Here is a 71,905-nt window from a genome sequence, read left to right on the forward strand (position 1 = left end):
TTTACTCTCCCAGTGTTCCCAGCGTATTTACTCTCCCTGTGTTCCCAGTGTATTTACTCTCGCAATGTTCACAATGTACTTACTGTCTCCTAGTGTTTTTACTCTTCCAGTTTTCCCGGTATATTTTCTCTCCCTGTTTTTCCAGAGTATTTTCTCTCTCCCAGTCTTCCCAGTGCATTTACTCTCTCACAGGATTTCCAGTTTAATAACTCTCCTAATGCTCCCAGTGTATTTCCTCTCTCCCAGGTTCCCAGTATAATGGCTCTCCCAGTGTTCCCAGTGTATTTACTGTTCCAATTCTCCCTGTGTATTTACTCTCCCAGTGTTCCCAGTTTATTTGCTCTCCCGCAGTTGCCAATCGATTTACTCTCGCAGTGCTCCCAGTTTAATTAGTTTCCCTGTTTTCCCTGTATATTTTATCTCCCAGTCTTCCATAGCATTTAATCTCTCCCAGTGTTCCCAGTGTATTAATTCCCTCCCAATGTTCCCAGTGTATTTATTCTCCCAGTAATCCCAGTGAATTAACGCTCCCAGTTTCCTCAGTGTATTTTCTCTCTCCTTGTGTATTTACTCTCCCAGTGTTCCCAGTGTATACACACTCCCAATGCTGCCACTAAAATTCCTCTCTCCCATTGTTCCCAGTGTATTTACTCTCAGTATTACTAGTGCATTACTCTCCCACTGTCCCATGTGAATTTACTCTCAGTGTTCCCATTATATTACTCTCCCCGTGTCGCCAGTGTATTTACTCTCCCCCAATGTTCCAAGTGTATTTACTCTCCCTGTGTTCCCAATGAATTTATTGTCTCCCAGGTTCCCGTGCATTTACGTTCCCAGTGTTTCCTGTGTATTTACTCTCCCATTGTTCCTAGTGTATTTACTATCCCAGTGTTCGCAGTGTATTTACTCTCTCAATGTTTCCAGTGGATTTACTCTCTAAGTATTCCCTGTGTAGTTACTCCCTCTCAGTATTCTCAGCGTATTTACTCTGACAGTGTTGAATGTGTATTTACTCTCCCAGTGTTACCAGTGTATTTAATCTGCAATTGTTCCTTGTGTTTTTACTCTCTCACGGTATTCGCAGTTTATTTACTCTGCCTGTCTTACCAGTATAAAACTCTGTGTTCCCAGTATCTTACTCTCCCAGTATTCCCAGTGTATTTACTATCTCTCAATGTTCCCCTTGTATTAACTCTCTCAGTATTCACAGTATATTGACTCTCTCCCAGTTTCTCAATGTATTTAATCTCCCAGTGTTCCCAGTGTATTTACTCTCCCAGTGTTCCCAGTGCAGTTTCTCTTCCCAGTGTTCCCAGTGAATTTAATCTCGTAGTGTTTCCAGAGCAATTACTCTCCCAGTGTTCCTAATGTAATTACTCTCACAGTTTTCCCAGTGTATTTACTCACTGAGTATTTCCAGTGCATTTACTCCCTCCCATTGTTCCCGATAAATTTAGCTCCTCATTGTTCAAAAGTGTATTTACTCGCTACAAGTATTCCACGTAGATTTTCTCTCAGTTTTCCCAGTTTATTACTATCCCAGTGTTCCCAGTGTATGTACATTCTTCCAATGTTCCCAGAGTATTTATCCTCCCAGTGTTGCCAGTGTATTTACTCTCTCTCAGTGTTCCCGGAGTATTTACTCCCTCTGTGTTCCTAGTGTATTTACTATCCCAGTGGTCCCAGTGTATTTACTCTCCAGTATCACTTGTATATTTACTCTCCCATTGTTTCCAGTGTAATTACTATCCCAGTGTTCCCAGTCTATTTACTTTCCAAGTATTCCCGGTTTATTTACTCTATCACAGTGATCCCAGTTTATTTACACTGCCTGTGTTCCCAGTGTGTTTCTCCCTACAAGTGTTCCCAGTGTATTTATTCTGCCAGTGTTCCCAGTGTCTTTACTCTCCCTGTATTTCCCAGTGCATTTACTCTCCCCGTTTTCCCAATGTACTGACTCTCCCAGTGTTCCCAGTTTATGTACTCTCCCAGTGTTCCCAGCATAGTTGCTCTCTCCGACTGCTCCAAATGTATGTATTCTCCCAGTGTTCAAAGTCCACTTACACTCCCAGTATTCCCATTGTATTTACTATCTCATGTGTTACCAGTATGTTTACTCTCACAGTGTTCCCAATATATTTACTCTCCATTTGTTACCATTGTATTTACTCTCCCAGTGTTCCCATGTATTTACTCTTCATTTGTTCCCATTTTATGTAATCTTCCAGTGTTCCCAATGTATGTACTCTCTCCTAATGTTCCCAGCGTAGTTACTCTCTCCGACTGCTCCCAGTGTATTTACTCTCCCACTGTTCCCAGTGTATTTACTCACCCAGTGTTCCCAGTATAATGAAACTCCCTGTTTTCCCAGTGTATTTTTTCTTTCCCAATCTTCCCAGTTCATTTACTCTCGCATATATTTCCAGGTTAATTATCTCCCAGTGCTCGCAGTGTATTTTCTCTCCCCCGATGTTCCCAGTTTAATTGCTCTCCCAGTGTTCCCAGTGTATTTACTCTGCTGTTTTTCCAGTATATGTCTCTCCCATTCTTCCCTGTTCTTTTAATCTCGCCCAGTGTTCCCAGTGTATTTATTAACCCAGTGTTCCCAGTGTATTAACTATCCCAGTTTCCTCAGTGTATTTTCTCACTCTCTGTGTCTTTACCCTCCCAGTGCTGCCAGTGTATTTACTCTCTCCCAATGCTCCCAGTTCATCTACTCTCAGTGTTCCCAGTGTATTACTCTCCCGGTGTTCTCTGTGTATTTTCTCTCCGTTTTCCCAGTTTATTACACTCGCGTTTCCCCAGTGTTTTTACTCTAACCCAATGTTCCCAGTGTATTTACTCACCCACTGTTCCCAGTGCATTTACTCTCCCAGTGTTCCCAGTGGATTTACTCACCCAGTTTTCCCAGTGTATTTACTCTCCCACTGTTCCCAGTGTATTTACTCACCCAGTGTTCCAAGTACTTTTACTCTCAGTATTGGTCCAGTTCATTTACTCTCCCCAGTATTCCCTGTGCATTTACTCTCTCACAGACTTTACATTTTATTTACTCTCCCAGTACTCCCAGTGTATTTTCTCTCTCCCTGTGTCCCCAGACTAATTGCTCTTCCAGTGTTCACATGTATTTACTCTCCCAATGCTCCCTGATTATTTACTCTTTCACAGTGTTCCCTGTTTAATTGCTCTCCCAATGTTCCCGATGTATTTACTCTCCTGTTTTTCCAGTATATGTCTCTCCCATTCTTCCCTGTTCTTTTAATCTCGCCCAGTGAACCCAGTGTATTTACTCTCTCCCAGTGTTCCCAGTGTATTTACTCTCAGTGTTCCCAGTGTGTTTACTCTCCCAGTGTTCCCCGTTAATTTACTCTCAGTCTTCCCAGTGAGTTTATTCTCCCACTGTTCCCAGTTAATTTACTCTCCCATTGTTCATAGTGTATTTACTCTCCAAGTGTTCCCAGTTTATTTACTCTCTCCGTGTTCACAGTGAATTTACTGTCTCACAATTTTCCCGATTTATTTATTCTCCCTGTTTTCCCAGTTTATTTACTCACTAGTGCTCTCTGTGCATTTACCCTCTCTCAATGTTTTCAGTATATTTACTCCCTTTGTGTACCGTGTATATTTACTCTTCCAGTGCATTTACTCTCTCTCAGTGTTCCCAATGTATTTACATTTGCAATGTTCACAGTGTATTTACTCTGCCAATGTTCCCAGTGTATTTACTCAATCCCAGTTTTCCCAGTGTATTTAATCTCATTGTTCTCAGTGTATTACTCTCTACACAATTTCATAGCTTATTTACTTTCGCAGTGTTCGCTCTATTATTACCATCTAAAAGTTTTCCCAGTTTATTTACTTTGCAGTATCCCCAGTGTATTTAATCTCATCCATGTCCCCTGCGTATTTACACTGGCTGTGCTCCTAATGTATTTAATCTCACAGCATTCTCAATGTACTTACTCTCCCAGTGTTCCTAGTTTGTTTACTCTATCAGTGTTCCCAGTGTATTAACTGTACCAGTTTCCTCAGTGTGTTTTCTCGCCCCCTGTGTATTCACTCTCGCAGTGTTCACAGTGTATTTACTCTCCCAGTGTTCTCAGTATATTTATTCACCCAGTGTTCCCAGTGTATTAACTCTCCCAGTTTTCTCTTTGTATTTTCTCTCTACCTGTGTATTTACTCTCCCTGTGTAATCTCTCCCAATGTCCCCAGTATATTTACTCTCAATATTCCTAGTGCAATAAATCTCCCACTGTTCCATGTGAACTTACTCTCAGTGTTCCCAGTGTATTACTCTCCCCGTTTCTCCAGTGTATTTACTTCTCTCCCAATGTTCCAAGTGTATTTACTCTCCCAGTGTTCCCAGTGTATTTACTGTCTCCCAGGTTCCCAGTGTATTTAGTTTCCCGTGTCCCTTGTTTATTTACTCTCCCAATGTTTCCAGTGTAATTGATCCCGCAGTATTCCCAGTGTATTTACTCTCCCATTGTTCCCAGTGTATTTACACTTCCAGTGTTCGCAGTCTATTTACTTTCTCAATGTTTCCAGTGCATTTACTCGCTAAGCGTCTCCTGTGTATTTACTCTCTCTCAGTGTTCTCAGTGTGTTTACTCTCCCAGTGTTGACAGTGTATTTACTCTCCCACTGTTACCAGTGTATTTAATCTGCAATTGTTCCCTGTGTTTTTACTCTCACATGGTATTCGCAGTTTATTTACACTTCCTGTCTTACCAGTGATAAGACTCTCTGTTCTCAGTGTATTACTCTCCCAGTGTACCCAGTGCATTTACTAACTCTCAATGTTCCCCGTATACTGACTCTCTCAGTGTTCACAGTATATTGACTCTCTCAAAGTATCTCAATGTTTTTAATCTCCCAGTGTTCCAGCGTATTTACTCTCCCAGTGTTCCCAATGCATTTAATCTCGCAGTGTTCCCGGTGCAATTTCTCTCCCAGTGTTCCTAATGTATTTACTCTCCCAGTTTTCCCAGAGTATTTACTTGCTGAGTCTTTCCAGTGCATTTACTACCTCCTATTCTTCCCAGTGAATTTAATCCCTCATTGCTCCCTGTGTATTTACTTGCTCCAACTGTTCCCAGTGTATTTTCTCTCAGTGTTCCAAGTTTATTACTCTCCCGGTGTTCCAAGTGTATGCACTCTCTCCCAATGTTCCCAGAGTATTTACTCTCCCAGTGTTCCAAATGCATTTACTATCTCTTAGTGTTCCCAGTGTATTACTCTCATAGTGTTCCCAGTGTATGTACTCTCACCCAATGTTCCCAATGTATTTACTATCCCAGTGTTCCCAGGATATTTTCTCTCCCAGTGTTCCTTGTATATTTACTCTCCCATTGTTTCCAGTGTATTTACTATCCCAGTGTTCCCAGTGGTTTTACTCTCCCAGTGTTCCCAATGCATTTACTCTTGCTGTGTTCCCAGTGTATTTACTCTCCCAGTTTTCCCAATGTACTAACTCTCCCAGTGTTCCCAGCATATTTACTTTCTCCGACTGCTCCCAGTGTATTTACTCTCCTAGTGTTCCCATTGTATTTACTCACCCAGTGTTCCCAGTTTACTTACTGTCTCCCAGTGGATTTACTCTCCCAGTGGTCCCAGTATAATTACTCTCCCTGTTTTCCCAATGTATTTTCTCTCTCCCAATATTCCCAGTTCATTTATTGTATCACAAATTTCCAAATTGAATTACTCTCCCAGTGCTCCCAGTGTATTTTCTCTCTCCCAGTGTTCCCAGTTTAATTGCTCTCCCAGTGTCCCCAGTATATTTACTCTCCTGTTTTTTCACTTTTGTTCTCTCCCATTCTTCCCTGTTCTTTTAATTTCACCCAGAGCTCCCTGTGTATTTACTCTCTCCCAGTGTTCCCAATGTATGAATTAACCCACTGTTCCCAGTGTATTGACTCTCCCAGTTTCCTCAGTGTATTTTCTCACTCCCTTTGTATTTATCCTCACAGTGTTGCCAGTGTATTTACTCTCTCCCAGTGTTCCCTGTGTATTTTCTCCCAGTTTTCCCAGTGTATTACTCCCGCCGTGTCCCCAGTGTATTTACTCTCTCCCAATGTTCCCAGTGTATTTACTCTTACATTGTTCCTAGTGAATTTACTCTCCCAGTGTTCCCAGTGTATTTAATATCCCACTATTCCCAGTGCATTTGGTCTCTCAGTGTTTCCCGTACTTTTATTCTCACTTTTTGCCCAATTTATTTACTCTCTCCAGTCTTCCCTGTGCATTTACTCTCTCACAGGCTTTCCATTTTATAGAATCTCCCAGTGCTGAGAGTGTATTTTCTCTCTCCCTATGTTCCCAGACTAATTGCTCACTCAGTGTTTCCAGTGTACTTACTCTCCCAATAATCCCAGTGTATTTACTCTCTCCCAATGTTCCCGGTGCATTTACTCTCCCAGTATTCCCAGTGTATTTACCCTCTCTGTGTTCCCAGTGTATTTACTCCCTCAGTGTTCCCTGTGTATTTACACTCCCACTGTTCCCAGTCTAATTAATCTCCCATTATTCACAGTGTATTTACTCTCCAGGTATTCACACTGTGTTTACTCTCTTCCAGTGTTCCCAGTGTATTTACTCTCTCAATGTTTCCAGTGGATTTACTCTCTTATTGTTCCCTGTGTATTTACTCTTTCTCAGTGTCCCCAGTGTATTTACTCTCTCCTCCCACTGTTCCCAGTGAATTTAGTCTCCCGGTTTTCCCAGTACTTTTACTTTCACTTTTTGCCCAGTTTATTTACTCTCGCCAGTCTACTCTGTGCATTTACTCTCTCACAGGCTTTCCATTTTATTTATTCTCCCAGTGCTGCCAGTTTATTTTCTCTCTCCCTGTGTACCCAGACTAATTGATCTCCCAGTGTTCCCAGTGTATTTACTCTCCCAATGCTCCCAGTGTATTTACTCTCTCCCAATGTTCCCGGTGCATTTATTCTCCCAGTGTTCCCAGTGTATTTACCCTCTGTGTGTTCCCAGTGCATTTACTCCCTCAGTGTTCCCTGTGTATTTTCTCTCCCAGTGTTCCCTGTCTAATTACTCTCCCATTATTCCCAGTTTATTTACTCTCCAATTGTTCACACTGTGTTTACTCTCTCCCAGTTTTCCCAGTGTATTTACTCTCTCAATGTTTCCAGTGCATTTACTCTCTAATTGTTCCCTGTGTATTTATTCGCTCTCAGTGTCCCCAGTGTATTTACTCTCTCCTCCCACTGTTCCCAGTGCATTTAGTCTCCCGGTGTTCCCAGTAATTTTACTCTCACTTTTTGCCCAGTTTATTTACTCTCTCCAGTCTTCTCTGTGCATTTATTCTCTCACAGGCTGTCCATTTTCTTTATTCTCACAGTGCTGCCCGTGTATTTTCTCTCTCCCTGTATTCCCAGACTAATTGATCTCCCAGTGTTCCCAGTGTATTTACTCTTCCAACGCTCCCAGTGTATTTATTCTCTCCCCATGTTCCCGGTGCATTTACTCTCCCAGTGTTCCCAGTGTATTTACCCTCTCTGTGTTCCCAGTGCCTTTACTCCCTCAGTGTTCCCTGTGTATTTACTCTCCCAGTGTTCCCATTCTAATTACTCCCCCATTGTTCCCAGTTTATTTACTCTCCAAGTGTTCACACTGTGTTTACTCTCTCCCAGTGGTCTCTGTGTATTTACTCTCCCAATGCTCCCAATGTATTTACTCCCTCCCAATGTTCCAGGTGCATTTACTCTCCCAGTGTTCCAAGTGTATTTACCCTCTCTGTGTTCCCAGTGTATTTACTCTCTCAGTGTTCCCTATGTATTTAATCTGCCAGTGTTCCCAGTCTAATTACTCTCCCATTGTTCCCAGTGTATTTACTCTCCAAGTGTTCACAATGTGTTTATCTCTCCCAGTGGTCCCTGTATATTTACTCTCAGTGTTCCCAGTGTAATTACTCTCTCCCAATGTTTCCAGTGCATTTATTCTCCCATGCTCTCAGTGTATTTACTCTCCCAGTGTTCCCAGTTAATTTACTCTCCCATTGTTCGCAATATAGTTACTCTGCCAGTGTTCCCAGTTTATTTACTCTCTCAGTGTTCCCAGTGAATTTACTGTTTCACAGCGTTCCCGATTTATTTATTCTCCTTGTGTTCAAAGTTTATTTACTCAACCAGTGCTCCCAGTATATTTACCCTTTCTCAGGGTTCTCAATATATTTACTCCCTTAGTGTTCCGTGTATATTTACTCTTCCGGTGTTCCCAGTGTATTTACTCTCTTCCAATTTTTCCAGTGTATTTAATCTCATTGTTCCCAGTGTATTACTCCCCTGTGCTCCCAGTGCATTTACAAACTCCCACTGTTCCTGGTATATTTACTCTCTCCCAGGTTCCAGTGTACTTACTCTCCAAGTGTCACCAGTGTATTTGTTCTCCCTTTGTTCCGAGTTTATTTACGCTCTACAAGTTTTCACAGTTGATTTACTTTTGCATTGTTCGCTCTATTTTTACTCTCTAAAAGTGTTCCCAGTTTATTCACTTTGCATTATTCCCAGCGTATATAATCTCATCCGTGTTCCCAGCGTATTTACTCTGGCTGTGCTCCTAGTGTATTTACTCTCACAGTTTTCCCAATGTACTTACTCGCCCAGTGTTCCCTGTCTGTTTACTCTAACAGCGTCCCCAGTATATTAACTCTCCCAGTTTCCTCAGTGTGTTTTCTCGCCCCCTGTGCCTTCACTCTTGCAGTGTTCAGAGTGTATGTACTCTCCCAGTGTTCTCAGTGTATTTGCTCTCCCAGTGTTCCCAGTGGATTAACTCTCCCAATTTCCTCTGTGTATTTTCTCTCTCCCTGTGTATTTACTCTACAGTGTTCCCAGTGTAATTTATCTCTCCCAATGTTCCCAGTTTATTTACTCTCAGTATTCCTATTGCATTAAATCTCCTACAGTTCCATGTGAATTTACTCTCAGTGTTCCCATTGTGTTACTCTCCCCGTGTCCCCAGTGTATTTATTTCTCTCCCAATGTTCCAAATGTATTTAATCTTCCAGTGTTCCCAGCGTATTTACTCTCTCCCAGGTTCCCAGTTTATTTACTTTCCCGGTGTCCCTTCTGTATTTATTCTCCCAATGTTCCTAGTGTAATTAATCTCCCAGTGTTCCCAGTGTATTTACTCTCCCATTGTTCCCAGTGTATTTACTCTCTCAATGTTTCCAGTGTATTTAATCTCTAATTGTTCCCTGTATATTTACTCTCTATCAGTGTTCTCAGTGTATTTACTCTGCCAGTGTTGACAGTGTATTTACTCTCCCAGCGTTACCTGTGTATTTAATCTGCAATTGTTCCCTGTGTTTTTACTCTCACACGGTGTTCGCAGTTTATTTAGTCCATGTCTTACTGTGTTCCCAGTGTTTTACTCTCCCAGTGTTCCCAGTGTATTTACTATATCTCAATGTTCCCCGTGTATTACCTCTCTCAGTGTTCACGGTGTATTGACTCTCTTCCCGTTTCTCAATGTATTTAATCTCACAGTGTTTTCAGGATATTTACTCTCCCAGTGTTCCCAGTGAATTTACTCTTCCCAGTGCTTCCAGGGTATTTACTGTCCCAGTGTTCCCAGTGCTTTTAATCTCGCAGTGTTCTCAGTGCAATTACTCTGCCAGTGTCCCTAACGTATTTACTCTCCCAGTTTTCTCAGTGTATTTACTCGCTGAGTCTTCCCAGTGCATTTACTCCCTCCCATTGTTCCCAATGAATTTAGTCTCTCATTGTTCTTTGTGCATTTACTCGCTCCAAGTGTTCCCAGTGTATTTTCTCTGTGTTCCCAGATTATTATTCTTCCAGTGTTCCCAGTGTATGTACTCTCTCCCAATGTTCCCAGAGTATTTACTCTCCCAGTGTTCCAAGTGTATTTGCTATCTCTCAGTTTTCCCAGTGTATTTACTCCCTTTGTTTTCCCAATATATTTACACTCTACAAGTGTTCCCAGTGTATTTATGTTTCCATTGTTGACAGCATATTTAATCTCCCAGTGTTTCCAGTGTATATGCGTTCCCAGTTTATTCACTCTCAAATTGTTCCCGGTTTATTTATTCTCTCCCAGTGTTCTCAGTTTATTTACTCTCCAAGTTTCCCAGTGTATTTAATCTCACAGTATCCCAGTGTATTTACTCTCCCTGTTTTGCCAGTATATTTACTCTCTCCAAATCTTCCCAGTGCATTTACTCTTCAACGTTGTATTTACTCTCCCAGTGTTGCGAGTGTATTTTATCTCGCTGTGTTCCTCGTCTATTTATTCTCTCACAGATTTCCCAGTTTTTTATTCTCCAGTGCTCCCAGTTTATTTCCTCTCTCCCAATGTTCTCAGTGTAATTGCTCTCCCAGTGTTCACAGTGTATTTACACTCCCAATGCAACCAGTTTACTTACTCACTCGGTGTTCCCAAAGTATTTACTCCCGCAGAGTTCCCAGTGTACTTACTCTAAGTTTTCCATGTTTACTTTCTCTCCCAGTCTTCCCAATGCATTTACTCTCTCCCCGTATTCACAGTGTATTTACTCTCTGCCAGAGTTTCCTGTGTTTTTACTCTCAGTGTTCCAAGTGTATTACTCTCCCCGTGTCCCCAGTGTATTTACTCTGTCCCAATGTCGGCAGTGTATTTACTCACAGCATTCCCAGTGTATTTATTCTCTCCCAGGTTCCAAGTGTTTTTACCCTCCGAGTGTTCCCAGTGCATTTACTCTCCCCCAGGTTCCAAGTGTATTTACACTCCGAGTGTTCCCAGTGTATTTGCTCCCTCAGAATTCTTTGTGTATTTACTCTCCGAGTGTTCCCAGTTTGTTTACACTCCCGGGGTCTCCAATGTATTGAATCTCCCCGAGGTCACAGTGCATTTACTGTAATTTTTCCTTGTATATTTTCTCTCCCAATCTTCCCAATGCATTTAATCACTTCCCGTGTTCATACTGTATTTACTCTCTGCCAGTGTTCCCGGTCTATTTACTCCCAGTGTTCCCAGTGTATTTACTCTCTCCCAATGTTCCCGGTGCATTTACGCTCCCAGTGTATTTACCCTCCCTCAGCGGTCCCAGTGTATTTACTCCCTCAGTGTTCCTTGTGTAGTTATTCTCCCAGTGTTCCCAGTCTATTCACTCCCCAAGTGTTCACGCTGCGTTTACTCTCTCCCAGTGTTCCCAGTGTATTTACTCTGCAATTGTTACCAGTGTCTTTTCTCTCTCCCAGTATTCGCAGCTAATTTACTCTCGCTGTGTTCCTAGTGTATTTATACTATACAAGTTTTCCCAGTTTAATTACTTTCGTTGTTTTCCCAGTGTATTTACTCTCCCAGTGTTTCAAGTGTATTTACTCTTCCAGTGCTCCGTATATTTACTCTCCCAGTGTTCCCAGTATATTTACTCTCACAGTATTCCCAGTGTATTTAATTTTCCAGTGTTCCCAATATATTTACTCACTCCCAGCATCCAGGTGTATTTACTCTTCCAGTGTCCCCACTGTATTTACTCTCCCAATTTTCCCAGTTTATTGATTCTCTCTCAGTGTTCGCGGTTGATATACTCCCACTGTGTTCCCAGTGCATTTTACTCTCTACAAGTGTTCCCAATGTATTTACTTTCGCAGTATTCCCAGTTTAATCTCAGTGTGTTCCCATTGTACTTACTCTCCCAGTTTTCCCATCGTATTTAGTCTGCCAATTTCTAAGTGCATTTACTCCCTCAGTGTTGGTGTCTATTAAATGTCACAGTCTTCCCACTGCATTTACTCTCTCCCAGTCTTCCCAGTGCGTTTACTCTCTCACAGGTTTCCCAGTTTAATTACTCTCCCAGTGCTCCCTGTGTATTTGCCCCCTCCCAGTGTACCCAGTGTAATAGCTATCCCAGTGTTCCCAGTGAATTTACTGCCCCAATGCTCCCAGTGTATTTATTATCCCAGTGTTCCCCGTCTATTTACTCTCCTGGAATTATCAATGTATTTACTCCTGCAGTGCTCCCAGTTTATTTTGTCTCCTTATTTTCCCAGTATATTTTCTCTCCCTGTTCCAGTGCATTTAATCTCTCCCAGTGTTATCAGTGTATTTACTGCCTCCCAGTGTCCCGAGTGTATTTATTCTCCCAGTGTTCCCAGTGTATTATCTCTCACAGTTTCCTCAGTGTATTTTCTCTCTCCCTGTGTATTTTCTCCCCCAGTGTTCCCAGTGTATTTACTCTCCCAATGCTGCCACTAAAACTCCTCTATTCCATTGTTCCTAGTATAATTGCCCTCCTAGTTTTCCCAGTGCATTCAGTCTCTCCCCGTGTTCCCAGTGTATTTACTCTATCCGAGTGCTCACAGTTTATTTACTCTCAGTGTTCCAAGTCTATTACTCTCCCAGATGTCCAGTATATTTACTCTCCCAGTATCCCCAGAGTATTTACTCTCCCAGTGTTCCCAGTGCATTTGTTCTCAGTGTTCCTAGTGTATTTACTCCCTCAGTGTTGGAGTGTATTTACTCTACATTGTTCCCAGTGAATTTACTCTCTCTCAGTGTTCGCAGTTTTTTTGAGTCTCCCTGTGTTCCCAGTTTTCACAGTTTATTACTCTCCCAATGTTCCCAGTTTATTAATCTCTCAAAGTATTTCTCGTGCATTTACATTCCCAGTGTTCCCAGTGCATTTACTCTCTCTCAGTGTTCCCATTGTATTTAATCTCCCAGTTTTTCAAGCGTATTTCATCTCCCAGTTTTCCCCGTGTATTGACTCTCTCCCAATGCTCCCAGTGTATTTACTCTCAGTGTACCCAGTGTATTACTCTCCCAGTGTTCCCTGTCTATTTACGCTCAGTTTTCCCAGTGTATTACTCTCCCCGTGTTCCCAGTGTAATTACTCTCTCCCAATATTCCCAGTGTGTTTAGTCTCCCACTGTTCCCAGTGTATTTACTCTCCCAGTGTTACCATTTTTTAAAATCTCACTATTTGCCCACTTTATCTACTCTCTCCCAGACTTCCCTATGCATTTACTCTCTCACAGATTTTCCAGTTTATTTAGTCTCCCACTGTTCCCAGTGTATTTACTCTCCCCATGCTCCCACTGTATTTACTCTCCCTTTTTTCACATTTATTTTCTCTCCCTGTCTTCCCACTGCATTTAAACTCTCCTAATGTTCCCAATATATTACTCTCTCCCAGTGTTCCCGGTATATTTACTCTCAGTGTCTCCAGTGTATTATTCTCCCCGTGTCCCAAAGTATTTACTCTCTCCCAATGTTCCCAGTGTATTTACTCTGCCAGTGTTCCCAGTGTCTTTACTCTCTCCGAGGTACCCAGTGCATTTACTCGCTGAGTGATCCCAGTGTATTTACCCTCCCAGTGTTCCCAGTGTATTTACTCTCTCTCAGTCTTCCCAGTGTTCTTACTCTCTCCCAGTTTACCAGTGCATTTACTCTCAGAGTGTTCCCTGTGTATTTACTTCCCCAGTGTTCCCAGTGTATTTACTCACCCACTGTTCCCAGTGTATTTACTTTCCCAGTGTTCCACGTGTATTTACTTTCCCACTGTCCCCAGTGTACTTACCTCTCCTAGTGATCCCAGTGTATTTACTCTCCCAGTGTTCCCAGTGTATTAAACCTCTCTCCTTGTTCCCAGTGTATTTTCTCCCTCAGTGTTCGTTGTGTGTTTACTCTCCCAGTGTTCCCAGTCTATTTACACATCCTTTTAGTGTTCCCAGTGCATTTATTCTCTCAGTGTTCCCAGCGTATTTACTCTCCCAGTGTTCCCAGTGTATTTACTCTCTCAGTGTTCCCAGTGTATTTACTCTCCCAGTGTTCCCAGTGTATTTACTCTCCAAGTGTTCCCAGTGTATTTACACTCCAAGCTTTACCAGTTTATTTATTCTTTCAAAGTCTTCCCAGTTTATTTACTCTTCTTTTGTTCCCAGTGAATTTACTCTCCCGGTGTCTACTTTATTTACTCTCTCCCAGTGTTCCCAGCACATTTAATCTCTCCCAGTGTTCCACATGTATTTACTCTCCCACTGTTCCCAGTGTATCAACTCTCCCAGGTTGCTCAGTGTATTTACCCTCTCTCTATGTATTTACTCTCCCAGTGTTCCCAATGTATTTAATCTCCAAATGTTCCTAGTGTATATACTCTCACTGTGTTGTCAGTGTATTTAAGCTATACAAAGTTCCCAGTGAATTTACTCTGCCACTGTTCCCAGTGTATTTACTTCCTCCCAGTTTTCGGAGTTTATTTACTCTCCCTGTGTTCCCAATGTATTTGCTTCCGCAGTGTTCCCAGTTTATTTACTCTCCCAGTGTGTGGTTTCAGTGTATTTGATTTCCCAGTGTTCACCGTATTTACTCTCTCCCGGTGTTACTAGCATTTTTATACTCCCAGTGTTCCCAGTTTATTCACTTCCCAGTTTGGACAATTTATTTACTCTCCCACTTTTTCCAGTATATTTACACTCCCAGTCTTCCATGTGCATGTACTGTCTCCCAATGTTCCCAGTCTATTTCCTCTCCCAGTGTTCCAAGTGTATTTACTCTCATTGTTTCCAGTTTATTATTCTCGCAGTGTTCCCAGTGTATTACTCTCTCCGAATGTTTCCAGTGTATTTACTCTTCCAGTGTTCCAAGTGTATTTACTCTATCTTGTGTTCCCAGTGTATTACACTCTCAGTGTTCCCAGTATATGTACACTCTCCCAATGATCCTAGTTTATTTACTCTCCCAGTGTTCACAGTGCATTTACTCTCTCTCAGTGTTCCCCGTGTATTTACTACCTCTGTGTTCCTAGTGTATTTACTATCCCAGTGTATCACCTCTCCCATTGTTCCCAATGTATTTACTATCCCAGTGTTCCCAGTGTATTTACTCTAAAAGTATTTCCCGTTATTTACTCTATCACAGTGTTCGCAGTTTATTTACTCTCCCAGAGTTCCCAGTGTATTTACTCTCTCCGACTGCTCCCAGTGTATTTATCTCCCAGTGTTCCCAATGTATTACTCACCCAGTGTACTTCCTGTCACCCAGTTTATTTACTCTACCAAGGTTCCCAGTGTATATTCTCTCTCCCAGTGTTCACACTTTAATTGCTCTCCCAGTGTTCCCAGTCTATTTACTCACCCCATGCTCCTAGTGTATTTACTCTCCTGTTTTCCCAGTATATTTATCTTCCATTCTTCCCTGTTCTTTGATTCTCACCCAGTATTCCAATGTACTTACTCTCCCGCAGTGTTCGCAGTGTATTTATTAATCCAGCATTCCCAGTGTGTTAACTCTCCCAGTTTCCTCAGTGTATTTTCTCTCTCAACCTAAGTATTTACTCTCCCAGTGTTTCCAGTGTATTTACTCTCTTCCAATGTTCCCAGTGTATCTACACTCAGTGTTCCTAGTGTATTACTCTCCCAGTCTTCCCTGTGTATTTACTCTCACTTTTGCCAGTGTATTACTCTCCCCGTGTCCCCAGTGTATTTACTCTCTCCCAATGTTCCCAGTGTATTTACTCTCCCACTGCTCCCGGTGTATTTACTCTCCCAGTGCTCCCAGTACATTTCCTCTCTCCCTGTGTTCCCAGACTAATTGCTTTCCCAGTGTTCCCGGTGTATTTAGTCTCCCAGTGGTTGAACTCTCTCCGATTGCTCCCAGTGCCTTTACTCTCGCAGTATTCCCAGTTTATTTACCCTCTCTCAGTGTTACCAGTGTATTTACTCCATCAGTGTTCCTTAGGTATTTACTCTCCCAGTGTTCCCAGTGTATTTATATTTCAGTGTTTCCATCGTATTTACTCTCCCAGTGTTTCCAGCGTATTTACTCTCCCAGTGGTCCCAGTGTATTTACTCTCGCAGTGTTCACAGTGTATTTACTCTCCCATTGTTCCCATTGTACTTACTGTCTCTTAGTGTATTTACTCTCGCAGTGTTCCAAGTGGATTTACTCTCTCTGTGTTTCCAGTGTATTACTCTCTCAGTGTTCCCAGTGTATGTACACTCTTCCAATGATCCCAGTGTATTTACTCTCCCAGTGTTCCCAGTGCATTTACTCTTCTCATTGTTCCCAGTGTATTTATCTCCCAGTGTCCCCAGTGTGTCTACTCATTGAATGTTCCCAGTGTACATCCTGTCTCCCAGTGCATTTACTCTCTCCTAGTGTTCCCAGTTTAATTGCTCTCCCAGTGTTCCCAGTGTATTTACTCTACCAATGCACCTAGTTTATTTACTCTCCCATTTTCCCAGTATATTTATCTCCCATTCTTCCCTGTACTTTTAATCTCACCCAGTGTTCCCAGTGTATTTACTCTCTCCCAGTTTTCGCAGTGTATTTATGAATCCAGCGTACCCAGTGTGTTAACTCTCCCATTTCCTCAGTTTATTTTCTCTCTCAACCTGAGTATTTACTCTCCCAGTGCTTCCAGTGTATTTACTCTCTCCCAATGTTCCCAGTGTATCTACGCTCAGTGTTCCTATTGTATTACTCTCCCAGTCATCCCTGTTTATTTACTCTCAGTTTTCCCAGTGAATTACTCTCCCTGTGTCCGCCGTGTATTTACTCTCTCCCAATGTTCCCAGCATATTTACTCTCCCGCTGCTCCCAGTGTATTTACTATCCCAGTTTTCCCAGTGCATTTACTCTCACTTTTTGACCACTTTATTTACTCTCTCCCAGTCTTCCATATGCATTTACTCTCTCACAGGTATTCCAGTTTATTTACTGTCCCAATGCTCCCAGTATATTTCCTCTCTCACTGTGTTCCAAGGCCAATTGCTCTCCCAGTGTTCCCAGTGCATTTAGTCTCCCAATACTCCCAGTGTTTTTACTCTCTCCGAATGTTCCCAGTGCCTTTACTCTCCCAGTGTTTCCAGTGTATTTACCCTCTCTCAGTGTTCCCAGTGTATTTACTCGCCAAGAAATGTTTACGCTGTGTTTACTCTCTCCCAGTATTCCCCGTTTATTTACTCTCAATGTTCCCAGTGTATTTAATCTCTCCAAATGTTCCCAGAGCATTTACTCTCCCAATGTTCCCAGTGTATTTAAACTCTCTCAGTGTTTCCAGTGTATTAGGCCCATTGTGTTCCTTGTACATTTACTCTCTACAATTGTTGCCATTGAATTTACTCCCCCAGTTTTCCCAGCATATTTAATCGCCCAGTTTACCCAGTCTATTTACTCTCTCCAAGTGTTTCCAGTGTATTTACTCTCTCCCAATGTTCCCAGTCTAGGTACACTCAGTGTTCCTAGTGTATTACTCTCCCAGTCTTCCCTGTGTATTTACTCTCACTTTTCCTAATATATTACTTCCCCGTGTCCCAGTGTATTTATTCTCTCCCAAAGTTCCCAGTTTCTCCCACTGCTCCCAATGTATTTATTCTCCCAGTTTTCCCAGTGCATTTACTCTCACTTTTTGACCAGTTTATTTATTCTCTCCCAGTCTTCCCTATGCATTTACTCACTCACAGGTTTTCCTATTATTTACTGTCCAAATGCTCCCAATGTATTTCCTCTCTCCCTGTGTTTCCAGACTAATTGCTCTCCCAGTATTCCCAGTGTATTTAGTCTCCCAATGCACCCAGTGCTTTTACTCTCTCCGAATGTTCCCAGTGCCGTTGCTCTCCCAGTGTTTCCAATGTATTTATCCTCTCTCAGTGTTCCCAGTGTATTTACTCCCTCAGTGTTCCTTGAGTATTTACTCTCCCAGTGTTCCCAGTCTATTTACTCTCCCATTGTTCCCAGTGTATTTACTCTCAATGTTCCCAGTGTATTTAATCGCTCCAAATGTTCCCAGTGCTTTTACTCTCCCAATGTTCCCAGTGTATTTATCCTCTCTCAGTGTTTCCTGTGTATTTACTCCCTCAGTGTTGGAGTGTATTTATTCTCCCAGTGTTCCCTGTGTATTTAGTCTCTCTCAGTGTTCACAGTTTATATACTCTTACTGTGTTCCCACTGCATTCACTCTCTCTCAGTGTTCCCATTGTATTTACTCTCCCAGTTTTTCCAGCATTTTAAATCTCACAGTTTTACCAATGTATTTTCTCTCCTAGTGTTCCCAGCTAATTACTCTCTCCCACTGTTTCTAGTTTAGTTACTCTACCAGTCTTCTCAGTGTATTTAGTCTCTCCCAGTGTTCCCAGTGAACTTACTCTCTGACAGTATTCCCAGTATATTTACACTCTTCTAGTGTTCCCAGTGTATTTACTCTCCCAGCGTTCCCAGTGTATTTAAAATTCAGTGTTTCCATCGTATTTACTCTCCCAGTGTTCCCAGCGTATTTACTTTCCCAATGTTCCCAGAGTATTTACTATCGCAGTGTTCGCAGTATATTTACTTTCCCATTCTTCCCAGTGTAGTTACTGCCCCCTAGTGTATTTACTCTCCAAGTGTTCCCAGTATATTTACCATCTGTTTTTCCTGTGCATTTTCTCTCTCCCAGTTTTCCCAGTGCATTTACTCTCTCACAGATTTCCCAGTTTAATTACTCTCCCAGTGCTCCATGAGCATTGCCTCTCTCCCAGTGTTCCCAGTGTATTTACTGTCCCAATGCTCCCAGTGTATTTACTCTCCCAGTGTTCCCAATTTATTTACTATTCCGAAGTTCCCAATGGATTTACTATCGCAGTGCTCCCAGTTTATTTAGTCTCCCTTTTTTCCCCAGTATATTTTCTCTCCTAGTTTTCCAGTGCATTTAATCTCTTCCAGTGTTCCCAGTGTATTTACTTCCTCCCAGTGTCCCCAGTGTATTTATTCTCCTAGTTTTCCTAGTGTATTACATCCCACAGTTTCCTCAGTGTATTTTCTCTCTCCCTGTATATTTTCTCGCCCAGTGTTCCCAGTTTATTTACTCTCCAATTGCTCCCATTGTTCATCGTGTAATTGCCCTCCTAGTTTTACCATTGCATTCACTCTCTCCCCGTGTTCCCAGTGTATTTACTCTCTCCCAGTGCTCCCAATGTATTTACTCTGTGTTCCAAGTCGAGTGCTCTCCCTGTGTTCGCAGTGTATTTACTCTTCCCCAATTTTCCCAGTCTATTTACTCTCACAGTGTTCCCAGTCTATTAACGCTCTCCCAAATTCCCAGTATATTTACTCTCCCAGTATCCCCAGCGTGTTTACGCTCCCAGTGTTCCCAGTGTATTTACTCTCTCTCTCTCTCTGTGTTCCTAGTATATTTACTCCCTCGGTGTTGGATTGCATTTACTCTCTCTCAGTGTGCACACATTTTATAGTCTTACTGTGTTCCCAGTGCATTCACTCACTCTGGGTGTTCCCATTGTATTTACTCTCCCAGTTTTTCCAGCGTATTTCAACTCACATTTTTCCAAGTGTATTTACTCTCCCAGCGTTTCCAGTTTATGTACTCTCTCCCAGTTTTTCTCGTGTATTTACTCTCCAACTGTTCCCAGTGTATTTTCTCTCTCAGTATTCCCAGTGGATATAGTCTCCCAGCATTCCCAGTGTATTTACTCTCTCTCAGTGTTCCCATTGTATTCACTCTTCCAGTTTTTCATGCGTATTTCATCTCCCAGTTTTCCCGGTGAATTTACTCTCCCAATGTTCCCAGTGTGTTTACTCTCTCTCTCAGTGTCACAGTGTATTTACTCTCCCAGTGTTCCCAGTGCATTTACTCTATCCCAGTTTTTCTAGTTTATTTACTTTCCCAGTGTTCCCAGTGAATTTACTCCTTCAGTGCTCCCAGATTATTTGCTCTTCACGTGTTCCCAGTGCATTTAGTCTCTCCCAGAGTTCATAGTGACTTAACTCTCTATAGTGTTCCCAATATATTTAAGCTCTTCTAGTGTTCGCAGTGTATTTACTCTCCCAGTGTTCCCAGCGTATTTACTCTCTCTAAGTGTTCCTATTATCTTCACTCTCCCAGATTTTCAAGCATATTTCATCTCCCAGTTTTCCCAGTGTATTTACTCTCCCAGTCTTCCCAGTTTAGTTAAACTATGCCAGTTTTTCTAGTGCATTTACTCTTCCAGTGTTCCCAGTGTATTTACTCTCTCCCGGTTTCTTCTAGTATATTTACTTTCCCAGTGTTCCCAGTGTATTTACTCTCTCTCAGTGTTCCCAGTCTAATTAAGCTCTTCTAGTGTTCGCAGTGTGTTTATTATCCCAGTGTTCCCAATGTATATACAATTCAGTGTTTCCATCGCATTTACTCTCCCAGCGTTCCCAGCTTATTTACTTTCCCAGTGTTCCTAGTGTATATACTCTCCCAGTGTTCGCATTGTATTTACTCTCCCAGTGTCCCCAGTCTGTTTACTCTCTCTCAGACTTCCCTATGCATTTATTCTCTCACCGTTTTTCAAGTTGATTTACTCTGCCAGTGCTCACAGTGTATTTCCTCTCTCCCAGTGTTCCCAGACTAATTGCTCTCCAAATGTTCGCAGTGTATTTACTCTTCCAGTCTTCCCGTGTATTTACTCTCTCCCAGGTTCCCGGTGCATTTACTCTCTGAGTGCTCCCAGTGTGTTTACACGTGCTGTGTTCCCAGTGTAGTTACTCTCTACCAGGTTCCCAGTGCATTTACGCTCTGTGTTCCATGTGTATTTACTCTCACAGCGTTTCGAGTTTATTTACACTCTCAGTGTTCCCAGTGTATTTACTTTGCCAGTGTTTCCAGTGTATTTACACTCCAACAGTTTATTTACTCTCTCACAATGTTCCCAGTTTATTGTCTCTCCTTGTGTTCTCAATGTATTTACTCTCCCAGTGCTTTTACTTTATTTACTCTCTCCCAGTGTTCCCAGTATATTTATTTCACAGTGTAACCAGTTAATTTAATCTCCCAGAGTATAACAGCCTATTTGCTCTCTCCCAGTGTTCCCAGCACATTTAATCTCTCCCAGTGTTCACGACGTATTTATTCTCCCAGTGTTCAAAGTATATTTACTCTCCCAGTGTTCCCAGTGTATTAACTCTCCAAGTGTTTCCAGTGTATTTACTCTCCAAGTGTTCCCAGTGTATTTACTCTCACAGTGTTATCAGTGTATTTAATCTTCCAGTGTTCACCGTGTATTTACTCTCTCCTGGCATTCCCAGCGTTTTTATCTCCCAGTGTTCGCAGTTTATTTACTTCCCAGTCTCGCCAATGTACTTACTCTCCCAGTTTTCCCAGTATATTCACAGTCCCAGTCTTCCCAGTGCATGTATTCTCTCCCAGTGTTCCCTGTTTATTTACTCGCTCCTAGTGTTCCCAGTGTATTTTCTCTCACTGTTCTCAGTTTATTACTATCGCATTGTTCCCAGTGTATGTACTCTCTCTCAGTGTTCCCATTGTATTCACTCTCCCAGTTTTTCAAGCGTACTTCATCTCCCAGGTTTTCCAGTGTATTTACTCTCTGAGCAGTTTATTTACACTCTCCCAGTTTTTCTAGTGTATTTACTCTCTTAGTGTTCCCAGTGTATTTACTCCCTCTCTCAGTGTTTCCAGTGTATTTACTCTCCCAGTGTTCCCAGTGTAATTACTCTCGCAGTGTTCGTAGTATATTTACTTTTCCATTGTTCCCAGTGTACTTACTGCCTCCTAGTGTATTTACTCTCCCAGTGTTCCCAGTATATTTACCATCCTGCTTTTCCAGTGCATTCTCTCTCTCCCAGTCTTCCAAGTGCATTTACTCTCTCAAAGTTTCCCAGTTTAATTACTCTCCCAGTGCTGCATGCGCATTTCCTCTCGCCCAGTGTTCCCAGTGCATTTACTGTCCCAATGCTTCCAGTGTATTTAGTCTCCATGTGTTCCCAGTTTATTTACTCTCCCAAAGCTCGCAATGGATTTACTATCGCAGTGCTCCCAGTTTATTTAGTCTCCCTTTTTTCCCAGTATATTTTCTCTCCTAGTCTTCCAGTGCATTTAATCTCTCCCAGTGTTCCCAGTGTATTTACTTCCTTCCAGTGTCCCCAGTGTATTTATTCTCCTAGTGTTCCCTGTGTATTACCTCCCACAGTTTCCTCAGTGTATTTTCTCTCTCCCTGTATATTTTCTCGCCCAGTGTTCCCAGTTTATTTACTCTCCAATTGCTGCCACTAAAATTAATCTCTCCCATTGTTCCTAGTGTAATTGCCCTCCTAGTTTTCCCAGTGCATTCACTCTCTCCCCGTGTTCCCAGTGTATTTACTATCTCCCAGTGCTCCCAATGTATTTACGCTGTGTTCCAAGTCGATTGCTCTCCCTCTGTTCGCAGTGTATTTATTCTTCCCCAATTTCCCAAGTGTATTTAATCTAACAGTGTTCGCAGTGTATTTACACTCTCCCAGTGTTCCTTGTGTATTTACTCTCTCTCTCTCTCCGTGTTCCTAGTGTATTTACTCCCTCGGTGTGGGAGTGCATTTACTCTCTCTCAGTGTGCACACATTTTATACTCTCCCTGTGTTCCCAGTGTATTCACTCTCTCTCGGTGTTCCCATTGTATATATTCTCCCAGTTTTTCCAGCGTATTTCAACTCCCAGTTTTCCAAGTGTATTTACTCTCCCAGTGTTCCCAGTTTATGTACTCTCTCCCAGTTTTTCTCGTGTATTTACTATCCCACTGTTCTCAGTGTATTTTATCTCTCTCAGTATTCCCAGTGTATATATTCTCGCAGCGTTCACGGTGTATTTACTCTCTATCAGTGTTCCCATTGTATTCACTGTCCCAGTTTTTCAAGCGCAATTCATCTCCCAGTTTTCCCAGTGTATTTTTTCTTCCAGTGTTCCCAGTTTATTTACTCTCTCCCAGTTTTTCTAGTGTATTTACTCTCCCAGTGTTCCCAATGTGTTTACTCTCTCTCTCAGTGTCCCAGTGTATTTACTCTCCCAGTGTTCCCAGTGTATCTACTCTCTCCCAGTTTTTCTAGTGTATTTACTTTCCCAGTGTTCCCAGTGAATTTAATCTCTTTCAGTGTTCCCAGTGTATTTACTCCCTCAGTGCTCCCAGCATATTTGCTCTTCACGTGTTCCCAGTGCATATAATCTATCCCAGTATTCACAGTGACTTAACTCTCTGAAGTGTTCCCAGTATATTTAAGCTGTTCTAGTGTTCGCAGTGTATTTACTCTCCCAGTGTTTCCAGTTTATTTATAATTCAGTGTTTCCATCGTACTTACTCTCCCAGTGTTCCCAGTGTATTTACTCTTCTCAGTGTTCCCACTGTATTCACTCTCCCAGTTTTCCAAGCATATTTCATCTCCCAGTTTTCCCAGTGTATTTACTCTCCCAGTGTTCCCAGTTTATTTACAATACAGTGTTTCCATCGTATTTACTCTCCCAGTGTTCCCAGCGTAGTTACTCTCCTTCAGTGTTCCCATTGTCTTCACTCTCACAGTTTTTCAAGCGTATTTCATCTCCCAGTTTTCCCAGTGTATTTACTCTTCCAGTGTTCCCAGTTCATTTACACTTTCCTAGTTTTTCTCGTGTATTTACTCTCTCTCAGTGTTCCCACTCTATTCACTCTCCCAGTTTTCCAAGCGTATTTCATCTCCCAGTTTTCCCAGTGTATTTACTCTCCCAGTGTTCCCAGTTTAGTTAAACTATGCCAGTTTTTCTAGTGCATTTACTCTGCCAGTGTTTCCAGTGTATTTACTCTCTCCCAGTTTTTTATAGTTTATTTACTTTCTCAGTGTTCCCAGTGTATTTACTCTCTCTCAGTGTTCCCATTCTATTTACTCCCTCAGTGCTTCCAGTATTGTTTACTCTTCAAGTGTTCCCAGTGAATTCAATCTCTCCCAGTGTTCACAGTGACTTTACTCTCTGATGTGTTCCCAGTATATTTAAGCTCTTCTAGTGTTCGCAGTGTGTTTATTATCCCAGTGTACCCAATGTATTTACAATTCAGTGTTTCCATCGCATTTACTCTCCCAGCGTTCCCAGCTTATTTACTTTCCCAGTGTTCCTAGTGTATATACTCTCCCAGTGTTCGCAGTGTATTTACTCTCCCAGTGTTCACAGTGTATTTACACTCCAAGCTTTACCAGTTTATTTATTCTTTCAAAGTCTTCCCAGTTTATTTACTCTTCCTTTTTTCCCAGTGAATTTACTCTCCTGGTGTTTCTACTTTATTTACTCTCTCCCAGTGTTCCCAGCGCATTTAATCTCTCCCAGTGTTCCACATTTATTTACTCTCCCACTGTTCCCAGTGTATCAACTCTCCCAGGTTCTTCAGTGTATTTACCCTCTCCCTATGTATTTACTCTCCCAGTGTTCCCAATGTATTTAATCTCCAAGTGTTCCTAGTGTATATACTCTCACTGTGTTGTCAGTGTATTTACTCTATACAAAGTTCCCAGTGAATTTACTCTGCCACTGTTCCCAGTGTATTTACTCCCTCCCAGTTTTCGGAGTTTATTTACTCTCCCAGTGTGTGGTTTCAATGTATTTGATCTCCCAGTGTTCACCGTATTTACTCTCTCCCGGTGTTACTAGCATTTTTATACTCCCAGTGTTCTCAGTTTATTTACTTCCCAGTTTCGACAATTTATTTACTCTCCCATTTTTCCCAGTATATTTACACTCCCAGTCTTCCCTGTGCATGTACTGTCTCCCAATGTTCCCAGTCTATTTCCTCTCCCAGTGTTCCAAGTGTATTTACTCTCATTGTTCCCAGTTTATTATTCTCGCAGTGTTCCCAGTGTATTACTCTCTCCCAATGTTTCCAGTGTATTTACTCTTCCAGTGTTCCAAGTGTATTTACTCTCTCTTGTGTTCCCAGTGTATTACACTCTCAGTGTTCCCAGTATATGTACACTCTCCCAATGATCCTAGTGTATTTACTCTCCCAGTGTTCACAGTGCATTTACTCTCTCTCAGTGTTCCCCGTGTATTTACTACCTCTGATGTTCCTAGTGTATTTACTATCCCAGTGTATCACCTCTCCCATTGTTCCCAGCGTATTTACTATCCCAGTGTTCCCAGTGTATTTACTACACAAGTATTTCCCGTTTATTTACTCTATCACAGTGTTCGAAGTTTATTTACTCTCCCAGTGTTCCCAATGTATTTACTCACTCCGACTGCTCCCAGTGTATTTATCTCCCAGTGTTCCCAATGTATTACTCACCCAGTGTTCCCAGTGTACTTCCTGTCACCCAGTGTATTTACTCTACCAAGGTTCCCAGTGTATTTTCTCTCTCCCAGTGTTCACAGTTTAATTGCTCTCCCAGTGTTCCCAGTCTATTTACTCACCCCATGCTCCTAGTGTATTTACTCTCCTGTTTTCCCAGTATATTTATCTTCCATTCTTCCCTGTTCTTTGATTCTCACCCTGTATTCCAATGTACTTACTCTCCCGCAGTGTTCGCAGTGTATTTATTAATCCAGCATTCCCAGTGTGTTAACTCTCCCAGTTTCCTCAGTGTATTTTCTCTCTCAACCTGAGTATTTACTCTCCCAGTGTTTCCAGTGTATTTACTCTCTCCCAATGTTCCCAGTGTATCTACACTCAGTGTTCCTAGTTTATTACTCTCCCAGTCTTCCCTGTGTAGTTACTCTCAGTTTTGCCAGTGTATTACTCTCCCCGTGTCCCCAGTGTATTTACTCTCTCCCAATGTTCCCAGTGTATTTACTCTCCCACTGCTCCCGGTGTATATACTCTCCCAATGCTCCCAGTACATTTCCTCTCTCCCTATGTTCCCAGACTAATTGCTCTCCCAGTGTCCCCGGTGTATTTAGTCTCCCAGTGGTTGAACTCTCTCCGAATGCTCCCAGTGCCTTTACTCTCGCAGTATTCCCAGTTTATTTACCCTCTCTCAGTGTTATCAGTGTATTTACTCCATCAGTGTTCCTTAGGTATTTACTCTCCCAGTGTTCCCAGTGTATTTATATTTCAGTGTTTCCATCGTATTTACTCCCCCAGTGTTTCCAGCGTATTTACTCTCCCAGTGGTCCCAGTGTATTTACTCTCGCAGTGTTCACAGTGTATTTACTCTCCCATTGTTCCCATTGTACTTACTGTCTCTTAGTGTATTTACTCTCCCAGTGATCCCAGTGCATTTACTGCCCCAATGCTTCCAGTGTATTTAGTCTCCATGTGTTCCCAGTTTATTTACTCTCCCAAAGTTCGCAATGTATTTACTATCGCAGTGCTCCCAGTTTATTTAGTCTCCCTGTTTTCCCAGTATATTTTCTCTCCTAGTCTTCCAGTGCATTTAATCTCTCCCAGTGTTCCCAGTGTATTTACTTCCTCCCAGTGCCCCAGTGTATTTATTCTCCTAGTGTTCCCAGTGTATTACCTCCCACAGTTTCCTCAGTGTATTTTCTCTCTCCCTGTATATTTTCTCGCCCAGTGTTCCCAGTGAATTCAATCTCTCCCAGTGTTCACAGTGACTTTACTCTCTGATGTGTTCCCAGTATATTTAAGCTCTTCTAGTGTTCGCAGTGTGTTTATTATCCCAGTGTACCCAATGTATTTACAATTCAGTGTTTCCATCGCATTTACTCTCCCAGCGTTCCCAGCTTATTTACTTTCCCAGTGTTCCTAGTGTATATACTCTCCCAGTGTTCGCAGTGTATTTACTCTCCCAGTGTTCACAGTGTATTTACACTCCAAGCTTTACCAGTTTATTTATTCTTTCAAAGTCTTCCCAGTTTATTTACTCTTCCTTTTTTCCCAGTGAATTTACTCTCCCGGTGTTTCTACTTTATTTACTCTCTCCCAGTGTTCCCAGCGCATTTAATCTCTCCCAGTGTTCCACATTTATTTACTCTCCCACTGTTCCCAGTGTATCAACTCTCCCAGGTTCTTCAGTGTATTTATCCTCTCCCTATGTATTTACTCTCCCAGTGTTCCCAATGTATTTAATCTCCAAGTGTTCCTAGTGTATATACTCTCACTGTGTTGTCAGTGTATTTACTCTATACAAAGTTCCCAGTGAATTTACTCTGCCACTGTTCCCAGTGTATTTACTCCCTCCCAGTTTTCGGAGTTTATTTACTCTCCCTGTGTTCCCAATGTATTTGCTTCCGCAGTGTTCCCAGTTTATTTACTCTCCCAGTGTGTGGTTTCAATGTATTTGATCTCCCAGTGTTCACCGTATTTACTCTCTCCCGGTGTTACTAGCATTTTTATACTCCCAGTGTTCTCAGTTTATTTACTTCCCAGTTTCGACAATTTATTTACTCTCCCATTTTTCCCAGTATATTTACACTCCCAGTCTTCCCTGTGCATGTACTGTCTCCCAATGTTCCCAGTCTATTTCCTCTCCCAGTGTTCCAAGTGTATTTACTCTCATTGTTCCCAGTTTATTATTCTCGCAGTGTTCCCAGTGTATTACTCTCTCCCAATGTTTCCAGTGTATTTACTCTTCCAGTGTTCCAAGTGTATTTACTCTCTCTTGTGTTCCCAGTGTATTACACTCTCAGTGTTCCCAGTATATGTACACTCTCCCAATGATCCTAGTGTATTTACTCTCCCAGTGTTCACAGTGCATTTACTCTCTCTCAGTGTTCCCCGTGTATTTACTACCTCTGATGTCCCTAGTGTATTTACTATCCCAGTGTATCACCTCTCCCATTGTTCCCAGCGTATTTACTATCCCAGTGTTCCCAGTGTATTTACTACACAAGTATTTCCCGTTTATTTACTCTATCACAGTGTTCGAAGTTTATTTACTCTCCCAGTGTTCCCAATGTATTTACTCACTCCGACTGCTCCCAGTGTATTTATCTCCCAGTGTTCCCAATGTATTACTCACCCAGTGTTCCCAGTGTACTTCCTGTCACCCAGTGTATTTACTCTACCAAGGTTCCCAGTGTATTTTCTCTCTCCCAGTGTTCACAGTTTAATTGCTCTCCCAGTGTTCCCAGTCTATTTACTCAGCCCATGCTCCTAGTGTATTTACTCTCCTGTTTTCCCAGTATATTTATCTTCCATTCTTCCCTGTTCTTTGATTCTCACCCTGTATTCCAATGTACTTACTCTCCCGCAGTGTTCGCAGTGTATTTATTAATCCAGCATTCCCAGTGTGTTAACTCTCCCAGTTTCCTCAGTGTATTTTCTCTCTCAACCTGAGTATTTACTCTCCCAGTGTTTCCAGTGTATTTACTCTCTCCCAATGTTCCCAGTGTATCTACACTCAGTGTTCCTAGTTTATTACTCTCCCAGTCTTCCCTGTGTAGTTACTCTCAGTTTTGCCAGTGTATTACTCTCCCCGTGTCCCCAGTGTATTTACTCTCTCCCAATGTTCCCAGTGTATTTACTCTCCCACTGCTCCCGGTGTATATACTCTCCCAATGCTCCCAGTACATTTCCTCTCTCCCTATGTTCCCAGACTAATTGCTCTCCCAGTGTCCCCGGTGTATTTAGTCTCCCAGTGGTTGAACTCTCTCCGAATGCTCCCAGTGCCTTTACTCTCGCAGTATTCCCAGTTTATTTACCCTCTCTCAGTGTTATCAGTGTATTTACTCCATCAGTGTTCCTTAGGTATTTACTCTCCCAGTGTTCCCAGTGTATTTATATTTCAGTGTTTCCATCGTATTTACTCCCCCAGTGTTTCCAGCGTATTTACTCTCCCAGTGGTCCCAGTGTATTTACTCTCGCAGTGTTCACAGTGTATTTACTCTCCCATTGTTCCCATTGTACTTACTGTCTCTTAGTGTATTTACTCTCCCAGTGATCCCAGTGCATTTACTGCCCCAATGCTTCCAGTGTATTTAGTCTCCATGTGTTCCCAGTTTATTTACTCTCCCAAAGTTCGCAATGTATTTACTATCGCAGTGCTCCCAGTTTATTTAGTCTCCCTGTTTTCCCAGTATATTTTCTCTCCTAGTCTTCCAGTGCATTTAATCTCTCCCAGTGTTCCCAGTGTATTTACTTCCTCCCAGTGTCCCCAGTGTATTTATTCTCCTAGTGTTCCCAGTGTATTACCTCCCACAGTTTCCTCAGTGTATTTTCTCTCTCCCTGTATATTTTCTCGCCCAGTGTTCCCAGTTTATTCACTCTCCAATTGCTGCCACTAAAATTCATCTCTCCCATTGTTCCTAGTGTAATTGCCCTCCTAGTTTTCCCAGTGCATGCACTCTCTCCCCGTGTTCCCAGTGTATTTACTCTCTCCCAGTGCTCCCAATGTATTTAATCTCAGTGTTCCAAGTCAAGTACTCTCCATGTGTTCGCAGTGTATTTATTCTTCCCCAATTTTCCAAGTGTATTTACTCTAACAGTGTTCGCAGTGTATTTACTCTCTCCCAGTGTTCCTTGTGTATTTACTCGCTCTCTCTCTCCGTGTTCCTAGTGTATTTACTCCCTCGGTGTGGGAGTGCATTTATTCTCTCTCAGTGTGCACACATTTTATAAGCTCACTGTGTTCCCAGTGTATTCACTCTCTCTCGGTGTTCCCATTGTATATATTCTCCCAGTTTTTCTAGCGCATTTCAACTCCCAGTTTTCCAAGTGTATTTACTCTCCCAATGTTCCCAGTTTATGTACTCTCTCCCAGTTTTTCTCGTGTGTTTGCTATTCCACTGTTCCCAGTGTATTTTCCCTCCCGAAGGATTCCCAGTGTATATACTCTCGCAGCGTTCCCGGAGTATTTATTCTCTCTCAGTGTTACCATTGTATTCACTGTCCCAGTTTTGCAAGCGCAATTCATCTCCCAGTTTTCCCAGTGTATTTATTCTACCAGTGTTCCCAGTTTAGTTACTCTCTCCCAGTTTTTCTAATGTATTTACTCTCCCAGTGTTCCCAATGTGTTTACTCTCTCTCTCAGTGTCCCAGTGTATTTACTCTCCCAGTATTCCCAGTGTATCTACTCTCTCCCAGTTTTTCTAGTGTATTTACTTTCCCAGTGTTCCCAGTGAATTTACTCTCTTTCAGTGTTCCCAGTGTATTTACTCCCTCAGTGCTCCCAGCATATTTGCTCTTCACGTGTTCCCAGTGCTTTAATCTCTCCCAGTGTTCACAGTGACTTAACTCTCTGAAGTGTTCCCAGTATATTTAAGCTGTTCTAGTGTTCTCATTGTATTTACTCTCTCAGTGTTTCCAGTTTATTTTCAATTCAGTGTTTCCATCGTACTTACTCTCCCAGTGTTCCCAGTGTATTTACTCTCTCTCAGTGTTCCCACTGTATTCACTCTCCCAGTTTTCCAAGCATATTTCATCTCCCAGTTTTCCCAATGTATTTACTCTCACAGTGTTCCCAGTTTATTTACAATACAGTGTTTCCATCGTATTTACTCTCCCAGTGTTACCAGCGTATTTACTCTCCTTCAGTGTTCCCATTGTCGTCACTCTCGCAGTTTTTCAAGCGTATTTCATCTCCCAGTTTTCCCAGTCTATTTACTCTTCCAGTGTTCCCAGTTCATTTACACTTTCCTAGTTTTTCTAGTGTATTTACTCTCCCAGTGTCCCAGTGAATTCAGTCTCTCCCAGTGTTCACAGTGACTTTACTCTCTGATGTGTTCCCAGTATATTTAAGCTCTTCTAGTGTTCGCAGGGTGTTTATTATCCCAGTGTACCCAAAGTATTTACAATTCCGTGTTTCCATCGCATTTACTCTCCCAGCGTTCCCAGCTTATTTACTTTCCCAGTGTTCCTAGTGTATATACTCTCCCAGTGTTCGCAGTGTATTTACTCTCCCAGTGTTCCCAGTGTATTTACACTCCAAGCTTTACCAGTTTATTTAATCTTTCAAAGTATTCCCCGTTTATTTACTCTTCTTTTGTTCCCAGTGAATTTACTCTCCCGGTGTTTCTACTTTATTTACTCTCTCCCAGTGTTCCCAGCGCATTTAATCTCTCCCAGTGCTCCACATGTATTTACACTCCCACTGTTCCCAGTGTATCAACTCTCCCAGGTTCCTCAGTGTATTTACCCTCTCTCTATGTATTTACTCTCCCAGTGTTCCCAATGTATTTAATCTCCAAGTGTTCCTAGTGTATATACTCTCACTGTGTTGTCAGTGTATTTACTCTAAACAAAGTTCCCAGTGAATTTACTCTGCGACTGTTCCCAGTGTATTTACTCCCTCCCAGTTTTCGGAGATTATTTACTCTCCCTGTGTTCCCAATGTATTTGCTTCCGCAGTGTTCCCAGTTTATTTACTCTCCCAGTGTTCACCGTATTTACTCTCTTCCGGTGTTACTAGCATTTTTATACTCCCAGTGTTCCCAGTTTATTCACTTCCCAGTTTCGACAATTTATTTACTCTTCCACTTTTCCCAGTATATTTACACTCCCAGTCTTTCCTGTGCATGTACTGTCTCCCAATGTTCCCAGTCTATTTCCTCTCCCAGTGTTCCAAGTGTATTTACTCTCATTGTTCCCAGTTTATTATTCTCGCAGTGTTCCCAGTGTATTACTCTCTCCCAATGTTTCCAGTGTATTTACTCTTCCAGTGTTCCAAGTGTATTTACTCTCTCTTGTGTTCCCAGTGTATTACACTCTCAGTGTTCCCAGTATATGTACACTCTCCCAATGATCCTAGTGTATTTACTCTCCCAGTGTTCACAGTGCATTTACTATCTCTCAGTGTTCCCCGTGTATTTACTATCCCAGTGTATCACCTCTCCCATTGTTCCCAGCGTATTTACTATCCCAGTGTTCCCAGTGTATTTACTAACAAGTATTTCCCGTTTATTTACTCTATCACAGTGTTCACAGTTTATTTACTCTCCCAGTGTTCCCAGTGTATTTACTCTCTCCGACTGCTCCCAGTGTATTTATCTCCCAGTGTTCCCAATGTATTACTCACCCAGTGTTCCCAGTGTACTTCCTGTCACTCAGTGTATTTACTCTCCCAAGATTCCCAGTGTATTTTCTCTCTCCCAGTGTTCACACTTTAATTGCTCTCCCGGTGTTCCCAGTCTATTTACTCACCCCATGCTCCTAATGTATTTACTCTCCTGTTTTACCAGTATATTTATCTTCCATTCTTCCCTGTTCTTTGATTCTCACCCAGTATTCCAATGTACTTACTCTCCCGCAGTTTTCGCAGTGTATTTATTAATCCAGCATTCCCAGTGTGTTAACTCTCCCAGTTTCCTCAGTGTATTTTCTCTCTCAACCTGAGTATTTACTCTCCCAGTGTTTCCAGTGTATCTACACTCAGTGTTCCTAGTGTATTAGTCTCCCAGTCTTCCCTGTGTAGTTACTCTCAGTTTTGCCAGTGTATTACTCTCCCCGTGTCCCCAGTGTATTTACTCTCTCCCAATGTTCCCAGTGTATTTACTCTCCCACTGCTCCCGGTGTATTTACTCTCCCAATGCTCCCAGTACATTTCCTCTCTCCCTGTGTTCCCAGACTAATTGCTCTCCCAGTGTTCCCGGTGTATTTAGTCTCCCAGTGGTTGAACTCTCTTCGAATGCGCCCAGTGCCTTTACTCTCGCAGTATTCCCAGTTTATTTACGCTCTCCCAGTGTTACCAGTGTATTTACTCCATCAGTGTTCCTTAGGTATTTACTCTCCCAGTGTTCCCAGTGTATTTATATTTCAGTGTTTCCATCGTATTTACTCTCCCAGTGTTTCCAGCGTATTTACTCTCCCAGTGGTCCCAGTGTATTTACTCTCGCAGTGTTCACAGTGTATTTACTCTCCCATTGTTCCCATTGTACTTACTGTCTCTTAGTGTATTTACATTCGCAGTGATCCAAGTGGATTTACTCTCTCAGTGTTCCCAGTGTATGTACACTCTCCCAATGATCCCAGTGTATTTACTCTCCCAGTGTTCCCAGTGCATTTACTCTTCTCATTGTTCCCAGTGTATTTACTGTCTCTGTGTTCCTAGTGTATTTACTATCCCAGTGTATTACCGCTCCAATTCTTCCCAGCATATTTGCTATCCCAGTGTTCCCAGTGTATTTATTCTACAATATTCCCAGTTTATTTACTCTATCACAGTGTTCCCAGTTTATGTACGCTCCCTGTTTTTCCAGTGTGTTTACTGCCTACAAATATTCCCAGTGTATTTAAACTACCAGTGTTCCCAGTGTTTTTACTTTCCCTATGTTCCCAGTGAATTTACTCTCCTAGTTTCCCCAAAGTACTAACTCTCCCAGTGTTCCCAATGTATTTACTCTCCCAGTGTTCCCAGTGTATTTGCTCCCTCTGACTGTTCCCAGTGTATTTATCTCCCAGTCTCCCCAGTGTGTCTACTCACCGAATGTTCCCAGTGTACTTCCTGTCTCCAGTGCATTTACTCTCCCAGGGTTCCCAGCTTATTTTCTCTCTCCTAGTGTTCCCAGTTTAATTGCTCTCCCAGTGTCCCCAGTGTATTTACTCTACCAATGCACCTAGTGTATTTACTCTCCCATTTTTCCAGTATATTTATCTCCCATTGTTCCCTGTACTTTTAATCTCACCCAGTGTTCCCAGTGTATTTACTCTCTCCCAATTTTCGCAGTGTATTTATGAATCCAGCGTGCCCAGTGTGTTAACTCTCCCATTTCCTCAGTGTATTTTCTCTCTCAACCTGAGTATTTACTCTCCCAGTGTTTCCAGTGTATTTACTCTCTCCCAATGTTCCCAGTGTATCTACGCTCAGTGTTCCTACTGTATTACTCTCCCAGTCTTCCCTGTTTATTTACTCTCAGTTTTCCCAGTGTATTACTCTCCCTGTGTCCACCGTGTATTTACTCTCTCCCAATGTTCCCAGCGTATTTACTCTCCCACTGCTCCCAGTGTATTTACTATCCCAGTTTTCCCAGTGCATTTACTCTCACTTTTTGACCACTTTATTTACTCTCTCCCAGTCTTCCCTATGCATTTACTCTCTCATAGGTATTCCAGTTTATTTACTGTCCCAATGCTCCCAGTATATTTCCTCTATCACTGTGTTCCCAGACTAATTGCTCTCCCAGTGTTCCCAGTGCATTTAGTCTCCCAATACTCCCAGTGTTTTTACTCTCTCCGAATGTACCCAGTGCCTTTACTCTCCCAGTGTTTCCAGTGTATTTACCCTCTCTCAGTGTTCCCAGTGTATTTACTCGCCAAGAAATGTTTACGCTGTGTTTACTCTCTCCCAGTGTTCCCCGTTTATTTACTCTCAATGTTCCCAGTGTATTTAATCTCTCCAAATGTTCCCAGAGCATTTACTCTCCCAATGTTCCCACTGTATTTAAACTCTCTCAGTGTTTCCAGTGTATTTAAGCCCATTGTGTTCCTTGTACATGTACTCTCTACAATTGTTGCCATTGAATTTACTCCCCCAATTTTCCCAGCATATTTAATCGCCCAGTTAACCAGTCTATTTACTCTCTCCAAGTGTTTCCAGTCTATTTACTCTCTCCCAATGTTCCCAGTGTAGGTACACTCAATGTTCCTAGTGTATTACTCTCCCAGTCTTCCCTGTGTATTTACCTCACTTTTCCCAATATATTACTTCCCCGTGTCCCAGTGTATTTATTCTCTCACAATGTTCCCAGTTCTCCCACTGCTCCCAATGTATTTAATCTCCCAGTTTTCCCAGTGCATTTACTCTCACTTTTTGACCAGTTTATTTATTCTCTCCCAGTCTTCACTATGCATTTACTCACTCACAGGTTTTACTATTATTTACTGTCCAAATGCTCCCAATGTATTTCCTCTCTCCCTGTGTTTCCAGACTAATTGCTCTCCCAGTGTTCCCAGTGTATTTAGTCTCCCAATGCACCCAGTGTTTTTACTCTCTCCGAATGTTCCCAGTGCCGTTACTCTCCCAGTGTTTCCAGTGTATTTACCCTCGCTCAGTGTTCCCAGTGTATTTACTCCCTCAGTGTTCCTTGAGTATTTACTCTCCTAGTGTTCCCAGTCTATTTACTCTCCCATTGTTCTCAGTGTATTTACTCACCAAGAAGTGTTCATGCTGTGTTTACTCTCTCCCAGTGTACCCAGTGTATTTACTCTCAATGTTCCCAGTGAATTTAATCGCTCCAAATGTTCCCAGTGCTTTTACTCTCCCAATGTTCCCAGTTCATTTATCCTCTCTCAGTGTTTCCAGTGTACCTTGTACATTTACTCTCTACTAGTGCTGCCATTGAATTTACTCTCCCCCAGTTTTCCAAGCATATTTAATCGTCCAGTTTACCCAGTCTATTTACTCTCTCCACGTGTTTACAGTGTATTTTCTCTCCCAGTGTTACAGTGCATTTACACTCGCAGTATTCCCAATGCATTTACTCCCTCAGTGCTCCCAGTATATTTGCTCTCCAAGTGCCCCCAGTGTATTTGCCCTCTCCCAGTTTTCAAAGTGCATATACTCTCTCCCTGTGTTCCCAGTGTATTTACTCTCTACCAGTGCTCACAGTGTATTTACTCTCAATGTTCCAAGTGTATTACTCTCCCACTGTTCCAAGTATATTTACTCTCTCACAGGTTCCTAGTGAATTTAATCTCCCAGTATATCCAGTGAATTTATTCGCCTAATATTCCCAAAGTATTTATTCTCTCTCAGTCTTCACAGTTTATATACGCTTCCTGTGTTCCCACTTCATTCACTCTCTCTCAGTGTTCCCATTGTATTTACTCTCCCAGTTTTTCCAGCATTTTACATCTCACAGTTTTACCAATGCATTTAATCTCCTAGTGTTCCCAGCTTAATTACTCTCTCCCACTGGTTCTAGTTTATTTACTCTACCAGTCCTCTCAGTGTATTTAGTCTCTCCCAGTGTTCCCAGTGAACTTACTCTCTGACAGTGTTCCCAGTATATTTACACTCTTCTAGTGTTCCCAGTGTATTTACTCTCCCAGCGTTCCCAGTGTATTTAAAATTCAGTGTTTCCATCGTATTTACTCTCCCAGTGTTCCCAGCGTATTTACTCTCCCAATGTTCCCAGAGTATTTACTATCGCAGTGTTCGCAATATATTTACTTTCCCATTGTTTCCAGTGTACTTACTGCCTCCTAGTTTATTTACTCTCCTAGTGTTCCCAGTATATTTACCATCCTGTTTTTCCTGTGCATTTTCTCTCTCCCAGTTTTCCCAGTGCATTTACTCTCTCACAGATTTCCCAGTTTAATTACACTCCCAGTGCTCCATGAGCATTTCCTCTCTCCCAGTGTTCCCAGTGTATTTACTGTCCCAATGCTCCCAGTGTATTTACTCTCCCAGTGTTCCCAGTTTATTTACTCTCCCGAAGTTCCCAATGGATTTACTATCGCAGTGCTCCCAGTTTATTTAGTCTCCCTTTTTTCCCCAGTATATTTTCTCTCCTAGTCTTCCAGTGCATTTAATCTCTCCCAGCGTTCCCAGTGTATTTACTTCCTCCCGTGTCCCCAGTGCATTTATTCTCCTAGTTTTCCTAGTGTATTACATCCCACAGTTTCCTCAGTGTATTTTCTCTCTCCCTGTATATTTTCTCGCCCAGTGTTCCCAGTTTATTTACTCTCCAATTGCTGCCACTAAAATTCATCTCTCCCATTGTTCCTACTGTAATTGCCCTCCTAGTTTTCCCAGTGCATGCACTATCTCCCCGTGTTCCCAGTGTATTTACTCTCTCCGAGTGCTCCCAATGTATTTACTCTGTGTTCCAAGTCGAGTGCTCTCCCTGTGTTCGCAGTTTATTTACTCTTCCCCAATTTTCCCAGTGTATTTACTCTCACAGTGTTCCCAGTCTATTAACTCTCTCTCAGATTCCCAGTGTATTTACTCTCCCAGTATCCCCAGCGTGTTTATGCTCCGAGTGTTCCCAGTGTATTTACTCTCTCTCTCTCTCTCTGTTCTTAGTATATTTACTCCCTCGGTGTGGGAGTGCATTTACTCTCTCTCAGTGTGCACACATGTTATAGTCTTACTGTGTTCCCAGTGCATTCACTCACTCTGGGTGTTTCCATTGTATTTGCTCTCCCAGTTTTTCCAGCATATTTCAACTCCCAGTTTTCCAAGTGTACTTACTCTCCCAGCGTTCCCAGTTTATGTACTCTCTCCCAGTTTTTCTCGTGTATTTACTCTCCAACTGTTCCCAGTGTATTTTCTCTCTCAGTATTCCCAGTGTATATAGTCTCCCAGCATTCCCAGTGTATTTACTCTCTCTCAGTGTTCACATTGTATTCACTCTTCCAGCTTTTCATGCGTATTTCATCTCCCAATTTTCCCAGTGTATTTACTCTCCCAGTGTTCCCAGTTTATTTACTCTCTCCCAGTTTTTCTAGAGTATTTACTCTCCCAATGTTCCCAGTGTGTTTACTCTCTCTCTCAGTGTCCCAGTGTATTAACTCTCCCAGTGTTCCCAGTGTATTTACTCTCTCCCAGTTTTTCTAGTTTATTTACTTTCCCAGTGTTCCCAGTGAATTTACTCTCTTTCAGTGTTCCCAGTGTATTTACTCCCTCAGTGCTCCCAGATTATTTGCTCTTCACGTGTTCCCAGTGCATTTAGTCTCTCCCAGTGTTCATAGTGACTTAACTCTCTGAAGTGTTCCCAATATATTTAAGCTCTTCTTGTGTTCGCAGTGTGTTTACTCTCCCAGTGTTCCCAGTTTATTCAAAATTCAGTGTTTCCATCGTATTTACTGTCCCAGTGTTCCCAACGTATTTACTCTCTCAGTGTTCCTATTATCTTCACTCTACCAGATTTTCAAGCGTATTTCATCTCCCAAATTTCCCGGTGTATTTACTCTCCCAGCGTTTGCAGTTCATTTACACTTTCCTATTTATTCTAGTGTATTTACTCTCCTAGTGTTCCCAGTGTATTTACTCTCTCTCAGTGTTCCCACTGTATTCACTCTCCCAGTTATCCAAGCGTATTTCATCTCCCAGAAATCTCAGTGTATTTTCTCTCCCAGTGTTCCCAGTTTTGTTACATTCTGCCTGTTTTTCTAGTGCATTTACTCTCCCAGTGTTCCCTGTGTATTTACTCTCTCTCAGTGTTCCCAGTCTATTTACTCCCTCAGTGCTCCCAGTACATTTACTCTTCAAGTGTTCCCACTGCATTTAGTCTCTCCCAGTGTTCACAGTGACTTAACTCTCTGAAGTGTTCCCAGTATATTTAAGCTCTTCTAGTGTTCGCATTGTATTTACTCTCCCAGTGTTCCCAGTTTATTTACAATTCAGTGTTTCCATCGTATTTACTCTCCCAGTGTTCCCAGCGTATTTACTCTCTCGCAGTGTTCCTATTGTGTTCACTCTCCCAGTTTTTCAAGCGTATTTCATCTCCCAGTTTTCCCAGTGTATTTACTCTCCCAGTGTTCCCAGTTAGTTTACACTTTCCTAGTTTTTCTAGTGTATTTACTCTCCCAGTGTTCCCAGTGTATTTACTCTCTCTCAGTGTTCCCACTGTATTCACTCTCCCAGTTTTCCAAACATATTTCATTTCCCAGTTTTTCCAGTGTATTTACTCTCCCAGTCTTCCCAGTTTAGTTAAACTATGCCAGTTTTTCTAGTGCATTTAATCTCCCAGTGTTCCCAGTGTATTTACTCTCTCCCACTTTTTTCTAGTTTATTTACTTTCCCAGTGTTCCCAGTGTATTTGATCTCTCTCAGTGTTCCCAGTCTATTTACTCCCTCAGTGCTTCCAGTATTACTTACTCTTCAAGTGATCCCAGTGCATTTAGTCTCTCCCAGTGTTCACAGTGAATTTACTCTCTGATGTGTTCCCAAAATATTTAAGCTCTTCTAGTGTTCGCAGTGTGTTTATTATCTCAGTGTTCCCAATGTATATACAATTCAGTGTGTCCATCGCATTTACTCTCCCAGCGTTCCCAGCTTATTTACTTTCCCAGTGTTCCTAGTGTATATACTCTCCCAGTGTTCGCAGTGTATTTACTCTCCCAGTGTTCCCAGTCTGTTTACTCTCTCTCTGACTTCCCTATGCATTTATTCTCTCACCGTTTTTCCAGTTGATTTACTCTGCCAGTGCTCACAGTTTATTTCCTCTCTCCCAGTGTTCCCATACTAATTGCTCTCCCAGTGTTCCCAGTCTATTTACTCTTGCAGTGTTCCCAGTGTAGTTACACTCTACCAGGTTCCCAGTGCATTTACGCTCTGTGTTCCTTGTGTATTTACTCTCACAGTGTTTCGAGTTTATTTACACTCTCAGTATTCCCAGTGTATTTACTTTCCCAGTGTTTCCAGTGTATTTACACTCCAAGCTTTAACAGTTTATTTACTCTCTCACAATGTTCCCAGTTTATTGTCTCTCCTTGTGTTCTCAATGTATTTACTCTCCCAGTGCTTTTACTTTATTTACTCTCTCCCAGTGTTCCCAGTATATTTATTTCACAGTGTTCCCAGTTAATTTAATCTCCCAGAGTATCACAGCCTATTTGCTCTCTCCCAGTGTTCCTAGCACATTTAATCTCTCCCAGTGTTCACAACGTATTTACTCTCCCAGTGTTCAACGTATATTTACTCTCCCAGTGTTCCCAGTGTATTAACTCTCCAAGTGTTCCCAGTGTATTTACTCTCCAAGTGTTCCCAGTGTATTTACTCTCGCTGTGTTCTCAGTGTATTTACTCTATTCAAGTGTTCCCAGTGAATTTACTATCTCCTGGCATTCCCAGCGTTTTTATCTCCCAGTGTTCGCAGTTTATTTACATCCCAGTCTCGCCAATGTACTTACTCTCCCAGTTTTCCCAGTATATTCACAGTCCTAGTCTTCCAAGTGCATGTACTCTCTCCCAGTGCTCCCTGTTTATTTACTCGCTCCTAGTGTTCCCAGTGTATTTTCTCTAAGTGTTCTCAGTTTATTACTATCGCAGTGTTCCCAGTGTATGTACTCTTTCTCAGTGTTCCCATTGTATTCATTCTCCCAGTTTTTCAAGCATATTTCATCTCCCAAGATTTCCAGTGTATTTAATCTCTGAGTGTTCCCAGTTTATTTACACTCTCGAAGTTTTTCTAGTGTATTTACTCTCCTAGTGTTCCCAGTGTATTTACTCCCTCTCTCAGTGTTTCCAGTGTATTTACTCTCCCAGTGTTCCCAGTGTATTTACTCTTGCAGTGTTCGTAGTATATTTACTTTTCCATTGTTCCCAGTGTACTTACTGCCTCCTAGTGTATTTACTCTCCCAGTGCCCCCAGTATATTTACCATCCTTTTTTTCCAGTGCATTCTCTCTCTCCCAGTCTTCCCAGTGCATTTACTCTCTCAAAGTTTCCCAGATTAATTATTCTCCCAGTGCTGCATGTGCATTTCCTCTCTCCCAGTGTTCCCAGTGCATTTACTGTCCCAATGCTTCCAGTGTATTTAGTCTCCCATTGTTCCCAGTTTATTTACTCTCCCAAAGTTCCCAATAGATTTACTATCGCAGTGCTCCCAGTTTATTTAGTCTCCCTTTTTTCCCAGTATATTTTCTCTCCTAGTCTTCCAGTGCATTTAATCTCTCCCAGTGTTCCCAGTGTATTTACTTCCTCCCAGTGTCCCCAGTGTATTTATTCTCCTAGTGTTTCCAGTGTATTACCTCCCACAGTTTCCTCAGTGTATTTTCTCTCTCCCTGTATATTTTCTCGCCCAGTGTTCCCAATTTATTCACTCTCCAATTGCTGCCACTAAAATTCATCTCTCCCATTGTTCCTAGTGTAATTGCCCTCCTAGTTTCCCCAGTGCTTGCACTCTCTCCCCGTGTTCCCAGTGTATTTACTATCTCCCAGTGCTCCCAATGTATTTACTCTCTGTGTTCCAAGTCAAGTACTCTCCTTTTGTTCACAGTTTATTTATACTTCCCCAATTTTCCAAGTGTATTTACTCTAACAGTGTTCACAGTGTATTTACTCTCTCCCGTTGTTCCTTGTGTATTTACTCTCTCTCTCTCTCCGTGTTCTTAGTGTATTTACTCCCTCGGTGTGGGAGTGCATTTACTCCCTCTCAGTGTGCACACATTTTATACTCTCCCTGTGTTCCCAGTGTATTCACTCTCTCTCGGTGTTCCCATTGTTTATATTCTCCCAGTTTTTCCAGCGTATTTCAACTCCCAGTTTTCCAAGTGTATTTACTCTCCCAGTGTTCCCAGTTTATGTACTCTCTCCCAGTTTTTCTCGTGTATTTACTATCCCACTGTTCTCAGTGTATTTTTTCTCTCTCAGTATTCCAAGTGTATATACTCTCGCAGCGTTCACGGTGTATTTACTCTCTCTCAGTGTTCCCATTGTATTCACTGTCCCAGTTTTTCAAGTGCAATTCATCTCCCAGTTTTTCCAGTGTATTTATTCTACCATTGTTCCCAGTTTATTTACTCTCTCCCAGTTTTTCTAGTGTATTTACTCTCCCAGTGTTCCCAATGTGTTTACTCTCTCTCTCAGTGTCCCAGTGTATTTACTCTCCCAGTGTTCCCAGTGTATCTACTCTCTCCCAGTTTTTCTAGTGTATTTACTTTCCCAGTGTTCCCAGTGAATTTACTCTCTTTCAGTGTTCCCAGTGTATGTACTCCCTCAGTGCTCCCAGCATATTTTCTCTTCACGTGTTCCCAGTGCATTTAATCTCTCCCAGTGTTCACAGTGACTTAACTCTCTGAAGTGTTCCTAGTATGTTTAAGCTGTTCTAGTGTTCGCAGTGTATTTACTCTCCCAGTGTTTCCAGTTTATTTACAATTCACTGTTTCCATCGTACTTACTCTCCCAGTGTTCCCAGTGTATTTACTCTCTCTCAGTGTTCCCACTGTATTCACTCTCCCAGTTTTCCAAGCATATTTCATCTCCCAGTTTTCCCAGTGTATTTACTCCCCCAGTGTTCCCAGTTTATTTACAATACAGTGTTTCCATCGTATTTACTCTCCCAGTGTTCCCAGCATATTTACTTTCCTTCAGTGTTCCCATTGTCTTCACTCTCGCAGTTTTTCAAGCGTATTTCATCTCCCAGTTTTCCCAATGTATTTACTCTTCCAGTGTTCCCAGTTTATTTACACTTTCCTAGTTTTTCTAGTGTATTTACTCTCCCAGTGTTCCCAGTGTATTTACTCTCTCTCAGTGTTCCCACTCTATTCACTCTCCCAGTTTTCCAAGCGTATTTCATCTCCCAGTTTTCCCAGTGTATTTACTCTCCCAGTCTTCCCAGTTTAGTTAAACTATGCAATTTTTCTAGTGCATTTTATCTGCCAATGTTCCCAGTGTATTTACTCTCTCCCAGTTTTTTATAGTTTATTTACTTTCTCAGTGTTACCAGTGTATTTACTCTCTCTCAGTGTTCCCATTCTATTTACTCCCTCAGTGCTTCCAGTATTTTTTACTCTTCAAGTGTTCCCAGTGAATTCAGTCTCTCCCAGTATTCACAGTGACTTTACTCTCTGAAGTGTTCCCAGTATATTTAAGCTCTTCTAGTGTTCGCATTGTGTTTATTATCCCAGTGTACCCAATGTATTTACAATTCAGTGTTTCCATCACATTTACTCTAACTGCGTTCCCAGCTTATTTACTTTCCCAGTGTTCCTAGTGTATATACTCTCCCAGTGTTCGCAGTGTATTTACTCTCCCAGTGTTCCCAGTCTGTTTACTCTCTCTCAGACTTCCCTATGCATTTACTCTCTCACAGTTTTTCCAGTTTATTTACTCTACCAGTGCTCACAGTGTATTTCCTCTCTCCCAGTTTTGCCAGACTAATTGCTCTCCCAGTGTTTCCAGTTTATTTACTGTCGCCATGCTCCCAGTGTATTTACTCTTCCTTTTTTCCCATTTATTTTATCTCCCAGCCTTCCCAATGCATTTATTCTCTCCCAATGTTGTTCACAGTGTATTTACTCTTCCAGTGTTCCCATGTATTTACTCTCTCCCAGGTTCCCGGTGCATTTGCTCTCTGAGTGCTCCCAGTGTGTTTACTCTCCCAGTGTTCCCAGTCTATTTATTCTTGCAGTGTTCCCAGTGTAGTTACTCTCTACCAGGTTCCCAGTGCATTTACGCTCTGAGTGTTTCGTGTGTATTTACTCTCACAGTGTTTCGAGTGTATTTACTCCCTCAGTGTTCCCAGTGTATTTACTCTCCCAGTGTTTCCAGTGTATTTACACTCCAAGCTTTAACAGTTTATTTAGTCTCACACAATGTTCCCAGTTTATTGTCTTTCCTTGTGTTCTCAGTGTATTTACTCTCCCAGTGCTATTACATTATTTACTCTCTCCCAGCGTTCCCAGTGTATTTATTTCTCAGTGTTCCCAGTTTATTTAATCTCCCAGAGTATCGCAGCCTATTTGCTCTCTCCCAGTGTTCCCAGCACATTTAATCTCTCCCAGTGTTCACAACCTATTTACTCTCGCAGTGTTCAAAGTATATTTACTCTCCCAGTGTTCCCAGTGTATTACCTCTCCAAGTGTTCCCAGTGTATTTACTCTCCAAGTGTTCCCAGTGTATCTATTCTTGCTGTGTTCTCAGTGAATTTACTGTATTCAAGTGTACCCAGTGAATTTACTCTCACAGTGTTCTCAGTGTATTTAATCTTCCAATATTCACCGTGTATTTACTCTCTCCTGGCATTCCCAGCGTTTTTCTCTCCCAGTGTTCACAGTTTATTTACTTCCCAGTCTCGCCAATGTATTTACTCTCCCAGTTTTCCCAGTATATTCACAATCCCAGTCTTCCCAGTGCATGTACTCTCTCCCAGTGTTCCCTGTTTATTTACTCGCTCCTAGTGTTCCCAGTGTATTTTCTCTCAGTGTTCATAATTTATTACTATCGCAGTGTTCCCAGTGTATGTACTCTCGCTCAGTGTTCCCAATGTATTCACTCTCCCAGTTTTTCAAGCGTATTTCATCTCCCAGTTTTTGAAGCGTATTTCATCTCCCAGGTTTTCCAGTGTATTTACTCTCCTAGTGTTCCCAGTTTATTTGCACTCTCCCAGTTTTTCAAGTGTATTTACTCTCCCAGTGTTCCCAGTGTATTTACTCTCTCTCTCAGTGTTTCCAGTGTATTTACTCTCCCATTGTTCCCAGTGTATTCAATCTCGCAGTGTTCGTAGTATTTTTACTTTTCCATTTTTCCCAGTGTACTTACTGCCTCCTAGTGTATTTACTATCCCAGTGTTCCCAGTATATTTACCATCCTGCTTTTCCAGTGCATTTTCTCTCTCCCAGTCTTCCCAGTGCATTTACTCTCTCGCAGGTTTTCCACTTAATTACTCTTTCCAGTGCTCCCTGAGCATTTCCTCTCTCCCAGAGTTCCCAGTGTATTTACTGATCAATGCTCCCAGTGTATTTACTCTCCCAGTGTTCCCAGTGTATTACTCTCCAAAAGTTCCCAATGGATTTACTAACACAGTGCTCCCAGTTTATTTAGTCTCCCTGTTTTCCCAGTATATTTTCTCTCCTAGTCTTCGAGTGCATTTAATCTCTCCCAGTGTTCCCAGTGTATTTACTTCCTCCCAGTGTCCCCAGTGTATTTATTCTCCTAGTTTTCCCAGTGTATTACCTCCCACAGTTTCCTCAGTGTATTTTCTCTCTCCCTGTATATTTTCTCGCCCAGTGTTACCAATTTATTCACTCTCCAATTGCTGTCACTAAAATTTATCTCTCCTATTGTTCCTTGTGTAATTGCCCTCCTAGTTTTCCCAGTGCATTCACTCTCTTCCCGTGTTCCCAGTGTATTTATTCTCTCCCAGTGCTCCCAATGTATTTACTCTCAGTGATCCAAGTCTAATACTCTCCCTGTGTTCGCAGTGTATTTATTCTCCCCCAATTTTCCCAATGCATTAACTCTCACAGTGTTCCTTGTGTATTTACTCTCTCTCTCTCTCTCTCCGTGTTCCTAGTGTATTTACTCCCTCGGTGTGGGAGTGCATTTACTGTCTCTCAGTGTGCACACATTTTATAGTCTCCCTGTGTTCCCAGTGCATTCGCTCTCTCTCGGTTTTCCCATTGTATTTACTCTCCCAGTTTTTCCAGCGTATATCAACTCCCAGTTTTCCAAGTGTATTTACTCTCCCAGTGTTCCCAGTTTCTGTACTCTCTCCCAGATTTTCTCGTGTATTTCTTTCCCACTGTTCCCAGTGTATTTTCTCTCTCTCAATATTCCCAGTGTATATATTTTCCCAGCGTTCCCAGTGTATTTATTCTCTCTCAGTGTTCCCATTGTATTCACTCTCCCAGTTTTACAAACGTAATTCATGTCCCAGTTTTCCTAGTGCATTTACTCTCGCAGTATTCCCAGTGTGTTTTCTCTCTCTCTCCGTGTCCCAGTGTATTTACTCTCCCAGTGTTCCCAATGTATTTAATCTCTCCCAATTTTTGTAGTGTATTTACTTTCCCAGTTTTCCAAGTGCATTTACTCTCTTTCAGTGTTCCCAGTGCATTTACTCCTTCAGTGCTCCCAGCATATTTGCTCTTCACGTGTTCCCAGTGCATTTAGTCTCTCCCAGTGTTCACAGTGACTTAACTCTCTGAAGTGTTCCCAGTATATTGAAGCTCTTCTAGTGTTCGCAGTGTATTTACTCTCCAAATGTTCCCAGATTATTTACAATTCAGTTTTTCCATCATATTTACTCTCCCAGTGTTCCCCGCGTATTTACTCTCTCTCAGTGTTTCCATTGTCTTCATTCTCCCAGTTTTCCAAGCGTATTTCATCTCCCAGTTTTCCCACTGTATTTACTCTCCCAGTGTTCCCAGTTTAGTTACACTCTGCCAGTTTTTCTAGTGCATTTACTCTCCCAGTTTTCCCAGTGTATTTTCTCTCTCCCAGTTTTTTCTAGTTTATTTACTTTCCCAGTGGTCCCAGTGTATTTTTCTCTCTCAGTGTTACCAGACTATTTACTCCCTCAGTGTTTCCAGTATTTTTACTCTTCAAGTGTTCCCAGTGCATTTAGTCTCTCCCAGTGTTCACAGTGACTTTACTCTCTGATATATTCCCAGTATATTTAAGCTCTTCTAGTGTTCGCAGTGCATTTATTGTCCTAGTGTTCCCAGATTATGTGCAATTCCGTGTTTCCATCGCATTTACTCTCCAAGCGTTCCCAGCGCATTTACTTTCCCAGTGTTCCTAGTGTATATACTCTCCCAGTGTTCGCATTGTATTTAATCTCCCAGTGTTCGCAGTTTGTTTACTCTCTCTCAGACTTCCTATGCATTTTCTCTCTCACAGTGTTTCCAGTTTATTTACTCTGCCAGTGCTCACACTGTAGTTCCTCTCTCCCAGTTTTTTCTAGTGTATTTACTTTTCCAGTGTTCCAAGTGTATTTGTTCTCTCTCAGTGTTCCCATATATTCACTCCCTCAGAGCTCCCAGAATATTTGCCCTTCAAGAGTTCCCAGTGCTTTTAGTCTCTCCCAGGTTTCAGTGGCTTTACTCTCTGATGAGTTTCCAGTATATTTAAGCTCATCTAGTTTTCACAGTATATTTATTTTCCCAGTGTTCCCAGTATATTTATAATTCGGTGTTTCCATCGTAGTTACTCTCCCAGTGTTCCCAGCGTATTTACTCTCCCAGTGTTTCTAGTGTATATACTCTCCCAGTGTTTGCAGTGTATTTACTCACCCAGCGTTCCCAGACTGTTTACTCTCACAGTGTTCCCAGTGTATTTACTCTCTCTCAGACTTCCCTATGCATTTACTCTCTCACAGTTTTTCTAGTTTATTTAATCTGCCAGTGCTCACATTGTGTTTCCTCTCTCCCAGTGTTCCCAGACTAATTGCTCTCCCAGTGTTCCCAGTGCATTTACTCTCGCCATGCTCCCAGTGTATTTAATCATCGTTCTTTCCCATGTATTTTCTCTCCCAGTCTTCCCATTGCATTAAATCTCTCCCAATGTTCGCAGTGTATTTACTCTCCCAGTGTTCCTAGTGTATTTACTCTCTACCAGTTTCCCAGTGCATTTAATCTCTGAGTGATATCAGTGTATTTACCCTCTCTCAATGTTTCAAGTGTTTTTGCACCCTCAGTGTTCCTTGTGTATTTGCTCTCCCAGTGTTCCCAGTCTATTTACTCTCGCAGTGTTCCCACTGTAGTTACTCTCTACCAGGTTCCCAGTTCATTTACGCTCTGAGTGTTCTCTGTGTATTTACTCTCCCAGTGTTCCCGGTGTATTTACTCCCTCAATGTGCCCAGTGTATTCACGCTACTAGTGTTCGCAGAGTATTTACACTCCAAGCTTTACCAGTTTATTTCCTCGCTCACATTGTTCCCAGTTTATTTTCTTTCCTTGTGTTCACAGTGTATTTACTCTCCCAGTGCTTTTACTTTATTTACTCTCTCCCAGTGTTCCCAGTGTATTTATTTCAAAGCATTCCCAGTTTATTTAATCTCCCAGAGTATCGCAGCCTATTTACTCTCTTCCAGTGTTCACAGCACATATAATATCTCCCAGTTTTCACAACGTATTTACTCTCCCAGTGTTCCAATTGTATTTACTCTCCCACTGTTCCCAGTGTATTAACTTTCCCACGTTCCTCAGTGTATTTACTCTCTCCCTCTGTATTTACTCTCCCAGTGTTCCAAGTGTATTTACTCTCCAAGTGTTGCCAGTGTATTTACTCTGCCATTGTTACCAATGCATTTATTCTTCCACTGTTCCTGGTGTATTTATTCGCTCCCAGTTTTCAGAGTTTATTTACTCTCCCTGTGTTCCCAGTGTATTTGATCTCTACAAGTGTTCCCAGTGTATTGCTTCTGCAGTCTTCCCAGTTGATTTATTCTCCCAGTGTTCTCAGTGTATTTAATCTCCCAGTGTTCACCGTGTATTTACTCTCTCCTGGTGTTCCCAGCGTTTTTTTACTCCCAGTGTTCCCAGTTTATTTACTTCCCAGTTTCGCCAATGTATTTACTCTCCAAGTTTTCCCAAAATATTCACAGTCCCAGTCTTCCCAGTGCATGTACTCTCTCCCAGTGTTTCCTATTTATTTACTCGTTTGCAGTCTTCCCAGTGTATTTTCTCTCAGTGTTCCCAGTTTATTACTCTCGCAGTGTTCCCAGTGTATGTACTCTCTCCCAATGTTCCCAGTGTATTTACTCTCCCAATGTTCCAAGTGTATTTACTCTCTCTGTGTTCCCAGTGTATTACTCTCTCATTGTTCCCCGTGTATGTACACTCTCCGAATGATCCCAGTGTGTTTACTCTCCCAGTGTTCCCAGTATATTTACTCTCTCTCAGTGTTTTCAGTGTGTTTACTCCCCGTTTGTTCCTAGTTTATTTACTATCCCAGTGTAGAACCTCTCCCATTGTTCCCAGTTTATTTACGCTTCCTGTGTTCCCAGTGTGTTTACTGTCCATAAGTATTCCCAGTTTGTTTAATTTGCCAGTGTTCCCAGTGTATTTACTTTCCCAGTGGTCCCAGTATATTTACTCTCCTTTTCTTCCCAGTGAATTTACTCTCCCAGTTTCCCCAAAGTACTAACTCTTCCAGTATTCCCAGTGTATTTGCTCTTCAAATTTTCCCAGTGTACTTCCTGTCTCCCAGCGTATTTACTCTCCCAGTGTTCGCAGTGTATTTACTCTCTCTCAGTGTTCCCAGTCTATTTACTCCCTCAGTGCTTCCAGTATTTTTACTCTTCAAGAGTTCCCAGTGCATTTAGTCTTTCCCAGGGTCCACAGTGGCTTTACTCTCTGATGTGTTTCCAGTATATTTAAGCTCATATAATGTTCACAGTGTATTTATTCTCCCAGTGTTCCCAGTATATTTATAATTCGGTGTTTCCATCGTAATTACTCTCCCAGTGTTCCCAGCGTATTTACTCTCTCAGTGTTCCTAGTGTATATACTCTCCCAGTGTTTGCAGTGCATTTACTCTTCCAGCGTTCCCGGACTGTTTACTCTCGCAGTGTTTCCAGTGTATTTACTCTCTCTCAGACTTCCCTATGCATTTACTCTCTCACAGTTTTTCCAGTTCATTTAATCTGCCAGTGCTCACAGTATATTTCCTCTCTCCCAGTTTTCCCAGACTAATTGCTCTCCCAATGTTCCCAGTGTATTAACTCTCCCAGGTTCCTCGGTGTATTTACTCTCTCCCTCTGTATTTACTCTCCCAGTCTTCCCAGTGTATTTACTCTCCAAGTGTTCCCAGTGTATTTACTCTGTCATTGTTACCAATGTATTTATTCTTCCACTGCTCCCGGTGTATTTACTCGCTCCCAGTTTTCGGAGTTTATTTACTCTCCCTGTGTTCCCAGTGTATTTGCTCTCTACAAGTGTTCCCAGTGTATTGCTTCTGCAGTGTTCCCAGTTGATTTATTCTCCCAGTGTTCTCAGTGTATTTAATCCCCCAGTGGTCACCGTGTATTTACTCTCTCCTGGTGTTCCCAGCGTTTTTTTACTCCCAGTGTTCCCAGTTTATTTACTTCCCAGTTTTGCCAATGTATTTACTCTCCAAGTTTTCCCAATATATTCACAGTCCCAGTCTTTCCAGTGCATGTACTCTCTCCCAGTGTTCCCTATGTATTTACTCGTTTTCTGTTTTCCCAGTGTATTTTCTCTCAGTGTTTCCAGTTTATTACTCTCGCAGTGTGCCCAGTGTATGTACTCTCTCCCAATGTTCCCAGTGTATTTACTCTCCCAATGTTTCAAGTGTATTTACTCTCTCTGTGTTCCCAGTGTATTACTCTCTCAATGTTCACCGTGTATGTACACTCTCCCAATTATCCCAGTGTGTTTACTCTCCCAGTGTTCCCAGTATATTTACTCTCTCTCAGTGTTTTCAGTGTGTTTACTCCCCGTTTGTTCCTAGTTTATTTACTATCCCAGTGTAGAACCTCTCCCATTGTTCCCAGTTTATTTACGCTTCCTGTGTTCCCAGTGTGTTTACTGTCTACACGTATTCCCAGTGTGTTTAATTTGCCAGTGTTCCCAGTGTATTTACTTTCCCAGTGTTCCCAGTATATTTACTCTCCTTTTGTTCCCAGTTAATCACTCTCCCAGTTTCCCCAAAGTACTAAATCTCCCAGTATTCCCAGTTTATTTACTCTTCAAATGTTCCCAGTGTACTTCCTGTCTCCCAGCGTATTTACTCTCCCAGTGTTCGCAGTGTATTTACTCTCTCTCAGTGTTCCCAATCTATTTACTCACTCAGTGCATCCAGTATTCTTGCTCTTCAAGTGTTCCCAGTGCATTTAGTCTCTCCCAGTGTTCATAGTGACTTTACTCTCTGATGTATTCCCAGTATATTTAAGCTCTTCTAGTGTTCGCAGTGTATTTATTGTCCTAGTGTTCCCAGTATATTTATAATTCGGTGTTTCCATCGTAGTTTCTCTCCCAGCGTTCCCAGCGTATTTACTCTCCCAGTGTTCCTAGTGTATATACTCTCCCAGTGTTTGCAGTGTATTTACTCTCCCAGGGTTCCCGATCTGTTTACTCTCGCAGTGTTCCCAGTGTATTTACTCTCTCTCAGACTTCCCTATGCATTTACTCTCTCACAGTGTTTCCAGTTTATTTAATCTGCCAGTGCTCACAGTGTATTTCATCTCTCCCAGTTTTCCCAGACTAATTGCTCTCCCAGTGTTCCAATGTATTTACTCTCACCATGCTCCCAGTGTTTTTACTCATCGTTTTTCCCATTTATTTTCTCTCCCAGTCTTCCCAGTGCATTTAATCTCTCCCAATGTTCGCAGTGTATTTACTCTCCCAGTGTTCCCAGGATATTTATTCTCTCCCAGTTTTCCAGTGCATTTAATCTCTGAGTGCTCACACTGTATTTACTCTCCCAGTGTTCCCAGTATATTCACCCTCTCTCAATGTTTCAAGTGTATTTGCTCCCTCAGTGTTCCTTGTGTATTTACTCTCCCAGTGTTCCCAGTCTATTTACTCTCCCAGTATTCCCAGTGTACTTACTCCCTCAGTGTGCCCAGTGTATTTACTCTACTAGTGTTCCCAGAGTATTTACACTCCAAGCTTTACCAGTTTATTTACTCTCTCACAGTGCTCCCAGTTTATTTTCTCTCCTTGTGTTCACAGTCCATTTACTCTCCCAGTGCTTTTACTTTATTTACTTTCTCCCAATGTTCCCAGTGTATTTATTTCAAAGTGTTCCCAGTTTATTTAATCTCCCAGAGTATCGCAGACTATTTACTCTCTCCCAGTGTTCACAGCACATATAATCTCTCCCAATGTTCGCAACGTATTAACATTCCCAGTGTTACAAGTGTATTTACTCTCCCACTGTTCCCAATGTATTAACTCTCCCAAGTTCCTCAAAGTATTTACTATCTCCCTCTGTGTTTACTCTCCCAGTGTCCCCAGTGTATTTACTCTCCAAGTGTTCCCAGTGTATTTACTCTGCCATTGTTACCAATGTATTTATTCTTCCACTGTTCCCGGTGTATTTACTCGCTCCCAGTTTTCGGAGTTTATTTATCTCCCTATGTTCCCAGTGTATTTGCTCTCTACAAGTGCTCCCAGTGTATTGCTTCTGCAGTGTTCCCAGTTGATTTACTCTCCCAGTGTTCTCAGTTTATTTAATCTCCCAGTGTTCACCGTGTATTTAATATCTCCTGGTGATCCCAGCGTTTTTATACTCCCAGTGTTCCCAGTTTATTTACTTCCCAGTTTCGCCAATGTATTTACTCTCCAGGTTTTCCCAATATATTCACAGTCCCAATCTTCCAAGTGCATGTACTCCCTCCCAGTGTTCCCTATTTATTTACTCGTTTGCAGTCTTCCCAGTATATTTACTCTCTCTCAGTGTTTCCAGTGTATGTACTCCCCCTTTGTTCCTAGTTTATTTTCTATCCCAGTGTAGAACCTCTCCCATTGTTCCCAGTTTATTTACGCTTCCTGTGTTCCCAGTGTGTTTACTGTCTACAAGTATTCCCAGTGTGTTTAAGTTGCCAGTGTTCCCAGTGTATTTACTTTCCCAGTGTTCCCAGTATATTTACACTCCTTTTGTTCCCAGTTAATTTACTCTCCCAGTTTCCCCAAAGTAGTAACTCTCTCAGTATTCCCAGTTTATTTACTCTTCAAATGTTCCCAGTGTACTTCCTGTCTCCCAGCGTCTTTACTCTCCCAGTGTTCGCAGTGTATTTACTCTCTCTCAGTGTTCCCAGTCTATTTACTCACTCAGTGCATCCAGTATTTTTACTCTTCAAGTGTTCCCAGTGCATTTAGTCTCTCCCAGTGTTCACAGTGACTTTACTCTCTGATGTATTCCCAGTATATTTAAGCTCTTCTAGTGTTCGCAGTGTATTTATTGTCCCAGTGTTCCCAGTTTATGTAAAATTCAGTGTTTCCATCGTATTTACTCTCCCAGCATTCCCAGCGTATTTACTCTCTCTCAGTGTTCCCAGTCTATTTACTCCCTCAGTGCTTCCAGTATTTTTACTCTTCAAGTGTTCCCAGTGCATTTAGTCTCTCCCAGTGGTCACAGTGACTTTACTCTCTGATGTATTCCCAGTATATTTAAGCTCTTCTAGTGTTCGCAGTGTATTTATTGTTCCAGAGTTCCCAGTTTATGTACAATTCAGTGTTTCCATCGTATTTACTCTCCCAGCTTTCCCAGCGTATTTACTTTCCCAGTGTTCCTAGTGTATATACTCTCCCAGTGTTCGCAGTGTATTTAATCTCCCAGTGTTCCCAGTCTGTTTACTCTCTCTCAGACTTCCCTATGCATTTTCTCTCTCACAGTGTTTCCAGTTTATTTACTCTGCCAGTGCTCACAGTGTAGTTCCTCTCTCCCAGTTTTTTCTAGTTTATTTACTTTCCCAGTATTCCAAGTTTTTTTGTTCTCTCTCAGTGTTCCCATAGTATTTACTCCCTCAGAGCTCCCAGAATATTTGCCCTTCAAGAGTTCCCAGTGCTTTTAGTCCTTCCCAGGGTTCACAGTGGCTTTACTCTCTGATGTGTTTCCAGTATATTTAAGCTCATCTAGTGTTCACAGTGTATTTATTCTCCCAGTGTTCCCAGTATATTTATAATTCGGTGTTTCCATCGTAGTTACTCTCCCAGTGTTCCCAGCATATTTACTCTCCCAGTGTTCCTAGTGTATATACTCTCCCAGTGTTTGAAGTGTATTTACTCTCCCAGCGTTCCCGGACTGCTTACTCTCACAGTGTTCCCAGTGTATTTACTCTCTCTCAGACTTCCCTATGCATTTACTCTCTCACAGTTTTTCCAGTTTATTTAATCTGCCAGTGCTCACAGTGTATTTCCTCTCTCCCAGTTTTCCCAGACTAATTGCTCTCCCAGTGTTCCAATGTATTTACTCTCACCATGCTCCCAGTGTATTTACTCATCGTTTTTTCCCATTTATTTTCTCTCCCAGTCTACCCAGTGCATTTAATCTCTCCCAATGTTCGCAGTGTATTTTCTCTCCCAGTGTTCCCAGTGTATTTACTCTCTCCCAGTTTCCCAGTGCATTTAATCTCTGAGTGCACACAGTGTATTTACTCTCCCAGTGTTCCCAGTGTATTAACCCTCTCTCAATGTTTCAAGTGTATTTGCTCCCTCAGTGTTCCTTGTGTATTTTCTCTCCCAGTGTTCCCAGTCTATTTACTCTCGCAGTGTTCCCACTGTAGTTACTCTCTACCAGGTTCCCAGTTTATTTACGCGCTGAGTGTTCTCTTTGTATTTACTCTCCCAGTGTTCCCGGTGTATTTACTCCCTCAGTGTGCCCAGTGTATTTACTCTACTTGTGTTCCCAGAGTATTTACACTCCAAGCTTGACCAGTTTATTTACTCTCTCACAGTGTTCCCAGTTTATTTTCTCTCCTTGTGTTCACAGTGTATTTACTCTCCCAGTGCTTTTACTTTATTTACTCTCTCCCAGTGTTCCCAGTGTATTTATTTCAAAATGTTCCCAGTTTATTTAATCTCCCAGAGTATCGCAGACTATATACTCTCTCCCAGTGTTCACAGCACATATAATCTCTGCCAGTGTTCGCAACGTATTAACTCTCCCAGTGTTACAAGTGTATTTACTCTCCCACTGTTCCCAATGTATTAACTCTCCCGTTCCTCAGTGTATTTACTCTCTCGCTCTGTATTTACTCTTCCAGTGTTCCAAGTGTATTTACTCTCGAAGTTTTCCCAGTGTATTTACTCTGCCATTGTTACCAATGTATTTATTCTTCCACTGTTCCCGGTGTATTTACTCGCTCCCAGTTTTCGGAGTTTATTTACTCTCCCTATGTTCCCAGTGTATTTGCTCTATACAAGTGCTCCCAGTGTATTGCTTCTGCAGTGTTCCCAGTTGATTTACTCTCCCAGTGTTCTCAGTTTATTTAATCTCCCAGTGTTCACCGTGTATTTAATCTCTCCTGATGTTCCCAGCGTTTTTATACTCCCAGTGTTCCCAGTTGATTTACTTCCCAGTTTCGCCAATGTATTTACTCTCCAGGTTTTCCCAATATATTCACAGTCCCAGTCTTCCAAGTGCATGTACTCTCTCCCAGTGTTCCCTATTTATTTACTCGTTTGCAGTCATCCCAGTGTATTTTCTCTCAGTTTTCGCCGTTTATTACTCTCGCAGTGTTCCCAGTGTATGTACTCTCTCCCAATGTTCCCAGTGTATTTACTCTCCCAATGTTCCAAGTGTATTTACTCTCTCTGTGTTCCCAGTGTATTACTCTCTCAATGTTCCCCGTGTACGTACACTCTCCCAATGATGCCAGTGTGTTTACTCTCCCAATGTTCCCAGTATATTTACTCTCTCTCAGTGTTTCCAGTGTATTTACTCCCCCTTTTTTCCTAGTTTATTTTCTATCCCAGTGTAGAACCTCTCCCATTGTTCCCAGTTTATTTACGCTTCCTGTGTTACCAGTGTGTTTACTGTCTACAAGTATTCCCAGTGTGTTTAATTTGCCAGTGTTCCCAGTGTATTTACTTTCCCAGTGTTCCCAGTATATTTACTCTCCTTTTGTTCCCAGTGAATTTACTCTCCCAGTTTCCCCAAAGTACTAACTCTCCCAGTATTCCCAGTTTATTTACACTTCAAATGTTCCCAGTGTACTTCCTGTCTCCCAGCGTCTTTACTCTCCCAGTGTTCGCAGTGTATTTTCTCTTTCCCAGTGTTCCCAGTATAATTGCTCTCCCTAGTGTTCCCAGTATATTTACTCTCCAAATGCTCCCAGTGTATTTACGCTCCTGTTTTTCCAGTATATTTATCTTCCATGCTCCCATGTTATTTTATTCTCACCCAGTGTTCCCAGTGCATTTACTCTCCCCCAGTGTTCGCAGTGTAATTATTATTCGAGCGTTCACAGTGTGTTAACTCCCCAGTTTCCTCAGTCTATTTTCTCTCTCAACCTGAGTCTTTACTCTCCCAGTGTTCCCAGTGTATTTACTCTCTCCCAATGGTCCCACTGTATCTACACTCAGTGTTCCTAGTTTATTACTCTCCCATCTTCCCTGTGGATATACTCTCAGTTGTCCCAGTGTATTACTCTCCCCGTGTCCCCAGTGTATTTACTCTCTCCCAGTGTCCCCAGTGTATTTACTCTCTCCCAGTGTTCTCAGTTTAATTACTCTCCCACTGTTCCCAGTGTATTTATTCTGCCTGTGTTCCCAGTACATTTACTTTCACTTTGTGCCCAGTTTATTTACTCTTTCCCACTCTTCCCTATGCATTTACTCTCTCACAGGTTTTCCAGGTTATTTACTCTTCTTGTGCTCCCAGTGTATTTCCTCCCCCCCTGTATTCCCAGATTAATTGCTCTCCCAGTATATCCAGTGTATTTAGTCTTCCAATGCTCCCAGTGTTTTTACTCTCTCTGAATGTTCTCAGTGCCTTTACTCTCCCAGTGTTCCCAGTGTATTTATCCTCTCTGTGTTCCCAGTGTATTTACTCCCTCAGTGTTCCTTGACTATTTACTCTCCCAGTGTTCCCAGTCTATTTACTCTCCCATTGTTCCCAGTGTATTTACTCTCCAAGTCTTCACGCTGTGTTTACTCTTTCCCACTGTTCCCTGTGTATTTACTCTCAGTGTTCCCAGTGTATTTACTCTCTCCCAATGTTCCAATGCAATTACTCTCCCAATGATCCCAGTGTATTTATCCTCCCTCAGTGTTCCCAGTGTATTTACCCCCACAGTGTTCCTTGTGCATTTACTCTCCCAGTGTTGCCAGTCTATTTACTCTCTCTGTGTTCCCATTTTATTTACTCTTGCATTGTTCCCAGTATATTTTCTCTCCCAGTGTTCCCAGTGTAGTTACTCTCCAAGTGTTCATGGTGTGTTTACTCTCTCCCAATTTTGCCAGTGTATTTGCACTGCAACTGTTCCCGGTGTATTTTCTCTCTCCCAGTGTTCACAGTTGATTTACTCTCCCTGCGTTCCCTGTGTATTTATACTATACACGTTTTCCCTGTTTATTTACTTTCACAGTGTTCCCAGGCTATTTACTCTCTAAATGTGTTCCCAGTTTATTTACTTTCACAGTGTTCCCAGCGTATTTACTCTCCCAATGTTCCAAGTGCATTTAATCTCTCCCAGTGTTCCCAGTGTATTTACTCTCAGTGTTGAGAGTGTATTGCTCTCCCTCTGTTCATAAGAACATAATAATTAGGAAAAGAGTAGGCCATCTAGCCCCTCGAGTCTGACCCGCCATTCAAAAAGATCGTGGCTGATCTGGCTGACGACTCAGCTCCACTTACCCGCCCGCTCGCCATAACCCTTAATTCCCTTCTTGGTTAAAAATCTATCTATCTGTGATTTAAATACATTCAATGCGCTAGCATCAACTGCTTCCTTGGGCAGAGAATTCCACAGATTCACAACCCTCTGGGAGAAGAAATTCCTTCTCAAATCGGTTTTAAATTGGCTCCCCCGTATTTTGAGGCTGTGCCCCCAGTTCTAGTCTCCCCGACCAGTTTAACCAACCTCTCTGCCTCTATCATGTCTATCCCTTTCATTATTTTAAATGTTTCTATAAGATCACCACTCATCTTTCTGTACTCCAACGAGTAAAGACCCAATCTTCTCAATCTATCATCATAAGATAACCCCCTCATCTCCGGAATCAGCCTACTGAGTAGTCTCTGTAGCCACTCCAAAGCTAGTATATCCTTCCTTAAGTAAGGTGACCAAAACTGCATGCAGTACTCCAGGTGCGGCCTCACCAATACCCTGTCCAGTTGCAGCAGGACCTCCCTGCTTTTGTACTCCATCCGTCTCGCAATGAAGGCCAACATTCCATTCGCCTTCCTGATTACCTGCTGCACCTGCAAACTAACTTTTTCAGATTCATGCACAAGGATCCCCAGTTCCCTCTGCACCGCAGCATGTTGTACTTTCTCCCCATTCAAATAATATTCCCTTTTACTGCTTTTTCTTCCCAAGGTGGATGACCTCACATTTTCCGACATTGTATTCCATCTGCCAAACTTTAGCCCATTCGCTTAACCTATCTAAATCTCTTTGCAGCCTCTCTGTGTCCTCTACACAACCCGCTTTCCCACTAATCTTTGTGTCATCTGAAAATGTTGTTACACTACACTCTGTCCCCTCTTCCAGGTCATCTATGTATATTGTAAACAGTTGTGGTCCCGGCACCGATCCCTGTGGCACACCACTGACCACCGATTTCCAACCTGAAAAGGACCCATGTATCCCGACTCTCTGCTTTCTGTTAGTTAGCCAATTCTCTATCCAAGGTAATACATTTGCTCTGACTCCATGTACCTTAATCTTCTGCAGTAACCTTTTGTGTGCCACCTTATTGAATGTCTTTTGGAAATCTAAATACACCACATCCATTGGTACACCTTTATCCACCATGCTCATGATATCCTCAAAGAATTCCAGTAATTTAATTAAACATGATTTTTCCTTCATGAATCCATGTTGCATCTGCTTGATTGCACTATTCCTATCTAGATGTGCCGCTATTTCTTCCTTAATGATAGCTTCAAGTATTTTCCCCACTACAAATGTTAAACTAACCGGCCTACAGTTACCTGCCTTTTGTCTGCCCCCTTTTTTAAACAGAGGCTTTACATTAGCTTCTTTCGAATCTGCTAATACATCTCCAGATTCCAGAGAATTTTGGAAGATTATAACGAATGCATCTGCTATAACTTCCGCCGTCTCTTTTAATACCTGGGATGCGTTTCATCAGGACCAGGGGACTTGTCTACCTTGAGTCCCATTCGCCTGTCCAGCACTACCCCCCTAGTGATAATGATTATCTCAAGGTCCTTCCTTCCCACATTCCCGTGACCAGCAATTTTTGGCATGGTTTTTGTGTCTTCCACTGTGAAGACGGAAGCAAAATAATTGTTTAAGGTCTCAGCCATTTCCACATTTCCCATTATTAAATCCCCCTTCTCATCTTCTAAAGGACCAACATTTACTTTAGTCACTTTTTCCGTTTTATATATCGATAAAAGCTTTTACTATCTTTTGATGTTTTGCGCAAGTTTACTTTTGTAATCTATCTTTCCTTTCTTTATTGCTTTCTTAGTCATTCTTTGCTGTCGTTTAAAATATTCCCAATCTTCTAGTTTCCCATTAACCTTGGCCACCTTATACGCATTGGTTTTTAATTTGATACTCTCCTTTATTTCCTTGGTTATCCATGGCTGGTTATCCCTTCTCTTACCGCCCTTCTTTTTCACTGGAATATATTTTTGTTGAGCTTATGAAAGAGCTCCTTAAAAGTCCTCCACTGTTCCTCAATTGTGCCACCGTTTAGTCTGTAGTCCCAGTCTACTTTAGCTAACTCTGCCCTCATCCCACTGTAGTCCCCTTTGTTTAAGCATAGTACGCTCGTTTGAGACATTACTTCCTCACCCTCAATCTGTATTACAAATTCAACCATACTGTGATCACTCATTCCGAGAGGATCTTTTACGAGGAGATCGTTTATTATTCCTGTCTCATTACACAGGACCAGATCTAAGATAGCTTGCTCCCTTGTAGGTTCTGTAACATACTGTTCTAAGAAACAATCCCGTATGCATTGTATGAATTCCTCCTCAAGGCTACCCCGTGCGATTTGATTTGACCAATCGATATGTAGATTATAATCCCCCATGATTACTGCCGTTCCTTTTTCACATGCCTCTATTATTCCCTTGATCATTGTCCACCCTACCGTGAAGTTATTATTTGCGGGCCTATAAACTACGCCCACCAGTGACTTTTTCCCCTTACTATCTCTAATCTGCACCAATAATGATTCAACATTTTGCTCATCCGAGCCAATATCTTCTCTCACAACTGCCCTGATATCATTCTTTATTAACAGAGCTACCACACCTCCTTTCCCTTCTTGTCTATCCTTCCGAATTGTCAGATACCCCTCTATGTTTAATTCCCAGACTTGGCCACCCTGCAACCATGTTTCTGTAATGGCCACCAAATCATACCCATTTGTAATGATTTGTGCCGTCAACTCATTTACTTTATTTCGAATGCTGCGTGCGTTTAGGTAGAGTGTTTTAATACTAGTTTTTAAACCATGATTTTTAGTTTTGACCCCTCCTGCAGCCCCTTTATATTCATACATATTGTCCCTTCCTACCACCTTGTGGTTTACACTAACCCCATTGCTACTCTGCTCTGTTGCTTGCTGCCTTTTGCATTCTTCCTTGGGGTCCTGTTCATCTGCGCTCTCACCCACTCTAACTAGCTCAGACCTCTCCAATGTTCTCAGTGTATTTACAGTCTACCAGCATCCCAGTGTATTTAATCTCCCAGTGTCCCCAGCATATTTACTTTCCCAGTGTTCCCAGTGCATTTACTCTCTCTCAGTGTTCCCAGTGTATTTACTGCCTCACTGTTGGCGTTTATTTACTCTCCCAGAGTTCCCAGTTTATTTACTCTCTCTCAGTTTTCGAAATTTATATACTCTCACTCTGTTGCCAGTGCATTTACTCTCTACAAGTGTTCCCAATGTATTTACTTTCGCAGTGTTCCCAGTTTATTTCCTCTCAGCGCGTTCCCATTGTTTTGCACTCACAGTTTCCCCATCGTATTAATCTCCCAATTTTCCCAGTGTATTTACTCCCTCAATGTTGGTGTGAAGTTAATCTCCCAGTGTTCTCAGTGTATTTACTCTCTCCGAAACTTCCCAATGTATTTACAGCCCCACGGTTACCAGTGTATTTACTCTCCCAGTGTTCCCAGTGTATTAACTCTCCCAGTTTCTTCATGTATTTATTCTCTCCCTTTGTATTTACTCACCCAGTGTTCGTAGTGTATTTACTCTCGCCCAGTGTTTCAAGTATTTACTCTTCCAATGCTCCCAATATATTAAGTCTCCCAGTTTTCCCAATATATTTAATCTCTATACAGGTTTCCCAGTGTATTTACTCTCCCAGTGCTGGTACTAAAATTCCTCTCTCCCAGTGTTCCCAGTGTAATTGCCCTCCAAGTTTTCCCAGTGCATTTGCTCTCACTCAGTGTTCCCAGTTTATTTACTCTCTCCCGGTGTTCACAGTGTATTTACTCTCAATTTTCAGAGTGTATTACACTACCAGTGTTCCCAGTGTATTTACTCTTTCCCAATGTTCCCAGTGTATTTCCTATCACAGTGTTCCCAGTGTATTTTCTCTCTCAGTGGTCCCAGTGTATTTCCTATCTCAGTGTTGGAATGTATTTACCCTCCCAGTGTTCCCTATATATTTACTCTCTCTCAGTTTTCGCAGTTTATATATTGCCCCTGTGTTGCCAGTGCAATCAATCTCTCTCAGTGTTCCCATTGTATTTACTCTCCCAAGTTTTCCAGCGTTTTTCATCTCGCAGTTTTCCAAATAGTTTTGCAGTTTATTTACTCTCTCTCAGTGTTTCTAGTGTATTTACGCTCACAGTGTTCCCAGTGTATTTACTCTCCCAGTGTTCCCAGTGTATTTACTCCCTCGGTGCTCCCAGCATATTTGCTCGCTAAGTTGTTCCCAATGTAATTAGTCTCACCCAGTGTTCACAGTGATTTTACTCCCTGACGGCGTTCCCAGTATATTTACGCTCTTCTAGTGTTCCCAGTGAAATTACAATTCAGCGTTTCCATCGTATTTACTCTCCCAATGTTCCTATTGTATTTACTCTCCCAGTGTTCCCAGTGTATTTACTCTCTCCCAGATTCACAGTGTATTTACTCTTCCAGTATCCCCAGTGTATTTACTCTCCTTGTGTTCCCAGTGCATTCACTCTCTCTCAGTGTTTCCATTGTATTTACTTTCCTAGCTTTTCCAGCGTATTTCATCTCCCAGTTTTCCCAGTGTATTTACTCTTCCAGTGTATTTACTTTCCCAGGTTCCAGTGCATTTTCTCTCTGAGTGTTCCCAATGTATTTCTTCTCCCAATGTTCCCAGAGTATTTTCTCTGTCCCAGGTACGCAGTGTATTTACTCTCCCAGTGTCCCCACTGTAGTTACTCTCTCGATGTTTCCACTGCATTTACTCCCTCACTGTTGGTGTGTATTTACTCTCCTAGTTTTTACAGTTTATTTAATCTTTCTTAGTGTTCGCAGTTTTGATACTCTCCTTGTGTTTCCAGTGGATTTACTCTCTACAAGTATTCCCATTGTATTTAATCTCCCAGCTTTCCCAGCGTATTTATTCGCCCAGTTTTCCCAGTGTATTTACTCTCACAGTGTTCGCAGTGCATTTACTCTCCCAGTGTTAGTTTATGTACTCTCCCAGTGTCCCCAGTGTATTTACTGTGTCCCAGTGTTTCCAGTGTATTTACTTTCTCAGTGTTCCCGGTGCATTTACACTCGCAGTATTCCCAATGTATTTACTCCCTCAGTACTCCCTGGAGATTTGCTCTCCAAGTGTCCCCAGTGTATTTGCGCTCTCCCAGTTTTCATAATGCATTTTCTATCTGCCAGTGTTCCTAGTGTATTTACTTTCTGCCAGTGCTCCCAGTGTATTTACTCTCAGTATTCCAAGTTTATTACTCAGCCAGTGTTCCCGTGTATTTACTCTCTCCCAATGTTCCCAGTGTATTTATTATCACTGTGTTCCCAGTGTATTGTCTCTCTCACTGTTCCCAGTGTATTTACTCCCCCCATTGTTGGAGTGTATTTACTCTCCCAGTGTTCCCAGTGTATTTACTCTCTCTCAGTGTTCACAGTTAATATACTCTCCTTGTGTTCCTAGTGCAATCACTCTCTCTCAGTGTTCCCATTGTAGTTACTCTCCCTGTTTTTCCAGCGTTTTTCATCTCGCAGTTTTCCCAGAATAGTTACTTTCCCAGTGTTCGCAGTTTATTTACTCTCTCCCAGTGTTTCTAGTGTATTTACGCTCCAAGTGTTCCCAGTGTATTTACTCTATCTGTGGTCCCAGTGTATTTACTCCCTCGGTGCTCCCAGCAAATTTGCTCTCCAAGTGTTCCCAGTGTAATTAATCTCACCCAGTATTCACAGTGCTTTTACTCTCTCCGAGTGTCCCCAGTGTGTTGGCTCTCTCCCAGTTTTCATAATGCATTTACTCTCTGCCAGTGTTCCTAGTGTATTTACTTTCTGCCAGTGCTACCAGTGTATTTACTCTCAGTATTCCAAGTTTATTACTCAGCCAGTGTTCCCAGTGTATTTATTCTCTCCCAATGTTCCCAGTGTATTTATTATCACTGTGTTCCCAGTGTATTTTCACTCTCACTGTTCCCAGTGTATTTACTCGCACAGTGTTGGAGTGTATTTACTCTCCCATTGTTCCCAGTGTATTTACTCTCTCTCAGTGTTCACAGTTAATATACTCTCCCTGTGTTCCTAGTGCAATCACTCTCTCTCAGTGTTCCCATTGTACTCTCCCTGTTTTTCCAGCGTTTTTCATCTTGCAGTTTTCCCAGAATAGTTACTTTCCCAGTGTTCGCACTTTATTTTCTCTCTCCCAGTGTTTCTAGTTTATTTACGCTCCAAGTGTTCCCAGTGCATTTACTCTCACTGTGTTCGCAGTGTATTTACTCCCTCGGTGCTCCCAGCAAATTTGCTCTCCAAGTGTTGCAGTGTAATTAATCTCATCAAGTATTCACAGTGATTTTACTCCCTTACAGTGTTCCCAGTATATTTACGCTCTTCTAGTGTTCCCAGTGAATTTACAATTCAGTGTTTCCATCGATTTTACTCTCCCAGTGTTCCGAGCGTAATTACTCTCCCAGTGTTTCCAGTGTACTTACTGCCTCCTAGAGTATTTACTCTGCCACTAAAATTCCTCTCTCCCATTGTTCCCAGTTTAATTGCCCTCCTAGATTTCCCAGTGCATTCACTCTTCCCCAGTGTTCCCTGTGTATTTACTATCTCCCAGTGCTCCCAGTGTATTTGCTCTCAGTGTTCCACGCATATTACTCTCCCAGTCTTCCTAGTTTATTTACGTCTCCCAATATTCCCAGTGTATTTACTCTCCCTGTGTTCCCAGTTTATTTACTCCCTCAATGTTCCTAGTGCATTTACACTCCCAGTGTTCCCAATTTATTTACTCTACCAGAGTTCCCAATGGATTTAACCTCACAATGCTCCTCGTTTATTTAGTCTCCCTGTTTTCCCTGTATATTTTCTCTCCCAATCTTCCAGTGTATTTAATCTCTCCCAGTGTCCTCAGTGCATTTACTCGCTCCCAGTGTTCCCAGTGTATTTATTCTCCCAGTGTTCCCAGTGCATTCACTCTCTCTCAGTGTTTCAATTGTATTTACTATCCCAGTTCTTCCAGCATGTTTAATCTCCCAGTTTTCCCACTGTATTTACTCTCCCAGTGTATTTACTCTCCCAGTGTTCTCGGTATATTTACTCTCTATCACTGCTCCCAGCATATTTGCTCCCCCTGTGTTCCTTCTGTATTTACTCTCCCAGTGTTCCCAGTTTATTTACTCTCCCAATGCTGCTACTGAAATTTATCTCTCCCATTGTTCCCAGTGTAATTGCCCTCCTAGTTTTCCCAGTGCATTTACTCTCTCCCAGTGCTCTCCGTGTATTTAATCTCAGTGTTCCAAGTATATTACTCTCCCAGTGTTATCAGTGTATTTACTCCCTCCCAGTGTTCTCAGTGTATTTACTCTCTCCCAATTTTCCCAGTGTGTTAACTCTTCCAGTGTTCCCAGTGCATTTTCTCTCTTGCAGATTCCCAGTGTATTTACTCTCCCAGTATCCCCATTGTATTTACTCTACCGGTGTTTCCAGTGTATTTACTCTCTCTCAGTATTCCCAGTGTATTTGCTCCCTCAGTGTTGGAGTTTATTTACTCTCGCTGTGTTCCCAGTGCATTCACTCTCTCTGTGTTTCAATTGCATTTACTCTCCCAGTTCTTCCAGCGTATTTCATCTCCCAGTTTCCCCTGTGTATTTACTCTCCCAGTGTTCCCAGTATATTTACCCTCTCCCAATGTTCCCAGCATATTTGCTCCGTCCGTGTTCCTTGTGTATTTACTCTCACAATTTTCGCGGTCTATTTATTCTCCCAGTGTTCCCAGTGTATTTACTCTCCCATTGTTCCCAGTGCATTTTCTCCCCCAGTTTTCCCAGTGCATTTAATGTCCAAGTGCTCACGGCTTATTTGCTCTCTCCCAGAGTTCCCAGTATATTACACTGCAATTGCTCCCGTTGTATTTTCTCTCTCCCAGTGTTCGCAGTTCATTTATCCTCCCTGTGTTCCCAGTGCATTTGCTCTATACAGGTTTTCTCAGTTTATATAATTTCGCACTGTTCCCAAACTCTTACTCTCTAAATGTGTTCCCAGTTTATTTACTTTCGCAGTGTTCCCAGTGCATTTACTCTCCCAGTGTTCCCAGTGTATTTACCCTCTCTCAGTGTCCTAGTGCATTTAGTCCCTCAATGTTCTGAGTGTATTATCTCTCCCCGTGCTCCCAGTGCATTTACTCTCCCAGTGTTCCCAGTGTATTTACTCTCCCAGTGTTCCCAGCATATTTACTCTCTCAGTATTCGCAGTGTATTTACTCTCTCACAGTGTTCCCGATTTATTTACAATCCCTGTGTTATCAGTTTATTTACTCACCCAGTACTGCCTGTGTATGCACTCTCTCTCTCAGTGTTCCCAGTGTATTTACTCCCTCAGTTTTCCGAGTCTATTTACTCTTACAGTGTTCCCAGTGCATTTACTATCCCTATGTTCCCAGTTAATTTACTCTCTACAAGTTTTCCCAGTTTATTTTCTTTCGCAGTGTTCCCTCTATTTTTACTCTCAAAAAGCATTCTCAGTTTATTCACTTTGCAGTATTCGCAGCGTATTTAATCACTCACAGTTTTCCCAATGTACTTACTCTCCCAGTGTTCCCAGTTTGTTTTCTCCACCAGTGTTCCCAGTGTATTTACTCTCTAAATGCTGCCACTAAAATTCCTCTCTCCCATTGTTCCCAGTGTAATTGCCCTCCTAGATTTCCCAGTGCATTCACTCTTTCCCAGTGTTCCCTTTGTATTTACTCTCTCCCAGTGCTCCCAGTGTATTTGCTCTCAGTGTTCCAAGCTTATTACTCTCCCAGTCTTCCTAGTTTATTTACGTCTCCCAATATTCCCAGTATATTTACTATCCCAGTGTTCCCAGTGTACTTTCTCCCTCCCATATTCCCAGTGCATTTAATCTCCCAGTATCCCCAGTATATTTACTCTTCCAGTGTTTCCAGTGTATTTACTCTCTCTCAGTGTTCCCAATGTATTTACTACCTCAGTGTTGGAGTGTATTTACTCCCCCAGTGTTCCCAGTGTATTTACTCTCTCACAGTGTTCACAGTTTATATACTCTCCCCGTGTTCCCAGTGCATTCACTCTCTCTCAGTGTTTCCATTATATTCACTCTCCCCGATTTTCCAGCGTATTTCATCCCAGTTTTCCCAGTGTATTTACTCTCCCTGTGTTCCCAGTTTATGTATCCTGTCCCAGTGTTTCTAATGTATTAACTCTCTCAGTGTTCCCAGTGTATTTACTCCCTCAGTGCTCCCAGCATATTTGCTCTACAAGTGTTTCCAGTGTATTTAGTCTCTCCCAGTATTCATAGTGAATTTACTCTCTCAAAGTTTTCCCAGTGTATTTACTCTCTTCCAGGTTCCCAGTACGTTTACTCTCTGAGTGCTCCCAGTGTATTTACTCTCCCAGTGTTCCCAGTGTATTTTCCCTCGCTCAGTGTTCCCAGTGCATTTACCCCCTCAATGTTCCGAGTGTATTTACTCTCCCAGTGTTCGCAATGTATTTACTCTATCAGTGTTCCTAGTGTATTTAGTCTCTCACAGTGTTCCCAATTTATTTACTCTCCCGGTGTTATCAGTTTATTTACTCATCCAGTGCTTCCAGTGTCTTTACTCTCTTCCACTGTTATCAGTGTATTTACACTCGCAATGTTCACAGTGTACTTACTCTCCCAGTGTTCTCCGTATATTTACTCTCCCTCTCTACCCAGTGCCATTACTCTCTCACAGTGTTCCCAGTTTATTTACTATCCCTGTGTTCCCACTTAATTTAATCTCTACACGTTTTCCCAGTGTATTTACGTTTGCAGTGTTCCCTCTATTTTTACTCTCAAACAGTGTTCCCAGTTTATTCACTTTGCAGTATTCCCAGCCGAATTAATCTCTCCCAGTGTTCCCAGCGTATTTACTCTGGGTGTGTTCCCAGTCTATTTACTCTCATATTTTTCCCAATCTACTTAATCTCCCAGTGTTCCCAGTGTGTTTACTTTAACAGTGTTCCCAGTGCATTTACTCTCTCCCAGTGTTCCCACTGTATTATCGCTCAGAGTTTTAAAATGTCTATAGTCTCTCCCAATGTTCCCAGTATAATTACTCTCCCAGTGTTGCCAGTGTATTTACTCTATCTCAGTGTTCCCAGAGTATGTACTTCCCTCTGTGTTCCTAGTTCATTTACTATTCCAGTGTTCCCATTGTACTTACTCTCCCAGTGTTCCCAGTATATTTACTCTTCAAGTATTCCCAGTGTATTTACTCTCTCACAGTTCCCAGTTTATTTACGCTCACTTTGCTCTAAGCGTGCTTACTCTCTACGAGTGTTCCCAGTCTATTTGCTCTCGCACCGTTCCCAGTGTATTAGTCTCCTAATGTTCCCAGTATATTTACCCTCCCTGTGTTCCCAGTGCATTTACTCTCTCCGACTGCTCCCAGTGTATTTGCTCACCCAGTGTTCCCAATGAATTACTGTCTCCCAGTGTATTTACTTGCCCAGTGTTCCCAGTATAATTACGCTCCCTGTGTTCCCAGTGTTTTTACTCTCTACAAGTGTTCCCAATGGCTTTTCTCTCCCAGTGTTCCCAGTGTATCTCCTCTCCCAGTATTCCCAGTGTATTTACTCTCCCTGTGTTCCCAGTGACTTTATTCTCCCAGTATTTCCAATGTATTAACTCTCCCAGTGTACTTACTGTCTCCCAGTGTATTTACTCTCCCAGTGTTCCCAGTGTAATTACTCTCCCTGTTTTCCCTGTGTAGTTTCTCTCTCCCAGTCTTCCCAGTGCATTTACTCACTCACATGTTTCTCAGGTTAATTTATCTCCCAGTGCTCACAGTGTATTTTCTCTCTCCCAGTGTTCCCAATTTAATTGCACTCCAAGTGTTTCCAGTGTATTTACTCTGCCAGTAGCCCCAGTACATTTACTCTCTCCCAATGTTCTAGTGCATTTACTCTCCCAATGTTCCAAACGCAGATACCCTCTCTGAGTGTTCCCAGTGTATTTAACCCCTCAGTGTTCCTTGTGTATTTACTCTCCCAGTGTTCACAGTCTATTTACTCTCCTGTTTTTCCAGTATATTTCTCTCCCATTCTTCCCTGTTCTTTTAATCTCGCCCAGTGTTCCCAGTGAATTTTCTCTCTCCCAGTGTTCCAAGTGTATTTATTAAACAAATGTTCCCCGTGTATTAAGTCTCCCAGTTTCCTCAGTGAATTTTCTCACTCCCTGTGCACTTACTCTCCCAGTGTTGCCAGTGTATTTACTTTCTCACAATTTTCCCAGTGTATCTACTCTCAGTTTCCCAGTGTATTACTCTCTCAGTGTTCCCTCTGTATTTACTATCAGTCTTCCCAGTGTATTATTCTCACCGTGTCCCCAGTGTATTTACTCTCTCCCAATGTTCCCAGTACATTCACTCTCCCACTGTTCCCAGCGTATTTACTCTCCCAGTAGTCCCAGTACAATTACTCTCTCCCAAAGTTCCAGTGCATTTACTCTCCCAGTGTTCCAAATGGAGATACCCTCTTTGAGTGTTCCGAGTGTATTTACCCCCACAGTGTTCCTTGTGTATTTACTCTCCCAGTGTTCCCAGTCTAGTTACTCTCCCATTGTTCCCAGTGTAAATACTCTCCAAGAGTTCACGCTGTGTTTACTCTCTCCGAGTGTTCCCGGTATATTTACTCTCAGTTTTCACGGTGTATTTACTCTCTCCCAATGTTCCCAGTACATTTACTCTCCCAATGTTGCCAGGTTATTTACCCTCCCCCAGTGTTCCCAGTGTGTTTACTCCCTCATTGTTCCTTGTGAATTTACTCTCCCAGTATTCTCAGTCTACTTACTCTCCCTATGTTCCCAGTGTATTTACTCTCCCATTGTTCTTAGTGTATTTTCTCTCCTAGTGTTCCCAGTGTATTTACTCTCCAAGTGTTCACCGTGTATTTTCTCTCTCCCAGTGTTCACAGTTTATTTACTCTCGCTATGTTCCCAGTGTATTTATACGATACAAGTTTTCTCAGTTTATTTACTTTCGCAGTTTTCCCAGACTCTTCACTCTGTAAATGTATTCCCAGTTTATTTACCTTCACAGTGTTCCCAGTATATTTACTCTCCCAGTGTTCCCAGGTTATTTACTCTACCTCAGTGTTCTCAGTGTATTTACTCCCTCAGTGTTTCTTGTGAATTTCCTCTCCCAGTGTTCCCAGTCTACTTATTCTCCCTGTGTTCCCAGTGTATTTACTCTCCCATGGTTCCCAGTGTATTTTCTCTCCAAGTGTTCCCAGTGTATTTACTCTCCAAGTGTTCACGGTGTATTTTCTCTCTCCCAGTGGTCACAGTCTATTTACTCTCCCTATGTTCCCAGTTTATTTACCTTCACAATGTTCCCAGGGTATTTACTCTCCCAGTGTTCCCAGTCTATTTAATCCCTCAATGTTCTGAATGAATTTAATCTTCCAGTGCCCCAAGTGTATTTACTCTCTCCCAGTTTTAATAGTGTATTTCCCCTCAGAGTTCCCAGTGTATTAACTCTCTCAGGGTCCTTAGTGTATTTTCTCTCTTTCTGTGTATGTACTCTCCCAGTGTTCCCAGTGCATTTAAGCTCCAAGTGTTCGCAGTTTATTTACCCTCTCCCTGTATTCCCAGCATATTTACTCTCCCAGTGTATTTACTCTCCCAGTTTCTCCGATGTATTTACTATCCCAGTGTTCCCAGTTTATTTACTCTCACTGTGTTGCCAGTTTATTTACACTCTGCAAATGCTCCCAGTGCATTTACATTCGCATTGTTCCCAGCATATTAAATCTCCCAGTGTTCCCAATATATTTACGCTCTCATTGTCCCCAGTTTATTTACTCTGCAATTGTTCCCGATGTATTTACTCTCTCCCAGTGTTCGCAGTTTATTTAGTCTCCCAGTTTTCCCAGGGTATTTCTCTCTCCAAATGTTCCCAGTGTGGTTACTCCCTTAGTGTTCCCAGTATATTTACTCTCCCAGTATTACCAAGTATTTACACTCGAAGTCTTCCCAGTTTATATACTCTCAAAGTGTTCCCAGTGTATTTAATTTCTCCCAGTGTTCCCAATGTATTTCCTCTCCCAGTGTTCCCAATGTGTTTATGTCCCCAGTGTTACAAGTGTATTTACTCTCTGCAGTGTCCCCAGTGTGTTTATCTTATCCTTTTGTCCGCAGTGTATTTACTCTCCCAGTGTTTCCAGTGTATATATTTTCTCCCAGTCTTCGGAGTGTATTTACTCTCGCAGTGTCCCCAGTGTATTTACTCTATCCTTGTGTTAGCAGTGTATTTACTCTCCCAGTGTTTCCAGTGTATATATTTTCTCCCAGTCTTCGGAGTGTTCCCAGATTATTTATACTACAGTGTTCCCAGTCTATTAACTCTCAATGTTCCCAATGTATTTACTCTCTCTGCGTGCCCAGTATATCTAATCTCCCAGTGTTGCCAATGTGTTCTTTCTCCAAGTGTATTTACTCTCCCAGTGTTCACATCGTATGTACTCTATCTCAGCGTGTTTACTCGCCCAGTTTTCGCAGTGTACTTACTCTATCCCAGTGTTCCTAGTGTATTTACTGTTCTATTGTCCCCAGTGTATTTACTCATCCAGTGTTCCCAATTTATTTACTCTAGCAGTTTTCCCCATGTGTTTACTCTCCCAGTGGCCCCAGTGTCTTTATTTGCTCCTAATGTTCCCAGAGTACTTACTCACCCGTGTTCCCAGTGTATTTACTCTCTCCCAGTTTCCCAATATATTTACACTCTAGCAATGTTCGCAGTTTATTTACTGTCGCTGTGTTCCCTGTGTATTTACTCTCCCAGTGTTCCCAGTGTATTTACTCTCCAATTGTTCCCAGTGTATTTACTCTCACCCTGTGTTCACAGATTATTTACTCTCCCTGTTTTCGCAGTGTATTACTTTTCCACTGTTCCCATTGTATTTACTCTCTCCGAATGTTCCCAGTGTATTTCATCTCCCAGTGTTGCTAGTGTATTTACTCTCTCCAAGTTCGCAATTGTACTTACTCTCCCAGTGCTCCCACCGTATAACTCTCTCAGTTTCCCCAGTGTATTTACTCTCCAAGTTTTCCCGTTGCATTTTCTCTCTACAGGTGTTCCAAGTGTATTTACTTTAGCTGTGTTTCCAGTTTATTTACTCTTTCACAGTGTTCCCAGTTTATTTATTATCCCAGTGTTCCCAGTGTATTTACTATCACAGGTTTCCAAATGTACTTAATCTCCCAGTGTTCGCTGTTTAACTACTCCCCCAGTCTTCCCAGTGCAATTACTTTCTCCAAATGTTCCCAGTGTAGTTAATCTCTCCCAGTGTTCGCAGTATATTTACATTCCCAGTGTTCCAATATATATACTCTCCCAATTTTCCCAGTGTATTTAATCTCACTCAGTGTTCCCAGTGTATTTACTCTCACAGTGTTCCCAATGTTCTTAATCTCCCAGTGCTCCCAGTTTACTTACTCTCCCAGTGTTCCCAGTCTATTTAATCCCTCAATTTTCTGAATGTATTTACTCTTCCAGTGCCCCAAGTTTATTTACTCTCTCCCAGTTTTCCCAGTGTATTTCCCCTAAGTGTTCCCTGTGTATTAACTCTCTCAGGGTCCTTAGTGTATTTTTTTTTCTTTCTGTGTATGTACACACCCAGTGTGCCCAGTGCATTTAAGCTCCCAGTGTTCGCAGTTTATTTAATCTCTCCCTGTATTCCCAGCATTTTAACTCTCCCAGTGTATTTACTCTCCCAGTTTCTCCGATGTATTTACTCTCCCAGTGCTCCCAGTTTATTTACTCTCACTGTGTCCCAGTGTATTTACGCTATTGTGTTCCCAGTATATTTGCTCTCAATGTTCCCAATGTATTTACTCTCCCTGCGTTCCTAGTATATCTAATCTTCCAGTGTTGCCAGTGTGTTCTTTCTCCAAGTATATTTACTCTCTGTGTTACCAGTGTGTTCACTCTCCCAGTGTATTTACACTCCCAGTGTTCACATCGTATGTACTCTCTCTCAGCGTGTTTACTCTCCCAGTTTTCGCATTGTACTAATTCTATCCCAGTGTTCCTAGTGTATTTACTGTTCTATTGTCCCCAGTGTATTTACTCATCCAGTGTTCCCAATGTATTTACTCTACCAGTTTTCCCCATTTGTTTAATCCCCCAGTGTATTTACTCTCCCAGTTTCTCCGATGTATTTACTCTCCTAGTTTTCACAGTTTATTTACTCTCACTGTGTTCCCAGTGTATTTACACTCTACAAATGCTCCCAGTGCATTTAGATTCCCATTGTTCCCTACATATTAAATCTCCCAGTGTTCCCAGTGTAGTTACGCTCTCATTGTCCCCAGTTTATTTACTCTGCAATTGATCCTGATATATATACTCTCTCCTAGTGTTCGCAGTTTATTTACTCTCCCAGTTTTCCCAGGGTAATTCACTCTCCAAATGTTCCCAGTGTAGTTACTCCCTTAGTGTTCCCAGTTTATTTACTCTCCCAGTTTTCCCATGTATTTACATTCCAAGGGTTCCTAGTTTATATACGTTCAAAGTGTTCCCAGTGTATTTACTTTCTCCCAGTGTTCCCAATGGTCTTACTCTCCCAGTGTTCCCAGTCTATTCAATCCCTCAATTTTCTGAATGAATTTACTCTTCCAGTGCCCCAAGTATA

This window comes from Pristiophorus japonicus, chromosome Y (genome assembly GCF_044704955.1).
Source record: "Pristiophorus japonicus isolate sPriJap1 chromosome Y, sPriJap1.hap1, whole genome shotgun sequence".
Taxonomy (NCBI): domain Eukaryota; kingdom Metazoa; phylum Chordata; class Chondrichthyes; family Pristiophoridae; genus Pristiophorus; species Pristiophorus japonicus.